This window comes from Phyllopteryx taeniolatus, chromosome 22 (genome assembly GCF_024500385.1).
Source record: "Phyllopteryx taeniolatus isolate TA_2022b chromosome 22, UOR_Ptae_1.2, whole genome shotgun sequence".
Lineage (NCBI taxonomy): Eukaryota > Metazoa > Chordata > Actinopteri > Syngnathiformes > Syngnathidae > Phyllopteryx > Phyllopteryx taeniolatus.
The window spans coordinates 109,683-176,184 of NC_084523.1; the positions used below are offsets into that span (position 1 = coordinate 109,683).

The 66,502-nt window shown below is 45.4% G+C and overlaps 1 long non-coding RNA gene and 8 other non-coding genes across 9 annotated transcripts; 2 read left to right on the plus strand and 7 right to left on the minus strand.

Annotated features, from left to right (window-relative positions):
- Positions 1-1,588: 1,588 nt before the first annotated feature.
- Positions 1,589-1,660, minus strand: trnah-gug (transfer RNA histidin (anticodon GUG)). Its single transcript has one exon. It is a non-coding gene; the product is annotated as a tRNA-His (tRNA).
- Positions 1,661-6,079: 4,419 nt separating this feature from the next.
- Positions 6,080-6,152, minus strand: trnav-cac (transfer RNA valine (anticodon CAC)). The gene has a single exon. It is a non-coding gene; the product is annotated as a tRNA-Val (tRNA).
- Positions 6,153-10,775: 4,623 nt separating this feature from the next.
- On the minus strand, positions 10,776-10,847 carry trnag-ucc (transfer RNA glycine (anticodon UCC)). The gene has a single exon. It is a non-coding gene; the product is annotated as a tRNA-Gly (tRNA).
- Positions 10,848-31,342: 20,495 nt separating this feature from the next.
- On the minus strand, positions 31,343-31,415 carry trnav-cac (transfer RNA valine (anticodon CAC)). The gene has a single exon. It is a non-coding gene; the product is annotated as a tRNA-Val (tRNA).
- Positions 31,416-40,450: 9,035 nt separating this feature from the next.
- Positions 40,451-40,532, minus strand: trnal-cag (transfer RNA leucine (anticodon CAG)). The gene has a single exon. It is a non-coding gene; the product is annotated as a tRNA-Leu (tRNA).
- Positions 40,533-40,634: 102 nt separating this feature from the next.
- Positions 40,635-40,705, plus strand: trnag-gcc (transfer RNA glycine (anticodon GCC)). Its single transcript has one exon. It is a non-coding gene; the product is annotated as a tRNA-Gly (tRNA).
- Positions 40,706-41,835: 1,130 nt separating this feature from the next.
- trnal-cag (transfer RNA leucine (anticodon CAG)) lies at positions 41,836-41,917 on the minus strand. Its single transcript has one exon. It is a non-coding gene; the product is annotated as a tRNA-Leu (tRNA).
- A 132-nt stretch (positions 41,918-42,049) lies between these two features.
- On the plus strand, positions 42,050-42,120 carry trnag-gcc (transfer RNA glycine (anticodon GCC)). The gene has a single exon. It is a non-coding gene; the product is annotated as a tRNA-Gly (tRNA).
- Positions 42,121-43,395: 1,275 nt separating this feature from the next.
- Positions 43,396-52,692, minus strand: LOC133472228 (uncharacterized). The gene is made up of 3 exons (XR_009786644.1): positions 52,220-52,692; positions 49,913-50,026; positions 43,396-43,677 (listed from the first exon to the last, which is right to left on the minus strand). It is a non-coding gene; the product is annotated as an uncharacterized LOC133472228 (long non-coding RNA).
- Between the last annotated feature and the right edge of the window lie 13,810 nt (positions 52,693-66,502).

Below are 66,502 nucleotides of genomic sequence, written 5' to 3' on the forward strand. Positions count from 1 at the left end.
TATTACCTTTAGAGACCGGTAATCCTGTCACAAAGTCTACGGAAATGTCTGACCAACGACGTTGTGGTATTGGCAGGGGTCGCAACTCCCCAGAAAGACATTGACGAGAGGGCCTTTTAGCAGCACATACCTGACAAGCATTGACGTAATCGATAACATCCTTCCTAACATTAGGCCACCAAAAGCGCTGTTCGACCACAGATTGCGTTTTGGCAATGCCTGAGTGACATACGGTATGGTTAGTGTGAGCCCAGTGGATGACTCTTCCCCTTAAGATCGGAACCACATAAAGCCTGTTTTAAGGGCAATCTTCAGGGCTAAGAGTGTTCTTCAGAGCCTCTTTAACCGCAGTTTAAAACGTCCCAAACAAAAGCAGAAATGAAACATGACTTGGGCAAAATAGTCTTAGGGTCGGAAAAATGAATTATTTTCACAGAAAATACGTAATAAAGCATCTGGTTTACCATTCTTAGAACCAGGTTGGTAGGATAACATGAAATTAAATTTAGTGAAGAACAGAGCCCATCTAGTCTGCCTCGCATTTAATCTTTTAGCAGATTTAATATACTCAAGGCTCTTGTGATCTGTCCATACTAAAAACGAAGTCTGTGCCCCCTCTAGCCAGTGCCTCCACTCCACCAAAGCCACCTTGACCGCCAGCAGTTCACGATCACCTATGTCATAATTTCTATCGGCTGGAGTCAGTTTTTGAAAGAACAGGATCATCTGGCACAGTGACCAGAACAGGACCCAGCGGGAAGAACATGGCGTCACCCTGGACACCACCAAACTGCCTCCCACCGTCCTCAGCCTGCCAACCATACCTACCCTCCTCCAGTAAGCCCTATCGTTAAGTATTTTCTGTCCTTTTCATCTGTCCCCCCCACTTGTCCTAGTTATTCACCATGTTCCACGTCTTACTCACAGGTCATAGTTTGTTTCCAGTTTTAGATATTCAAGTGTGTCTTTGTTACTTTGGTTTTGTTGTTATCTGTTGTGGGACTTTGTTTAGTTTTGCATTATCCAATATCCTTGTTTGTCATTTTTGAAGATTAAATAATATTTTTTGAGACTCCCGCACTCCTGGCTTGCCTCTCTGCTTCCCTGCACTTGGGTCCTCCATGTTCTTGCCTTGCGTTCCGCGCCTTCGCCCTAACCACGAACATGACAAAAGAAGGTGCTAAGCCGAAGCTCTTGATTTACTGGTCGATCTACGTTCCTACCCTCACCTATGGTCACGAGCTGTGGGTCGTGGCCGAAAGAACAAGATCCCGGATACAAGCGGCCGAAATTAGTTTCCTCCACACGGTTTGCGTTGACAGTGTAGCATGAGTTAGCGTGACGCAGACATTTCTGGTGAACGTAACAAATACAGCATTCTGAATTGGGTTTAATACCACATGCAAAACTGCACACGAGCTCGCCAGGAGTTGAACCTAGAATCTTCTGATCAATAGTCAGACGCATTATCCATTGCGCCACTAGCCCCACAAAAGCATTGGGCCCTCTGCAAGCCCCTGTGGATGATTTTTACCGTCCCACAAACCAAACGGCAGCACTAAAAAAAGTAATTGCAGGGGTTCACTTCTGCCGTGACCCGGATTTGAACCGGGGTTGCTGCGGCCACAACGCAGAGTACTAACCACTATACGATCACGGCTTGGGTAGGTAGGACCTGGCACGAAAGTCGTCTGTCTAAAACTGTTGGCTGTACCAAGGCTGAAAGGAAACCCTGCATGATGCTGAGCCAGGACGACAGTGAATTAATGTGAAGGGCATGATAGGCATTAAACTGTCGATCAAGTGAATCATCTCAACATTTTACTGTATTGATAAGAATATTAATCAACATTTAATACAGATTACCATTTCAACCGCTTTTGTGATCACATCTTCTGTGGTGATGAAATGTGCCACTCATGTCACTCTCCACTTTGTCATATTTTTTTAGATTATAAATGATGAGCTCATCAGAGGGACAGCCGAGGTTGGATGTTTTGGAGACAAATTTAGAGAGAGCAAACTTTGATGGTTTGGACACGTCCAGAGGAGAAATAGTATATTGGTAGAAGGATGATGAGGATGGAGCTGCCAGGCAAGAGAGCGAGAGGAAGACCAAAGAGAAGGTTGATGGATGTCGTGAGGGAAGACATGAGGGCAGTTGATGTTCGAGAGGAGGATGCAGGAGATAGGCTTACATGGAAAAGGATGACACGCTGTGGCGACCCCTAAAGGAACAAGCCCAAAAGAAAAGAAGACCATCTCATCAAAACACTTTGACAAGACAATATAAGTATAAATATTCTGTTTGAGAATGAGTCATATCAACCTTATTTGCCATTCTATGGTTGTAGGATTTTGTGGCAAATATGTATAAAAGTCTTCCAAAGGTTTTTTTTTTCTTCCCCAGTGGAACTCATCAGCCTTTATTCTTGACTAATGTAATTAAAAGTCTTTATTCTATCTCAGCTTCATTGCAACAAATAGACTTTATTAGGCTTAAAGTGATTCCACATCAAAAAGAAAACAGGAGGAGAATTCCAATTTGTTTGAAGTTCACAAATTTGAATTTATACATCCACTTTGCCTCACTCTTCCCCGATGAACATGACATTTAACCACAATTTAAGCGAAGACTGAAAAAAAGGTCCGTTGAATTCACTTATTTTGAACATGTACATCAGTTGCACATGATGAAAATGTGGTAATTTCATCATGTCCAGGCTCCATTACCTTAAATGTGTCTCTAAATTGATTCCTCAATGTTCATTTTTATTGACGGTATTACATAGTATTAAAGTAATTTCAGTATGTCCCTGCACTCCCAAAAAATAACTTTGAATTTATTAAATTTGAACATGTACATCGGTTGCACATGATTAAAATGTGGTAAACTTACGTCATTTTCAAAAAGAGGGGAAAATTACATAATTTACCACGTTTTAATCAAGTGCAACCGATGTTCAAATTAAGTAAATTAAAACAACATTTTATTCAGTATAGTACCCTGTTTAGCTCTGTAAATATATTTATAAATTTCCTTTCCCAAATGTATTGAAGCCACACATATTATAACTCAACTGATTTGGACTAAACTGAGAAACAAAACATTTTTATTATTTAACCTTTAAACAACGTCTTTAAAATTCCAGTTTGAAACTGAGAAAAGGCGCAAATAAGTACAATTGTCTGCTACTTCAGAGGTTAAATTGACAGTAATAAAATAAATATGAAAGAGGTCAGTAGAAAATTATACATCAAATATGAAAAAATAAATTATACAATTACACAAACCATACAATTATACAAAAATAAATTATTACAAAATTAAACGATCTAAAAAATGCAAGTCGCAGTGGCAATTTCGACTTAACTCACAAACGGCAACTTCATGTAAAAAAATTAAAGAAACATTTAACATGTTTTTCTGTTGGCAGCACATTTACGACTCCGAGAACAGGAGCAGACTGTTCTTCATTCCAAGTGCTCTGTTGAAGAGTTTACGCCCATCCATGTCCATAATAATCTTTTGCACGACCTCAAAGGTGTAACGGAGTTTACTGGGGTATCTGAGATTGAGCACATAAATGAGTCCAAAAAGCATAGCAAAGGCTAGTGCTACACTACAGTATGTAGGTTTTGCAAAACCTTGATGACTTCAAGGACAACTCCATCATGCAGTCATCACTTGAGGCATGTTCTTTGAGGACATAAATGCCCATTGTTGTGTCATTAATGGCAAAAAAGAAACAAGGTCGAAAAATTATTACCAACCAAAGCCGAATGAATTCTGCTTACCTTTTTGACGTTCTTCTACATTCACAATTTTCACTCGATTCACACCATTCTAATTTCGACACATTCCAAAAATTCACGCCAAATGTGCTTGCATTGTTCTCACTCCAAAAACTTTGTGGAATTTTTGGAAAACTCAGTTTTCATCACTAAAATCCCAGTGCAATGCAGGAAGGCCGTGTGAAAGCGAGGGCTGTCAGGTCCTTGTTTCAGCACGTGACGGCCAGCTGGAATGCTGGCCGTCCGGCTGCCCTCCAGTCTCCAGCCTCTCAATCCTGATTCCCCTTCACTGACAGAACCATTCACGGTGTCCGCGCAGGAGACTGGGATTCGATTCCCCCACGGTGAGAAGGTTTTTGCCAGCTTCACCTTTTGGTGAAGCTGCTTTTCATGGAAGATTTATAATAATAATAATGACAATTTAAAAAAGGCCTTGTTCACAACCAGACTTAAAACAAGGGACCTTTCACATGGGAGGTGCACATGATCACCACTAAACGACAGTAACATCCACTCCACTTAAGATTTACAACGTGACCAGCAAACCACGTGCAACAGCTCTGACGAGAGAGACAAAAAATAACCTGTTTCCACCCGGTCTCAAACCAGGGACCTTTCGTGTGTTAAGCTAACGTGAAAACCACTACACTATGGAAACTGTTGTGGCTGTAATACCCAAGAGTGGACATGGAGTTAATTACAGACCGGGCCAGCGTATGAATATTTTGAATGCTAAGGCATGATAAATTCACACATAAAAAAGAAAAGAAAACGTAAATCACTGATATATTTGTGGATCTGACAAACATGTAAATAATTTTGAGACAAATCTCCCCCCTTAGTTGTAGATATCAGATTTAAAAAGAAAAAGAAAAAAAAGCTTTGTTTCTACCCATGGACGTTTCTCATATGAAGGGAACATGATAGCCACTACACTACAAAACTGCTACTTATGCTGCATTCACACAGGATGCTACAGCGACTTGTTGCTGTGCGTCACTCGTGGGCGTTTGATCGCGGGTGGTCATCGCGCACGTAGCCTACCAGAGAAGAGGGGGAGGGGCCTTACCTGTTGGAGGTGTGAACAACCGCACATCCTCATGATGCAATAGTGATGGGCACGGCAATTCTTTTGAGTGTACTGCATCATTTAAAACATCCATCCATCCATCCATTTTCTGAGCCGCTTCTCCTCACTAGGGTCGCGGGGGTGCTGGAGCCTATCCCAGCTGTCATCGGTCAGGAGGCGGGGTACACCCTGAACTGGTTGCCAGCCAATCGCAGGGCACATAGAAACAAACAACCATTTGCACTCACAGTCATGCCTACGGGCAATTTAGCATCTCCAATGAATGCATGTTTTTGGGATGTGGGAGGAAACCGGAGTGCCCGGAGAAAACCCACGCAGGCACGGGGAGAACATGCAAACTCCACACAGGCGGGGACGAGGATTGAACCCCGCACCTCAGAACTGTGAGGCTGACGCTCTAACCAGTCGGCCACCGTGCCGCCTCATTTAAAACAGTTCTTTAAAAAGATTCGTTCACCGAATCGTTCAGTTCATTTTCAGAGACTCATTCAAGTGCTTCCTCATTCCGTTCATGATCCATCCCTGAGGTTCATGTTCACTCAACACATTCACCGAAGGACGATGCGTTGTTGTTGTCACGTAAACTAGGAAAGGCGGGGAGATTTTAAAAAACAAAAACCGTCAGCGAAATTACCACCTACCTATCTCTGTCTCGGCAAGCTCTTGAACACCCGGCATCGGTTGTGACTCATGAACATGTGTGCGAGCTCAGCTACCGAACATCCTTCTGCATCCCCTGACGTCCAGCGAGGATCTCACTTTTCTGCATTCCACCGCGGTGGACAGCGTCGTTGACCAGCACCCGCCACCCGGGCTTCCTGCTCACTGTTATTGTCATCTGATTAGCGTCTTTGGGTGTCTTGCGAAGCGCTTCATAAGTTTATTGTATTATTATTATTATTATTATGAAATAAAAAGCTTAATAATCGCATTAGAGACACAGAGGGAATTATATGTGTACGTACATACATTTATTATTAATTTACATTTATTTTAATTATGTGTGCTTGTTTCTATGTGCTTGACTGACTCAACATTAGCCGTTAGCTTGAAGAAACGGCTGCTAGTGCAAGCTATCCCTCGTGTAAAAACCACGTGTTAATTGCAGATATATTTGTGCCAAAGATTTTGACAAAAATCTCTCCCATAGTTTTTCATGGCAGATCAAAAGAATAAAGAACAACTAACAAGCCTTGTTTCCACCCGGTTTCGAACCAGGGACTTTTTGCGTGTGAGGCAAACGTGATAACCACTACACTATGGAAACTGCTGGTTTGCTTTGTCCAACAGCCCCAACAGTACTTTTGGGAGCTGCCAGCCAGCAACCCAATGGAAAAAAAATCTGCATTTGACGTTTTGGACGGTAAATTGAACAGATTCACGACTACCATCTACACATCCAGGAGAAACAAGTCATCAGGGGCCTCATGTGCAAAAACCTGTGTGGCTTTCCTACTGAAACATGGCGTTGCTCAAACCCAGAAAACGTCTGCACAAAAACGTGGTGCACGTTCTTTTTCACGGCAAAGTTCAGATGTATCAAGAGTGAAATGAGCATGGAAATGTGCGGTGCCTGACGCCAACTTCATGGCTGGCGTACGCACGTTTCTGCAGCTGTTGGTGATGGTGGGAAGGGTTAGAGAGACACGGGGACCTGCGCTCGGAGGATGTGCCCAAAACCGTGGTAGATGTTTGAATTTCTTCGCGTGCCCTCTGGCCTGAACGGTAACTTCCAAAAACAAAAGTAACGAGACGACAAATCCGGAAAAGAGAGACAAATGAAACCAAATGGCCTGTGCTGCATATTTATTCCTTGGGCGACCCTCCAATGAAGCGAAGAGAAAGATAGCCAGAAGTTTGATATTTGCCTGACATTCGCCAGGAACTCTCTACAAGTTACGTGACAATTTTCACTGCAAATCAATCCAAACACTTTTTCTCATTCTGATTGCTGTTGTAGTTGGCAATGGGTTGCGGGTCATCATTGCCCCGTGACCGTCTCGCCCCACCCCTGCCAGTCTCCCCAATTTGAATGCATGGCACCCCAGCACACATGATCACAGTACAGCAATAATGGTTATGTTTAGGAATATGTTTGACGATTATTGCCTTTTTGTGATTTTTAATTGCATCCAGTTTTTCTATGATGCAAGATATCAGCAAACCTTGACCTGTAGTAAGTAGTGTACTCTCATTGCCAACTACTACAGCAAACACAATGAAAATAAACATCTTTTATTTGATATATGCTGATTTGTTCCACATTCGTCACCCTTGGATGGGTAACTTGTAGACGGTCCCTAACACAGACTGAAAGCAACATGTCGACTCAAGCGCCATTTTTGCCGTTATTACATCTACATTTGGAGTGACCAGGAATCCAGCCGCAAGTTTTTTTTTACGGACAGTTTCCGAAATTGTCCTCCACATACTACACGTGAAATAGTCAAAATTGTTGTAATGAGGCCGAGTACGAGCGTCTGAGAACTGAATGTTAGGCGAATATCAAACATCCGGGCAACTTTCTCTCGGTATATTTATTAAGATGTGAATGAGCAAGTTTGACTTTTACTCGTTGGGAAAATAAGCGTTCGAATATAACCTATTTTGAGGTTTGCTGTTTTTCCAAACTCTTTTCAGTTCGAGCTGTGCAGTATGTGTAACCAAGGAGACGCTGCGCTCTTTGTGACGTACGCAGTCACGTGATGAAAGAGCATCAGTGTATAGAAAACCTCAGGGGGCTTTCCAAAAGTAATCAGTTCCAAGACCAGCAAGAAGCTCATATCGTGACTTCAACCATGGAGGGTCCATCTTTCATCAGGTATGTAAACGTTGACGAGACGTTAAAGGACTTGCTCGTAATCTTCTTCTTCTTCTTTTCCTTTCGGCTTGTCCCGTTAGGGGTCGCCACAGGGTGTCATCCTTTTCCATCTAAGCCTATCTCCTGCATCCTCCTCTCGAACACCAACTGCCATCAGGTCTTCCCTCACGACATCCATCAACCTTCTCTTTGGTCTTCCTCGAGCTCTCTTGCCTGGTAGCTCCATCCTCATCATCCTTCTACCAATATACTATTTCTCCTCTGGACGTGTCCAAACCATCAAAGTTTGCTCTCTCTAAATTTGTCTCCAAAACATCGAACCTTGGCTGTCCCTCTGATGAGCTCATTTCTAATTTTATCCAACCTGGTCACTCCGAGAGCGAACCTCAACATCTTCATTTCCGCCCCCTCCAACTCTGCTTCCTGTTGTCTCTTCAGTGCCACTGTCTCTAATCCGTACATCATGGCTGGTCACACCACTGTTTTATAAATTTTGCCCTTCACCCTAGCAAGGACTCTTCTGTCCCATAACACACCTGACACCTTCCTCCACCCGTTCCAACCTGCTTGGACCCATTTCTTCACTTCCTGACCACACTCAACATTGCTCTGGACGGTTGACCCCAAGTATTTAAAGTCCTCCACCCTTGCCATCTCTTCTCCCTGTAGCCTCATTCTTCCCCCACCACCCCTCTCATTCATGCACATATATTCTGTTTTACTTCGGCTAATCTTCATTCCTCTTCTTTCCAGTGCATGCCTCCATCTTTCTAACTGTTCCTCCAGCTGCTCCCTGCTTTCACTGCAGATCACAATGTCATCTGCAAACATCATGGTCCACGGGGATTCCAGTCTAACCTCATCTGTCAGCCTATCCATCACCACTGCAAAAAGGAAGGGGCTCAGGACTGATCCCTGATGCAGTCCTACCTCCACCTTAAATTCGTCTGTCACACCTACAGCACACCTCACCGCTGTTCTGCTGCCCTCGTACATGTCCTGTATTATTCTAACATACTTCTCTGCCACTCCAGACTTCCGCATGCAGTACCACAGTTCCTCTCTGGGTACTCTGTCATAGGCTTTCTCTAGATCTACAAAGACACAATGTAGCTCCTTCTGACCTCTGTACTTTTCTATCAACATCCTCAAGGCAAATAATGCATCTGTGGTACTCTTTCTAGGCATGAAACCATACTGTTGCTCGCAAATACTCACTTCTGTCCTGAGTCTCGCCTCCACTACTCTTTCCCATAACTTCATTGTGTGGCTCATCAACTTTATTCCTCTATAGTTCCCACAGCTCTGCACATCACCTTTGTTCTTAAAAATGGGCACCAGTACACTTTTCCTCCAATCCTCAGGCATCTTCTCACGCACTTGAATTCTATTGAACAAGCTGGTCAAAAACTCCACAGCCACCTCTCCTAGATGCTTCCATACCTCCACAGGAATGTCATCAGGACCAACTGCCTTTCCATTTTTCATCCTCTTTAATGCCTTTCTAACTTCCCCCTTACTAATCATTGCCACTTCCTGGTCCACCACAGTTGCCTCCTCTACTCTTCCTTCCCTCTCATTTTCCTCATTCATCAACTCCTCAAAGTATTCTTTCCATCTAGCTAGCACACTGCTGGCACCAGTCAACATATTTCCATCTCTATCCTTAATCACCCTAACCTGCTGCACTATCCTTCCCATCTCTATCCCTCTGTCTGGCCCGCCTGTATAGATCCTTTTCTCCTTCTTTAGTGTCCAACCTGCCATACATGTCATCATATGCCTCTTGTTTGGCCTTTGCCACCTCTACCTTTGCCCTGTGTCGCATCTCAATGTATTCCTTTCACCCCTCCTGGGTCCTCTCAGTGTCCCACTTCTTCTTAGCTAACCTTTTTCCTTGTAGGATTTCCTGTACTGTGAAGTTCCACCACCAAGTCTCCTTTTCTCCTTTCCTGTCAGAAGATACACCAAGTACTCTCCTGCCTTCCTCTCTGATCACCTTGGCTGCAGTGGTCCAGTCTTCTGGAAGCTCCTCCCATCCACCGAGGGCCTTTCTCACCTCTTCCCGAAAAGCTGCACAACACTCGTCCTGTCTCAGCTTCCACCACATGGTTCTCTTCTCTGCCTTTGTCTTCCTAATCTTCCTCCCCACCACCAGAGTCATCTTACACACCACCATTCTATGCTGTCTAGCCACACTCTCCCCTACCACTACCTTACAGTCGGTAACCTCCTTCAGATTACATCGTTGCAAAGTCTACCATCATCTGTCCCTCCAAGTTCCTTTCCTGGATGCCGTACTTACCCATCACTTCTTCATCACCCCTATTACCTTCACCAACATGTCCATTACAATCTGCACCAATTACGACACTCTCTCTGTCTGGGATGCTCAGAACTACTTCGTCTTGCTCCTTCCTTCTCTTTCATCTCTAGGTCACATCCTACCTGTGGGGCATAGCCACTTATCACATTATACATAACACCCTCAATTTCAAGTTTCAGCCTCATCACTCGATCTGATACTCTTTTCACCTCCAAGACATTCTGAGCCAACTCTTCTTTTAAAATAACCCCGAGTCCATTTCTCTTCCCATCTACACCATGGTAAAATAATTTAAACCCTGCCCCTAAACTTCTAGCCTTACTGCCTTTCCACCTGGTCTCCTGGACACACAATATATCAACCTTTCTCCTTATCATCATGTCAACCAACTCCCGAGATTTTCCTGTCATAGTCCCAACATTCAAAGTCCCCACATTCAGTTCTAGGCTCTGTGCTTTCCTCTTCTCTCTCTGCCGAAGAACCCGCTTTCCACCTCTTCTTCTTCTTTGACTTCGACCCACAGTAGCTGAATTTTCAACGGCGCCCTGCAGGTTGGCGGACGTTGTTAACCCGGGCCATGAGCGATCCGGTATGGAATTCTTTGGATGAACGCTCATATTTGTTTGGCAAATTTTAAGCCGGATGCCCTTCCTGACGCAATCCTCTGCATTTATCCGGGCTTTGGACTGGCCTACAGTTTGCACTGACTTGTGCCCCCCATAGGCCTGCATTAAAAAAATTCTTGCGTTGGCCGGGAATCGAACCCAGGTCAACTGCTTGGAAGGTAGCTATGCTCACCACTATATCACCAACGCCTGCGTCTTTACCACCAACACCTGCATACTATATATGTGGCTGATATAACCACTGACCATTTTAAATCATGGAGTGAGATTTTTTGGAAACTGAACCAATGTCCAAGCATAAACCCAATAAAAAGATATTACAAACAAATGAGCTTCACAAAACATGTGGAAGTATAGTCTCAATATTAGTAGATACAGTGTCAAAACAAATTTCAAAACAGACAAATTAAAACCGCAAAAAAATATTCAAGAGCCCAGCCCATCACAAAATACACCCACACAAAAACACACACACACACATAAACAAGCACACAGTGATTAATACCGGTAGTGTCGCGATAGGGTCAGGGAAGGAGAAATCATTATTATTATTATTATTCAGGGTGCAATGATCCATTTTTAATATCGATGTATCGATTCATATTCCAAGGAATAGATTAGATTAGATTAGATGAGATTAGATTAGATTGGATTTTCGTACAGCAGACTTGTGATGGATGAATGTGTATTTTTTATTTTACCAGTTTTAATGATAAATTGTTCAGCGTGACTGGATTAAGTTTGAGTTCTGTGATGGCGCAAGGGAACATCGGAGTATGAAACTGTGTTGTTTTTTTCTGCAGCAATTGAATGGGCCAGTCTAAGAAGCAAATCACATTTCCCATGATCCACTCCGCAGGTTGAGAAGTGTGCAGGGCAGAACGCAAAACTTCACGAGTGGAATCTGCAAAGGTTGAATCCAGGCTACTGAATGTCCATCAAAATTAAATCAGTAACGGATGTGATGAAAAGTATGGACGCATTTTGGTTTTCCAGTCGTAAAAATCAATTGAGAAAAAAAACATGACGGGCATGCAATAAACTGTTTGCCGACCGCCGCCGCCGTCGACAAGTCGTGAAATATAAGTAATATGAAAAGCCACAATCACCCACAAGCAAGAAGCAAGCCGAGGCCAACCATCAATTTGTGAGACATTTCAACCAGGTTTTCTTCATGATAGCACAATCGAGAGCTAAAAGGTTGGGAAACACATTTGAAATTCCTTCACGGACATACTGTACTTCAGCAAAACGAACACCAACACTACTAAGACAGACCAAAGTAGTCAAAGAGAGCATCGAGCAGGCAGACTGGAAAGTGTCTCACCCTGGACAGATGGCAACTTGAACATCACAAGGTACTCAGAGCTCCTTAACTAATAAATACGATTAGAACATGCATAAATGAGGTGTGTGTGTTCAATTACAATAAGATTTTCATCATTTTTCAAAACACATCAAAAGTAGCAGGTAAACCGAGTGTTAATCCAACCTGTCATTTGCATTTTATTCAAATAAAGTGTAGGCCGGTCCCAAGCCCGGATAAATTGCGTCAGGAAGGGCATCCGGCTTAAAACCTTGCCAAACAAATATGAGCGTTCATCCAAAGAATTCCATACCGGATCGGTCGTGGCCCGGGTTAACAACGTCCGCCACCGGCGCCGTCAACCTGCAGGGCGCTGTTGGAAATTCAGCTACTGTGGGTCGAAGTCGAAGTCAAAGAAGAAGAAGAAGAAGAGGTGGAAAGCGGGTTCTTCGGCAGAAAGAGAAGAGGAAAACACAGAGCCTAGAACTGAATGTGGGGACTTTGAATGTTGGGACTATGACAGGAAAATCCCGGGAGTTGGTTGACATGATGATTAGGAGAAAGGTTGTTATATTGTGTGTCCAGGAGACCAGGTGGAAAGGCAGTAAGGCTAGAAGTTTAGGGGCAGGGTTTAAATTATTTTACCATGGTGTAGATGGGAAGAGAAATGGAGTCGGGGTTATTTTAAAAGAAGAGTTGGCTAAGAATGTCTTGGAGGTGAAAAGAGTATCAGATCGAGTGATGAGGCTGAAATTTGAAATTGAGGGTGTTATGTGTAATGTGATTAGTGGCTATGCCCCACAGGTAGGATGTGACCTCGAGGTGAAAGAGAAATTCTGGAAGGAGCTAGATGATGTAGTTCTGAGCATCCCAGACAGAGAGAGAGTCGTAATTGGTGCAGATTGTAATGGACATGTTGGTGAAGGTAATAAGGGTGATGAAGAAGTGATGGGTAAGTACGGTATCCAGGAAAGGAACTTGGAGGGACAGATGGTGGTAGACTTTGCAACAAGGATGCAAATGGCTGTAGTGAACACTTTTCTCCAGAAGAGGCACGAACATAGGGTGACCTACAAGAGCGGAGGTAGAAGCACACAGGTGGATTACATCTTGTGCAGACGATGTAATCTGAAGGAGGTTACCAACTGTAAGGTAGTGGTAGGGGAGAGTGTGGCTAGACAGCATAGGATGGTGGTGTGTAAGATGACTCTGGTGGTGGGGAGGAAAATTAGGAAGACAAAGGCAGAGAAGAGAACCATGTGGTGGAAGCTGAGACAGGACGAGTGTTGTGCAGCTTTTCGGGAAGAGGTGATACAGGCTCTCGGTGGACGGGAAGAGCTTCCAGAAGACTGGACTACTGCAGCCAAGGTGATCAGAGAAGCAGGCAGGAGAGTACTTGGTGTATCTTCTGGCAGGAAAGGAGAGAAGGAGACTTGGTGGTGGAACCTCACAGTACAGGAAATCATACAAGGAAAACGGTTAGCTAAGAAGAAGTGGGACACTGAGAGGACTGAGGAGAGGCGAAAGGAATACATTGAGATGCGACACAGGGCAAAGGTAGAGGTGGCAAAGGCAAAACAAGAGGCATATGATGACATGTATGGCAGGTTGGACACTAAAGAAGGAGAAAAGGATCTATACAGGCTGGCCAGACAGAGGGATAGAGATGGGAAGGATGTGCAGCAGGTTAGGGTGATTAAGGATAGAGATGGAAATATGTTGACTGGTGCCAGCAGTGTGCTAGGTAGATGGAAAGATTACTTCGAGGAGTTGATGAATGAGGAAAATCATAGAGAAGGGAGAGTAGAAGAGGCAAGTGTGGTGGACCAGGAAGTGGCAATGATTAGTAAGGGGGAAGTTAGAAAGGCATTAAAGAGAATGAAAAATGGAAAGGCAGTTGGTCCTGATGACATTCCTGTGGAGGTATGGAAGCATCTAGGAGAGGTGGCTGTGGAGTTTTTGACCAGCTTGTTCAATAGAATTCTAGTGCGTGAGAAGATGCCTGAGGAATGGAGGAAAAGTGTACTGGTGCCCATTTTTAAGAACAAAGGTGATGTGCAGAGCTGTGGCAACTATAGAGGAATAAAGTTGATGAGCCACACAATGAAGTTATGGGAAAGAGTAGTGGAGGCTAGACTCAGGACAGAAGTGAGTATTTGCGAGCAACAGTATGGTTTCATGCCTAGAAAGAGTACCACAGATGCATTATTTGCCTTGAGGATGTTGATGGAAAAGTACAGAGAAGGTCAGAAGGAGCTACATTGTGTCTTTGTAGATCTAGAGAAAGCCTATGACAGAGTACCCAGAGAGGAACTGTGGTACTGCATGCGGAAGTCTGGAGTGGCAGAGAAGTATGTTAGAATAATACAGGACATGTACGAGGGCAGCAGAACAGCGGTGAGGTGTGCTGTCGGTGTGACAGAAGAATTTAAGGTGGACGTGGGACTGCATCAGGGATCAGCCCTGAGCCCCTTCCTTTTTGCAGTGGTGATGGATAGGCTGACAGATGAGGTTAGACTGGAATCCCCGTGGACCATGATGTTTGCAGATGACATTGTGATCTGCAGTGAAAGCAGGGAGCAGCTGGAGGAACAGTTAGAAAGATGGAGGCATGCACTGGAAAGAAGAGGAATGAAGATTAGCCGAAGTAAAACAGAATATATGTGCATGAATGAGAGGGGTGGTGGGGGAAGAATGAGGCTACAGGGAGAAGAGATGGCAAGGGTAGAGGACTTTAAATACTTGGGGTCAACCGTCCAGAGCAATGGTGAGTGTGGTCAGGAAGTGAAGAAACGGGTCCAAGCAGGTTGGAACGGGTGGAGGAAGGTGTCAGGTGTGTTATGTGACAGAAGAGTCTCTGCTAGGATGAAGGGCAAAGTTTATAAAACAGTGGTGAGGCCAGCCATGATGTATGGATTAGAGACAGTGGCACTGAAGAGAAAACAGGAAGCAGAGCTGGAGGTGGCGGAAATGAAGATGTTGAGGTTCGCTCTCGGAGTGACCAGGTTGGATAAAATTAGAAATGAGCTCATCAGAGGGACAGCCAAGGTTCGATGTTTTGGAGACAAAGTTAGAGAGAGCAGACTTCAATGGTTTGGACACGTCCAGAGGAGAGAGAGTGAGTATATTGGTAGAAGGATGATGAGGATGGAGCTGCCAGGCAAAAGAGCTAGAGGAAGACCAAAGAGAAGGTTGATGGATGTCGTGAGGGAAGACATGATGGCAGTTGGTGTTCGAGAGGAGGATGCAGGAGATAGGCTCTCATGGAAAAGGATGACGCGCTGTGGCGACCCCTAACGGGACAAGCCGAAAGGAAAAGAAGAAGAAGAAGAAAGTGTGAATGCATTTGCCATTATTATCATTTGCCTGAATGGTTGGTTATCGCTTTTTTTTTGTTTTTCCATAATTAACTTTACCGAATATTTACAAAAAAACAAAACCAATTTCAGAAATTTCACCTGGACTGTCCCGTATCCAAGTATTTGTTTCACAGTCACACTGGTTACATTTAAAAAAATTACTGAATCTATTCCCTAATGGCACGATGGAAGACTGGTTAGAGCGTCAGCCTCACAGTTCTGAGGACTGGGGTTCAATCCCTGGCCCTGCCTGTGTGGAGTTTGCATGTTCTCCCCGTGCCAGCGTGGGCACTCCGGTTTCCTTCCACATCCCAAAAACATGAATGCTTGTTTAATTGAAATCTCCAAATTGCCCGTAGGTGTGAATGGTTGTTTGTTTGTATGTGCCCTGCGATTGGCTGGCAACCAGTTCAGGGTGTACCCCGCCTCCTGCCCGATGATAGCTGGGATTGGCTCCAGCACGCCCACGACCCGAGTGAGGAGAAGCGGCTCAGAAAATGGATGGATGGATGGATGGATATTTCCAAATACTGGTTTTGGATAGTATCGTTCTCGATGAAAAATCCACCACGAATTGTGATACGAATCGAGTCACTGCCGAAATGAATTGTTACACCCCTATTGGTTAGTACTCTGCGTTGTGGCCCCAGCAACCCCGGTTGAAATCTGGGTCACGGCAGGTACAAAGTCCTCCGATTACTTTTTTTTTTTTTTTAAATTAATTAATTAATTAATTTTTTTTAATTTATTTATTATTTTTTATTTTTTTAGTGCTGCTGCTGCTTCTGGTGGCATAGTAACAATCCTCCATTGGGGCTTGCAGAGGAGGTGGTGTCTACATGGGGGTAGTGGCGCAGTGGTTAACATGTCTGACTTCGGATCAGAAGATTTTAGGTTCGACTCCTGGCTCGCTCGGTCGTAGTTTAGCATGTGGTGGTCAACCCGAGCCAAAATTGCTGTGTTGGACACGTTCACCTGAAACGTCTGGGTGACGTCCATCCATCCATTTTCTGAGCCGCTTCTCCTCACTAGGGTCGCGGGTGTGCTGGAGCCTATCCCAGCTGTCATCGGGCAGGAGGCGGGGTACACCCTGAACTGGTTGCCAGCCAATCGCAGGGCACATAGGAACAAACAACCATTCACACTCACAGTCATGCCTATGGGCAATTTCAAGTCTCCAATTCATGCATGTTTTTGGGATGTGGGAGGAAACCCGAGTGCACGGGGAGAACATGCAAACTCCACACAGGCGGGGCCGGGGATTGAACCCGGGTCCTCAGAAGTGTGAGGCTGACATTCTAACCAGTCGGACACCGTGCCGCACAACAGCAATCAGAATGAGAAAAAGTGTTTGGATTGATTTGCAGTGAAAATTGTCGTGTAACTTGTAAAGAGTGCCTGGCGAATGTCAGGCAAATATCAAACGTCTGGCTATCTTTCTCTTCGCTTCATCGGAGGGTCGCCCAAGGAATAAATATGCAGCACAGGCCATTTGGTTTCATTTGTCTCTCTTTTCCGGATTTGGCGTCTCGTTACTTTTGTTTTTGGAAGTTACCGTTAGCGCTACGGGGTGAGTTCCAGTGTGTATCCTCCAAAATAAAAGCTCATGTGCTTAAACTAAGAAGCCAACGTAAAAATTAAATTAACTTTACAAAGTAGAAAACAAATCGTGATAAAACGCTACCCCTTACAATTTTAACGATGCTATCTTTTAATTTAACCAAAAACATTAACTGAAAATTAACTACTCTGTGTTTGCATTTACCATGTATATTAAATCAAAGTCAAAGGCATTGTTAGCCCTCAAAAAAAGAAGAAAAAAAAAGAAAAAGTAAATAATGAAACCGTGTCAGTGGTTCTGCAAAAAAATGAGGACAAAAGGGGCAAAACGTTTGCAGCTGATGCTGATGAATGTATCGTGGAAAACTGAATTTCAGTAGTTTAATTCAAAGGGTAAAGGTCAATAGGTCAGCGAGGCGCTGACCTATTGGATGAACCAGCCGTGATCGAGCGAGCTTGTTACCTCACTAGCTTGTGAGCTTGCGGTCTTGCGAACAGAATAAACAGTCAACTTGCCATTAAGTGTCTCTGTTGTGTGGATCTACGCACAGCGTACGGAGTGAGGCTGTGTAATACTGGACGGACTTAAAGCTGGTCCACCCGTCCGTGAGTCCACTATAGCGGCTAACAGATACAAGCCGCTAGTAGCAGGCCAATTCACACGGGGAGCCGTTCAAATCCCCGTCGGTTCGCTCCGTGCGTCGCACAACACTTGAGGGATGATGGGTTTTTTTCAGGTTGTAGGGGATAGCTAGATTAGCTAGACCAGGGGTAACCACACTTTTTTAACATGCGAGCTATCTACAAAATGACCAAGTCAAAATGATCTACCTACTATAAAATTGCAAAACATACATTTATGTATAAATACATTGAGAATTCTTTATATGAACCATATATGGTAGTGTACCTTGCATAACTGTGTGAACCCATATTGCTGAACACAACAATTTTTTGTTCTTACCTTACTCTGATGACTTGCACTGAATGGAATCAGCCAGAAATGCATAATCCGGACAGTCGCTGCTGACAGCTCGCCTCAAGCACACTTCCAAATGATCATCAGTCATGGTGGAACGGATCTACCCACACTACCTTTGCGATCGACTGGAAGATCGAGATCAACTGGTAGATCACGATCGACGTATTGGGCACCCCTGGTCGAGAGCTCGATACATGTAGTTGTTGTGTGTTGCCAAAATGTAAAGTAATGACACCAATGTAATGGACATCCGGGAAATTGACCAGCCTGCGTAAATTCTGTTCCATGCGAAGTAAGTTAAGCTTGTGGTCTACTGAAAGTACAGATTAGTGCATATTTGTGTTTAGATGAACAAGAACAGGAACCCCCAGCTATATGCATTGTCAATACACGATCATTCCACCCTCACATCACAAGCTCAGCCTCTTCCTACCAATGTTTGTCCTTCGTTTGCTTTTTCCTGCCTTGTTTCCTTGTAGATTCCCTCTGGTAGAGCTCATGAAATTTTCGATAAAAATTCACTACTTGTATCATTTGTGTGTTTGGGATCAACAAAAGACCTCTGGCTACCGAGAACTCATGTAATCCTGTAGCAACCTTCAGATTACAAGACAGATAAAAGGTTTGTGGTCGCTTTCTGCTAAAATTTATACGTAGAAAAAGTGACCCTTTACGAGACCAAATAGCTTGATTTATAACGCTGGAACATAAAATCACGCTAAACTGGAAGTGACGCAGGAGTCGCGTCAGGCTTAAAACCTGGATAATGGTCACTTCCTCCAGTTGTTGTCTTAATTCCATCCCACTCACACAAACCAGCCAACTCATCTGACACGTTTGTCAGGTCTATTGCTGTTCCTGATCCTGTCCTCATTCATTTTTGTTCCTCTCCCATCATTCTAACACACCAAGTTTTTATCTCTATGATTTCCTCCACTACCATTCCGTTCCCATCATTATTGCCATCCCATAATGTACTATGCACATTAAAATCCCCACACCATACCATGCTACCTGTCATATACATAACCAGTTGATCCAATAATTTAAGTGGAAGCTTCATACACGGATTATTATTATTTATTATTTTTAAACCTTCTTTTGTAACCATTTATATTACTACATGTTCTAATTCTATATATTTCCTTATAATTCTATATTGTATATCTTGTTTTCGAAAAATCGCTCGTCCACGTCCAGTACTCTATCTCTTCTAATAGTTTCATATCCGTTAATTATAAAATCTAATGCTGGTTTAAGCCATGTTTCCTGGACACAGATAACATCAGGTTTCTTTTCAAGTTCTTTCGTGAATCCTATTGGCTATTAAACCTCTTGCGTTCCATTATATTATTAGCATGATATTTGATCAATCTGGATCCTCTGCCCAGATGCTCCTGTTCCACCTCCATTTTTGTGCCACATCCTTGCAGGCCTCATGCATGACAGGTTTTCTTTCAGTCCCAAATCCTTCTCTGCTGCCTTAACACTAATTTCAATCCTTTCTGTTTTCTGTTTTACTGCAATTTCCACACAATTTATGACGTACGCCATACAGAGAATCACATTTTCTGTTGGCATGGCAATATTCTCACTCTGTTTTTTATTTTGGACCCGCTTCACTGATTTTATTGACCACTTGAACCGGACTGATTTCGTCTTTCGTACTTTGCATCCACACCCAAATGTCACCCTGTGTTCTCCTCCACATTTTGGACAACTCTGTCTCCCTTGTGTCCATATCGCTGACATTTGGAACATCTGAGAAATCGGACCGGAAAAATCATACTTTTGCGTCTGTTGAGACGTATAACGGGGTAGACAAACAGCTCGAAAGATAAGCTGTTTCCACCCGGTTTTGAAACTGAGGACCTTTCGATTGTAAGGCGAATCAATAATAAAAATATGTTTTTTAAAAATCCTAAAATAAAAATAGGAAACAAGGACAAAAGAAACAGATTCCCGACTACCATCTCCACATCCAGGAGAAACAAGTCATCAGGGCCCTCGTGCAAAAACCTGTGTGGCTTTCCTACTGAAACATGGCGTCGCTCAAATCCAGAAAACGTCTGCACAAAAACGTGGCGCACGTTCTTTTTCACTGCAAAGTTCAGATGTATCAAGAGTGAAATGAGCGTGGAAATGTGCGGTGCCTCACGCCAAATTCATGGCTGGCGTACGCACGTTTCTGCAGCTGTTGGTGATGGTGGGAAGGGTTAGAGAGACACATGGGCCTGTGCACTCAGAGGATGTGCCCAAAACCGCGGTGGCTGTTTGAATTTCTTCGCGTGCCCTCTGGCCTGAAGGGAGCGCCTCAGACTTTTCAAAGGTGAGTGAGGAGAAGCGGGACGGAACATGAATGAATGGATCAATAGATTACTCCACGATTTACCGTCCAAAACGTCAAATGCCAAACAGGTCCTAGGTGAGGGACCAGACAAAGCACGGCTCAAAGACCCCTAATGATGACGACAAACAATGGACTTCGTTTTCCCTTGCCCGGACGCGGTCCACCGGGGCCCCCCACTGGAGCCAGGCCTGGTGGTGGGGCTCGAAGGCGAGCGCCTGGTGGCCGGGCCTGCACCCATGGGGCCCGGCCGGGCACAGCCCGAAAGGGTAACGTGGGTCCCTCTTCCCATGGGCTCACCACCTGTGGGAGGGGCCATAGGGGTCGGGTGCAGTGTGAGCTGGGCGGTGGCCGAAGGCGGGGACCTTGGCGATCCGATCCCCGGCTACAGAAGCTGGCTCTAGGGACGTGGAATGTCACCTCTCTGGCAGGGAAGGAGCCCGAGCTGGTGTGTGAGGTCGAGAAGTTCCGACTCGATATAGTCGGACTCGCCTCCACACACACCTGGGGCTCTGGTACCAGTCCTCTCGAGAGGGGTTGGACTCTCTTCCACTCTGGAGTTGCCCATGGTGAGAGGCGCCGAGCAGGTGTGGGTATACTTATTGCCCCCCGGCTCGGTGCCTGTACGTTGGGGTTCACCCCGGTGGACGAGAGGGTAGCCTCCCTCCGCCTTCGGGTGGGGGGACGGGTCCTGACTGTTGTTTGTGCCTATGCACCAAACAGCAGTTCAGAGTACCCACCCTTTTTGGAGTCCTTGGAGGGGGTGCTGGAGAGCGCTCCCGCTGGGGACTCCATTGTTCTGTTGGGGGACTTCAATGCTCACGTGGGCAATGACAGTGAGACCTGGAAGGGCGCGATTGGGAGGAACGGCCCCCCCGATCAGAACCCAAGCGGTGTTCTGTTATTGGACTTCTGTGCTCGTCACGGATTGTCCATAACGAACACCATGTTCAAGCATAAGGGTGTCCACACGTGCACTTGGCACCAGGACACCCTAGGTCGCAGTTCGATGATCGACTTTGTGGTCGTGTCATCGGACTTGCGGCCGCATGTCTTGGACACTCGGGTGAAGAGAGGGGCGGAGCTGTCAACTGATCACCACCTGGTGGGGGAAGATGCCGGTCCGACGTGGCAGGCCCAAACGTATTGTGAGGGTCTGCTGGGAACGTCTGGCAGAATCCCCTGTCAGAAGGAGTTTCAACTCCCACCTCCGACAGAACTTTGCTCATGTTCCGGGGGAGGCGGGGGACATCGAGTCCGAGTGGACCATGTTCCACGCCTCCATTGCAGAGGCGGCCGACCGGAGCTGTGGCCGTAAGGTGGTCGGTGCCTGTCGTGGCGGCAATCCCCGAACCCGTTGGTGGACACCAACGGTGAGGGATGCCGTCAAGCTGAAGAAGGAGTCCTATCGGGCCTTTTTGGCCTGTGGGACTCCTGAGGCAGCTGATGGGTACCGGCTGGCCAAGCGGAATGCAGCTCTGGTGGTCGCTGAAGCAAAAACCCGGGCATGGGAGGAGTTCGGTGAGGCCATGGAGAAAGACCTCCGGACGGCTTCGAGGAAATTCTGGTCCACCATCCGACGTCTCAGGAGAGGAAAGCAGTGCACCACCAACACTGTGTATAGTGGGGATGGGGCGCTGCTGACCTCGACTCGGGACGTTGTGAGTCGGTGGGGAGAATACTTCGAAGACCTCCTCAATTCCACCGACACGCCTTCCCATGGGGAAGCAGAGTGTGGGTTGTCTGAGGCGGGCTCTCCTATCTCTGGGTTTGAGGTCACCGAGGTAGTTAAAAAGCTCCTCGGTGGCAGGGCCCCGGGGGTGGATGAGATTCGCCCGGAGTTCCTAAAGGCTCTGGATGTTGTGGGGCTGTCCTGGTTGACACGCCTCTGCAACATCGCGTGGACATCGGGGACAGTGCCTCTGGATTGGCAGACTGGGGTGGTGGTCCCCCTTTTTAAGAAGGGGGACCGGAGGGTGTGTTCCAACTACAGGGGGATCACACTGCTCAGCCTCCCTGGTAAGGTCTATTCAGGGGTGCTGGAGAGGAGGGTCCGTCGGGAAGTCGAATCTCAGATTCAGGAGGAGCAGTGTGGTTTTCGTCCTGGCCGTGGAACAGTGGACCAGCTCTACACCCTCGGCAGGGTCCTCGAGGGTGCATGGGAGTTCGCCCAACCAGTCTACATGTGTTTTGTGGACTTGGAGAAGGCGTTCGACCGTGTCCCTCGGGGAGTCCTGTGGAGAGTGCTTCGGGAGTATGGGGTACCGAACCCCCTGATACGGGCTGTTCGGTCCCTGTACGACCGGAGTCAGAGTTTGGTCCGCATATCCGGCAGTAAGTCGGACTCGTTCCCGGTGAGGGTTGGACTCCGCCAAGGCTGCCCTTTGTCGCCGATTCTGTTCATAACTTTTATGGACAGAATTTCTAGGCGCAGCCGAGGCGTAGAGGGGGTCCGGTTTGGTGGCCTCAGTATTGCATCTCTGCTTTTTGCAGATGATGTGGTTCTGTTGGCTTCATCAAGCCGTGACCTCCAACTCTCATTGGAGCAGTTCGCAGCCGAGTGTGAAGCGGCTGGGATGAGAATCAGCACCTCCAAATCTGAGACCATGGTCCTCAGTCGGGAAAGGGTGGCATGCCATCTCCAGGTCGGGGATGAGATCCTGCCCCAAGTGGAGGAATTCAAGTATCTTGGGGTCTTGTTCACGAGTGAGGGAAGAATGGAACGGGAGATCGACAGGCGGATCGGTGCAGCGTCTGCAGTGATGCGGACTTTGTATCGGTCCGTTGTGGTAAAGAAAGAGCTAAGCCAAAAGGCGAAGCTCTCAATTTACCGGTCGATCTTCGTTCCTACCCTCACCTATGGTCATGAGCTGTGGGTCGTGACCGAAAGAACAAGATCCCGGATACAAGCGGACGAAATGAGTTTCCTCCGCAGGGTGTCATCCGGGAGGATCTCAGAGTAGAGCCGCTACTTCTCCGCATTGAGAGGAGCCAGATGAGGTGGCTGGGGCATCTGATTCGGATGCCTCCCGGACGCCTCCCTGGTGAGGTGTTCCGGGCATGTCCCACCGGGAGGAGACCCCGGGGACGACCCAGGACGCGCTGGAGAGACTACATCCTTCGGCTGGCCTGGGAACGCCTCGGGATCCCCCCGGAAGAGCTGGATGAAGTGGCTGGGGAGAGGGTAGTCTGGGCGTCCCTGCTGAAGCTACTGCCCCCGCGACCCGACCCGGATAAGCGGTAGAGAATGGATGGATGGATGGATGAACGTCAAATGCAGATTTTTTTTCCATCGGCTTGCTGGCCGATGTTGGGGCTGTTAGACAAAGCAAACCAGCAGTTTCCATCGTGTGGTTATCACGTTTGCCTCACATGCAAAAGGTCCCTGGTTCGAAACTGGGTGGAAACAAGGCTTGTTAGTTGTTCTTTTTTCTTTTTATCTGCCATGAAAAACTATGGGAGAGATTAGTGACAAAATCTTTGGCACAAATATATCTGCAATTAACACGTGGTTTTTACACGAGGGATAGCTTGCACGAGCAGCTGTTTCTTCAAGCTAAGGGCTAATGTTGAGTCAGTCAACCACATAGAAACATCCATCCATCCATCCATTTTCTGAGCCGCTTCTCCTCACTAGGGTCGCGGGCGTGCTGGAGCCTATCCCAGCTGTCATCGGGCAGGAGGCGGGGTACACCCTGAACTGGTTGCCAGCCAATCGCAGGGCACATAGAAACAAACAACCATTCGCACTCACAGTCATGCCTACGGGCAATTTAGACTCACCAATTAATGCATGTTTTTGGGATGTGGGAGGAAACCGGAGTGCCCGGAGAAAACCCACGCAGGCACAGGGAGAATATGCAAACTCCACACAGGCGGGGGCGGGGATTGAACCCCGCACCTCAGAACTGTGAGGCTGACGCTCTAACCAGTCGGCCACCGTGCCGCCCACATAGAAACAAGCACACATAATTAAAATGAATGTAAATTAATAATAAATGTATGTACGTACACATATAATTCCCTCTGTGTCTCTAATGCGATTATTAAGCTTTTTATTTCATAATAATAATAATACATTAAACTTATGAAGCGCTTCGCAAGACACCCAAAGACGCTAATCAGATGACAATAACAGTGAGCAGGAAGCCCGGGTGGCGGGTGCTGGTCAACGACGCTGTCCACCGCGGTGGAATGCAGAAAAGTGAGAGCCTCGCTGGACATCAGGGGATGCGGAAGGATGTTCGGTAGCTGAGCTCGCTGCACACATGTTCATGAGTCACAACCGAAGCCGGGTGTTCGAGAGCTTGCCGAGAAAGAGATAGGTGGGTGGTAATTTAGCTGAAGGTTTTTGTTTGTTTGTTTTTTTAAATCTCCCCGCCTTTCCTAGTTTACGTGACAACAATAACGCATCGTCTTTCGGTGAATGTGTTGAGTGAACATGAACCTCAGGGATGGATCATGAACGGAATGAGGAAGCATTGAATGATTCTCTGAAAATGAACTGAACGATTCAGTGAACGAATCTTTTAAGAGAACTGCTTTAAATGATGCAGTACACTCAAAAGAACTGCCGTGCCCATCACTATTGCATCATGAGGATGTGTGGTTGTTCACACCTCCAACAGGTAAGGCCCCTCCCCCTCTTCTCTGGTAGGCTTCGTGCGCGATGACCACCCGCGATCAAACGCCCACGAGTGACGCACAGCAACAAGTCGCTGTAGCATCCTGTGAATGCAGCATAAGTAGCAGTTTTGTCGTGTAGTGGCTACCATGTTCCCTTCATATGAGAAAGGTCCAAGGGTAGAAACAAAGCTTTTTTTTTTTCTTTTTAAATCTGATATCTACAACTCAGGGGGGAGATTTGTCTCAAAATTATTTACATGTTTGTCAGTTCCACAAATATATCTGCGATTTACGTTTTCTTTTCTTTTTATGTGTGAATTTATCATGACTTATCATTCAAAATATTAATACGCTGGCCCGGTCTGTAATTAACTCCATGTCCACTCTTGGGCACTGCAACCACAACAGTTTCCATAGTGTAGTGGTTTTCACGTTAGCTTAACACACGAAAGGTCCCTGGTTTGAGACCAGGTGGAAACAGGTTATTTTTTGTCTCTCTCGTCAGAGCTGCTGTACGTGGTTTGCGGGTCACGTTGTAAATCTTAAGTGGAGTGGAAGTTACTGTAGTTCAGTGGTGTTCATGTGCACCTCCCATGTGAAAGGTCCCTTGTTTTAAGTCTGGTTGTGAACAAGGCCTTTTTTAAATTAGGTGAAGCTGGCAAAAACCTTCTCTCCGTGGGGGAATCGAATCCCAGTCTCCTGCACGGACACCGTGAATGGTTCTGTCAGTGAAGGGGAATCAGGATTGAGAGGCTGGAGACTGGAGGGCAGCCGGACGGCCATCGTTCCAGCGGTGATGGAGCCGGCCGTCACGTGCTGAAACACACGGCCTTCCCGCATTGCATTGGGATTTTAGTGATGAAAACTGAGTTTTCCAAAAATTCCACAAAGTTTTTGGAGTGAGAACAATGCAAACACATTTGGCGTGAATTTTTGGAATGTGTCGAAATTAGAATGGTGTGAATCGAGTGAAAATTGTGAATGTAGAAGAACGTCAAAAAGGTAAGCAGAATTCATTCGGCTTTGGTTGGTGATAATTTTTCTTGACCTTGTTTCTTTTTTGCCATTGAAGACACAACAATGGGCATTTATGTCCTCAAAGAACATGCCTCAAGTGATGACTGCATGCTGGGGTTGTCCTTGAAGTCATCAAGGTTTTGCAAAACCTACATACTGTAGTGTAGCACGAGCCGTTGCTATTCTTTTTGGACTCATTTATGTGCTCAAACTTAGATACCCCAGTAAACTCCGTTACACCTTTGAGGTCGTGCAAAAGATTATTATGGACATGAATGGGCGTAAACTCTTCAACAGAGCACTTGGAATGAAGAACAGTCTGCTCCTGTTCTTGGAGTCATAAATGTGCTGCCAACAGAAAAACATGTTAAATGTTTCTTTAATTTTTTTACATGAAGTTGCCGTTTGTGAGTTAAGTCGAAATTGCCACTGCGACTTGTATTTTTTAGATCGTTTAATTTTGTAATAATTTATTTTTGTATAATTGTATGGTTTGTGTAATTGTATAATTAATTTTTTCATATTTGATGTATAATTTTCTACTGACCTCTTTGTTGAAGTCACACCACTATATGGTCTTGTGGTCAGGATTCCTGGTTTTCACCTTGGCAGCCCGGGTTTGACTACCATTTTGGGAATGTTCCTTGAATCGCTTCTGCTCTCTACCATTTAGACTTTGTCACCTCGTATGGTAACTACCTCAGTTCCAGTATTATGGCATGGATCACCCAGGGAACCAGGTCCGACTCCCAGTATGAGAGTATTTTTTACCCAGTATTCCACCAAGTCACTGATGGTGTAGTGGTACGCTCGCCTGACTTTGGTGTGGGCAGCGTGGGTTCAGCTCACACTGTGATGGTGGAAATGTGCGTGCGAATGGTTGTCCGTGTCTATATGTGCCCTGTGACTCACTGGTGACAAGTTCAGGGTGTAGTCTGCCTTTCGCCAGAAGTCAGCAGGGATAGGCTCCAGCACCCTGCGACCCTAACCAGGATTCCACCAATTTGGCTGTTCATGCAGAAAACTTCTGATTGACCTTGGGGGGAAAACCCGCAACGAAGGCGTGTCCCAGATGGCCAAGTGGTCAGGATTCCTGGTTTTCACCCATGAGGCCTGGGTTTGACTCCAGGTATGGGAATGTTCCCTGTATTCCACCATTTGGGCTTTGATCTTCATGTAGAAAATTTCCAACATATTGTGCTTGGAAAAAGAAACTTCTCATGAGCGGTCACCGTGATTTCATCATTTTTGCTGAATACACTGCGTAAAGCAATTGCCTACCCAGTACGGCAGCCTTACACACGGCATTTCTACCGGTCGGGTTATTGCTGCTTCCTGTTCCATTCTCTTTCTTCTCCCCCAATAAGACCACCACATCTTCCTCCTCCTCCTTGTTCTCCAAGACCAGCACCACCTCTTCACTGCCACCATGGGGTCACCCAGTCCCTCAATAACCCCTCTGCTAGTGACCTCAACCCCTGATGCTGCTGCTGGTCATAACAAAACAATAACAACCATAACAAGAGTTATGTTCTTAATACACAAAGGCAATGCATGTAAGAAAATGCCATAAATTACACACACACAGACTTGGAGGGTTTACGCTTTCTTTTATCAAAGTAATCCCGCTCATTTGTTCACGTCAAATAATATGTAAGTATCCCTGAATTGCTCGATGTTAGCAGGACCAGCAAACCGCCTCGCTGGCATTGCCGATGTGTTCAGCTGCAGTGACGTGCTCGACAATCAGTGAATATAAGGTAATAGATTCCTTGTTAGTTCAGTGGACCGGACAGGGAGTTGAGTTCATTTAGCTGACTTGAGTTCATTTAGCTTTTGGTGGGGCTCTTTGCGGGTAAACAAAAAAGCCGATAAGCCTTGTTTCCAAACAGGGACCTTACGCGTGTTTGGCGAACATAACAACCACTCCACGACTAAAACTGTTGCTCTCGTGCTATCTGTTAGCAGGACCAGCAAACGGCCTCGCTGGCATTGCCGAGACGTTCAGGTGCATTGACGTGTGCTTGACACTAGGTGAAGGTAGGGCAAAAGACTCCTTGTTAGTATAGTGGACAGTATCTCCACCTGTCACGCGGAAGACAGGGATTCGATTCCATGATGGGGAGTTGAGTTCATGTGGTCTTTAGCTTTTGGTGGGGCTCTTCTTTGTGGGAAAACAATTAAAAGCCGAACATTATGTTTCCAAACAGCGACCTTACGCGTATTTGGCGAACAAAACAACCACTACACGACTGAAACTGGTGCTCTCATGCTATCCGTTAGCAGGAATAGCAAACCACCTCGCGAGCTGTCATTGCCCATGCGTTCAGTGCATTGACGTGTGCTTGACACTAGGTGAAGGTAGGGCAAAAGACATCTCGTTAGTTTAGTGGACATAATCTCTACCTGTCACATGGAAGACCTGGGTTCGATTCCCTGATAGGGAGTTAACCTCCTGTGCTTTTCAGCTTTTCGTGGGGCTCTTCTTTTTGGGAAAATACAAAAGCCCATCAGCCTCGTTTCCAAAGAGGGACCTTACGCGTGTTTGGCGAACATAACAACCACTCCACGACTAAAACTGTTGCTCTCGTGCTATCTGTTAGCAGGACCAGCAAACGGCCTCGCTGGCATTGCCGAGGCGTTCAGGTGCATTGACGTGTGCTTGACACTAGGTGAAGGTACGGCAAAAGACATCTCGTTAGTTTAGTGGACGTTCTCTCTACCTGTCACATGGAAGACCTGGGTTCGATTCCCTGATAGGGAGTTAACCTCCTGCTTCAGCTTTTCGTGGGGCTCTTCTTTTTGGGAAAATACAAAAGCCCATCAGCCTCGTTTCCAAAGAGGGACCTTACACGTGTTTGGCGAACGTAACAACCACTACACGACTGAAACGGTTGCTATCGTGCCATCTGTTAGCAGGACCAGCCAACCGCCTCGCTTCCTGGCATTGCCGATGCGTTCAGGTTCATTGATGTATGCTTGACAGTAGGTGAAGATAGAGCAAAAGACTTCTAATTAGTATAGTTGACAGTATCTCCGCCTGTCACGCGGAAGACAGGGTTTCGATTCCCCGACTGTGAGTTGATTTCATGTGGTCTTTAGCTTTTGGTGGGGCTCTTCTTTGTGGGAAAACAAAAAAGTCCATCACCCTTGTTTCCAAAGTGGGACCTTACGCGTGTTTGGCGTCAAGAACAATCACTTCACGACTGAAACTGGTGCTATCTGTTAGCAGGACAAGCCAACCGCCTCGCTAGCTGTCATTGGCCATGCGTTCAGTGCATTGACGTGTGCTTGACACGAGGTGAAGGTAGGTCAAAAGACTCCTCGTTAGTGTAGTGGACAGTATCTCCGCCTGTCCGTCGAATCATGCCCTGAAGCTTCGGTAAACATTGATTTGTGCGTGAGAATAAAAATTAACAACGGCGCACAGTATTTTGCAAACGGCAAGCCAGGGAGGTGATGTGCCGGTCACAATACGCAATCCCTCTGGTCTCCATCAAGTTGCGCTGTCGAAGCACTTCGTCAGAATGGGAGTGAGCGCCACCGGACGGTAGTCATTGAGGCAGGAGGGAGATGACTTCTTCGGGACTGGGATGATGGTGGTGGCTTTGAAGCACATGGGGACAACAGCCTGATTCAAGGAGGTGTTAAAAATAACTTTGAAGACATCTGTGAGTTCAGCTGCACAGTCCCTCAGAACACGGCCATGTATGTTATCTTTTCACGCTGTCCCAGGTCAGTGTCAGCACTCGGTCACCAGGAGGGGGTGGAGTCTTGTGTGCAGGAGTGCTGTTGTGTCCCTCAAAGTGAGCAAAGAAGTCATTTAGCTCATTTGGCAGTGTGGTGGAGCTGTCGCAGGTCTGTGGTGTGGGTTTATAATCCGTAATGGTCTGAATACCATGCCACAGACTCCTGGTGTCACTGCTGTCACTGAAACGGTGGGCGATCTTCCTGGAGTACTCCCTCTTGGCCTCCTTGATGCCACGGGACAAATTGGCCCTGCCTGTCCTCAGGCCCTCCTCATTCCCAAATCTAAAAGCCGTGTTGCGGACCTTCAGTAGTCTGTACACCTCCCCCAACAGCCATGGCTTCTGATTAGCACGGACAGTGATGGACTTAGTGGTGGTGACATCATCCATGCACTTGCTGATGTGGGCAGTAAAAGTCTCTGTTTACCCCGAACTGCAAAGATTTTCTACTTAATTTGTCTCTTGTTTTCATTTCACTTGTTATAACAAACAGTTATATGCAAAGGTTAGCTAACTATGCGTCCGTCCGTCTATTTATCTATTCATTAGCAAGCAAATCTATCCATCTCTCTGCCCATCTATCTTGAAAGTAACAGTTACCCTCCAAACCCTGTTTTTAGTGTAGACATATAAAGATATGTGCAAAAGACTCCTTCAAAGAGGATTGTATAGGAAAACAAACTGTTATTAAAATGAAGTGTAGTAATTGGGTGAGTAATGATTTATCCGTGCTCTGTTTGGGACTATAATTTTAAATAGGTAAATTGGTTTGTTTTGCTTGCAAACCCATTGTAGAATAATGTGCATAATCATAAACGATACTTTTATATTGTGGTAAAACACTTATGCAATCGTTTAAAATGTGTGTCAATAATATGGTTGTGGTAATGCTAAAATTCGGTGGTTTTCCCTGGGACATCCCTACTTTTCAGCCATACTACATAGAGAATGCCCGATCTCGGCTGATCATGTAAGGGGCCTTAACACATGGGGACCCGAAATAGGCCGCTGCCTTTTGAGTGGCCCCAATGTAGTCATTTATGAACTCACATTTATTTCAGTATGCTCGGTGCTGTTCATTGTCATCCCAAATGCATTCAAACGGGCACTCAGGTGAGTGAACTCAGAAAGCGCCGATTTGTAGATGGACTACTACTCGGCTTCTCTCCAGATTGCGAATTTTACTGACTTCATCCTGCAATAGTTAAAAAATACATATTAGTTCAGAATACATGTTAGAAGCTGAACAATGAGTACAGTTGCGGAAAAAACCCGTACATACCTTTAATAAAAACAGTTTGCATGGGCACAGGCTGTGTCCCATGCAGCCGCACCATCCTAACTGCATGCATCTTATTTGGACCAAATAGACATTAAAATAATACCTGTAATTGTACAGAATGTGTGTGTGTGTGCGTGCGTGCGTGCGTGTGTGTGTGTGCGCGCGTGTGTGTGTGTGGTCTTGAAAACTGCGTTCCGTTTGTCTCAAAAATAAATGCGCTTATCTACAAACGCACCATCAACAATACACAAGCAGAATTTAATATTTACAAATGATAAGTTATGATAAATGCACACACACCATAAAAAAAAACCCTGTGTAAATTGCAGATATGTTTGTGGATTTTAAAAACACGTATGTAAGTCACAGATATATTTGTGTCAAAGATTTTGACACTAATCTCTCCCCATAGTTTTTCATGGCAGATGAAAAGAAAAAAGATTAACTAACAAGCCTTGTTTCCACCCGGTTTCGAACCAGGGACCTTTTGCGTGTGAGGCAAACGTGATAACCGCTACACTATGGAAACTGCTGGTTTTGCTTTGTCTAACTGCCCCAACAGTAGTTTTTGGAGCTGGTTTTTGGTTCAGTTCCCACTCAGTGATGGTATGAATGTGAATGTGAGTGTGAATGGTTGTCCATGTCTTTATGTGCCCTGCGACAGACTAGCGACCAGTTCAGGGTGTAGTCCGCCTTTCGCCCGAGGTCAGCTGGGCTAGGCTCCAGCGCCCCGAGACCCTAACCGGGATAAGCGGTGAAAATGGATGGATGGATGGACGGAAATCAGTCAGGTTAAAGTGGTCAATAAAATCATTGAAGAGGGTCCAAAATGAAAAGCAGAGTGAGAATATTGCCATGTCAACAGAAAATGTGATTCTCTTTATGGCGTACGTCATAAATTGTGTGGAAATTGCAGTAAAACAGAAAACAGAAAGGAAAGCATTATTATCTGTTTCAGCGTTATAAATAAAGCGATTTTGTCTCGTGAAGGTCACCGCAGGAAAAAGAAGGAGAGCAGGAAAAAGAAATTTTCCCAGGCAGGGTGGCCAGAGCCTGTATGTCGCTATTCGCAAGAGGTTCGGAGCGGACGTGCGCTGCCCGTTTCCTTCCCGACGGCCAAAAGGGTAGCTCGGAGCGCTGGCAGGATGCCCTGCGGCGGGGAAGGGTCAGATGTTTCCTCGCCACCTCATGGTGCGAGGTGGGGCTTCCTGGCCAAGCCAGTCTTCGGCAAGTTGGTCGAACGGGAGCCAGCAAACAGCGGGTTCCTCACCTTCTTGGTGATCAAGCCAGTGTCCCCCCAAAAAAAGTCTTTGTTGATGAGACACTTCAGGCTGGCTGGGGGTGAAAGTTAATTAATTTAGCATCCGAGTGAGAAACCAGTGTCCGTATCGCAGCTTTGATGAGCTACTTGGGACTGGCTGGTAATTCATTTAGCATCCGTGTGCGAAGTTAAATCTAGCATCCCCGTGGCCGTCTGTCTCTGCAGGGGAGCGGAGACAGCGATGGAGCTCAGTCCGGGGCTTGGGGGTCAGTGCCTTTGGGCGAGAGCATGTTCATTACATTGGTGTCATTACTTTACATGTTGGGAACACACAACAACGACATGTAACGAGATCAAGATGGTAACTCAATATAAAATTGCAGCATGCGGTCACGTGCGGTGATCTTCTAAACTGCCAACTCCTTTCAGCTAGGATGCAAGATGTACATTTTTGCCTGAAGGCTACCAAGTTCTTCTTAAATCTGTTGGTTTTCAACTTTCAGTTCTGCTACTTTTCAATGCAAAGATCTTGGCAGTTAACGTCGGCATTGGTTTCTTTTGTAAAAGTTCAAGGACAGTATCAGAATGTTTCCTTTAAACACTTAAAATGTCAAACATGAAATTAAATAATTATCTGGTACTGGGGGAATATTCACACAGTTTGACATGTCAAGAGGTGCTGAAGCTGCATCGGCTCTCTTCTTCTGGGTCCCCCTCTGCTCTTGCTTTTGTAACTTGCATACTGTAGACTTTTTTTTGTTTAGCATTGTAGTGACTTTGACCCAGTTGCCAAGCTGCATTCTTCCAAGCCACACTGCTGGGAGACGGCCACTAAGAGGACGCCTGGCGTACGTCAAGTGGACCTTAACCTAATTAGCAGACTTCCCGTCAAATCTTTATTCCCATCTTCAAAAGACTCTTTTTTCTTCTTTTGAAGATAGCGACCAAAAGGTTGGGTGACCCTCTCTCCAAGAAGACCAAGCTGGGACAGATCGACAACGGAACGCAAATACAGCAATGAACTATTTGCCTAATAATCAAACCTGCATGCAGGGCGACACCCACTGGCATTTGAGAGTACTGAAACCCGTGGACTTCCATTCAAGGTTGTTTGTTTTTTTAACTGAAGCTAAAATGTCTGTTTTAAGGTTACAAACCATCCATCCATCCATTTTCAGAGCCGCTTCTCCTCACTAGGGTCGCGTCCGTACTGGAGTCTATCCCAGCTATCATCGGGCAGGAGCCGGGGTACACCCTGAACTGGTTGCCGGTCAATTGCAGGGCACATACAAAGAAACAACCATTCGCACTTACATTCACACTTACGGGTAATTCAGAGTTGTCAATTAACCTACCATGCATGTTTTTGGGATGTGGGAGGAAACCAGAGAGCCCGGAGAAAACCCACGCAGGCACGGGGAGAACATGCAAACTCCACACAGGCGGGGCCGGGAACTGAACCCCGCTCCTCAGAACTGTGAGGAAGATGCTCAAACCAGTCGCCCACCATGCCACCAGGTTACAAACCATGCACGAAATATTCCAAATGTAGGCATTGACGTCTGTATCAGTGTCAACTTTACAGGTCCTCGGTGAGACTCTGAGAATTGTTCATCTTGATTTGGAACCAAACAGCAGGACATGTGATTGAACAATAAACAATTGATCTGCCAAGACTAAAGTTTAAACAATCATTCTTGATGCTTGATCTATGAGTAGGAGTACAAAGTTGGGAGTGTTTTAGATTAATGTATGATTCTTCAACCCATTTTCTGGGTCAAAATTGTAGACTAGATTCAAGCTCATGGGTGTGGTCTTCTCCAGGTTTCTCTGTCCCTCTTGGACACGCCTCCTGGGTATTTAACCTTTGCTCCCACGCTCTCTCACCCTCGTCTTCCTTCTTGGCTCTTCCTAACATCTCCAGCTACGGGGTGGCCTTCGGGCCACCCCCTCCCGCTTCCTTTGTTTCGTTGTCCCCCAGTGGCGCAACCACATGCGCGAGGGACGGCCTGACAACCCGGCGGCGCGGTCCGATCGAAAAAGCCGGCCATGCTGCTTTGATCGTTTTCCTAGCTTGAGCTGTTGGCGGAGGCTGCGGGAAATCATGCCCTGCATCCGTACCTAGTAAACCTGCAGTTGAGAGCAAGATCGAAGCCCACAGCAAGCTCACTAAGCAGGAAAGTTACAGGCAGGCGCATCCCAACGGGACAACAATTGTTATTCTTCTTCCTCTTTTGTTTTTGTTTTATTTTTCTACCTCGTTTTTCTTCTTCTACCAAACCTGCTCCGTTTTCCTTCTGAGATGCGAGGAGATGGACGACTCCGGGACCAACCGATCCCCGGTTGTGAGTAGACACTGCAATCGACACACAAGATTAGTGCCTAATAATGTTGGGGAAATTACTAGCGTCACACAAAATTCCAACTTTGCTCTCAAATAAACACTTTTATTATTATTATTGAAGATAATAATTAGTAAATATTAGTAGGCTGACTTACGCTCTCAGGGAAAAAGTACCTTAAATTACAAAACTCACCTCAGTCACAGTAAGCACTCTATGAAGTGTGACGTCGTCCACGCAGGCCAGAATGAGTGCACGCAGGTAGGACTTTTGAACATCGCGTCTGCAATTGCCGTTTTGTCAAACATATTTTGACAAATATCCGGAACAATTTGTGTTACGGGCGTAACGAGTCAGCGTGCAGTGATTTCCTTCACAAAATACAGATGATCATCGACAGATCTCATACAACCACCATCAAAAGCACTCTATGAAGGCACAATTTACCCAGATTGTTTTTTTTGTTTTTGTTTGCAATTTTGAACAATGACAAGCCGGAAACAACACAATCCAAAATGAAAAAGAATGAGGCTTTTTGTGTAAAGAGTAGAAAGTACACATATTTGCCTGAAAATGTAGGGAGTCGAGGTAAAAAAGTATGCTGAAAAATAAATATTCCAGTGAAGTATAGACCCCAAATTTGTACTGAAGTCAAGTAAAGAACACCGTCGTCCCAGGGGAGGAGCGGGTGGAGGCCGCCCAAGAGCCAAAGTCAGCCAAGTACAGCGCTACCTTGATGTAACAGTGCCCCACCTGAGCAGTTTTCGCACTTAGGCCTTGTCGCTTGGGCCATTTCTTGCTTTGTGTTGCCAGCATTTTGCTTTTGAAGGCTTTCCAATGCATGAAAGACATTTCAATTCTTTTCAATGGGGAAAATGGACTTGATTTCCAAACAAATTGAGTTACTGTCACTGTCTGAAGCGTGTTTTATCATGGATCACATACTGTATACACTTTACAGTTTACCACGAAAAGTCAATGCATCTTTACAGTCTAGTTCAATCAATCATTCATTTATTTGATTTGGACATCACTAAATTATAGGAAAACAAGGCATACATTACTTTGTGTATTTTGGCACCAGTGCTAATTCTGACATTTGTCCACAGGAGGCTTTTACAAAAGACAAAGACAACATGAAGATAAACGTGGTAGATAAAATGCACAAATATAGATTTTTGTAAATTGGTAAGATAGTCATTACTTTTGCAATTAAACATTTACATTTTCAATGAAAGCTTCTTGACCCCTGCGATTCTCACCAGCACACTTGTGTTTCCTTGGACAGAATCTTTGGCCACAAACTGAAAAGGCAAAAGCTTTGTCTCCAATTGTGTCTTGCCATGCGTCGTTTGCTCTTACAAGCAAAGGTTTTCCCACACTGAGAACATTTCCATCGTTTGCTGTCAGTGTGACATGTCAGATCACCTTCAGACTTTTTATCATTATCATCTTCATCAGAGTGAGGAGAGTGTGACGTCATGTCGTCATTATCTAATAGTGGAGCTAAGAGGCCGTCTGCTTGTGATCCTCCACAGTGCCCGCTTTGCAGTTTTTTCACTTATGTCTCATCTCTGGCCATTTTTTGCTTTAAGTTGCGAACATTTTGTTTTTGGAGGGTTTCCAATGGATAAAGACATTTCAATTATTTTTAATGGGAAAGTAAATGGAGTCACCGTCACTGTTTTAAACAGTGTACTTTATTAAGGATCACATATACACGTTACAGTTTAGCACCAAAAGTCAGTTTTTCTATTTCAATCAATCATTCACTTATTTGATATTGACATCACTAAAACATTGGACAAAATACATGCATGCTCAAGAAAATTAAACTGGCACTCATTTCCAATAATATCAATACATTTTGGAGCAATTGGTAAATAACTAATTCCCTTTCGAACACCCCTTTTTCATCAACAAAATTGAAAATTGAAAAGCACTGGCATAGCTGTTGTGGAAAAAGGAATGTACCATACTATGAAGTGGCAGTAATTGGTCATATTTTTATATCGCACCTGTCAGCTGGAATCCCCTCACCTTCAAAATGGCAACTTTTCAAGAAATTAAAAAATGAATACAGCTTGCTTGAGTTTCCAAGCAACGCCTTGTTCAAGCTGGTATTACGTTGTATATCTTACATTGCTGTCATATATCATTGCATCACATGAACAACAGCTAGTACCCCGAAATTATGTTCGATCACGAATTTGATGGGCTTGAGAAATTAAAAAAAATAAAAAACGCAAATTTATGGATTGGGATGGATAAGGACGTCATCATTAAAATGACACAAACACGCCAGGCGAGCACCACATCCTTGCAAGCCTCAAGCATGAACCCAAGAAACGTGGCTTCATGTCCCACAACTGTCAACAATCATCACCAAAATATATGCAGACATTTCTACTCATGACAGCTTCAAACTATTAGAAACAATAATATTATAATGATCAGCCCAATATTTTTGCTTTTATGGATCAGATCAACTCAAATCAGATCAGCCGTAGTTTCGGGACAGACCTTCGTTATGGGTCATCCGACATTATGACAGTCCACATCTGTCACAATGCCATCTGCAGAAACAAATTTGTGATCTATACATCTTTGATTGATACATACAGTTGGTACGCAAAGTATTCACACCCCCTGAAATTTTTCACTCTGTTATCAGAATCAGAATCATCTTTATTTGCCAAGTATGTCCAAAACACACAAGGAATTTGTCTCCGGTAGTTGGAGCCGCTCTAGTACAACAGACAGTCAATTTACAGAACACTTTGGAGACATAAAGACACAAAAACAATTGTGCAAAAAGATGCAGAGTCCTCTAGCACTTAGAGCAGTTCGAATGACTAATATCGCAATAGTCCGGTGCAATGACCATTGTGCAAAGGGCGCTGAGACTTCAAGGAGTGTATGCGGTTTAAAGTGACGAGTAGTGCGATAATCTGGGACAATGGTTGTGCAAATGTTACGGATACTCCTCAATCAGTGTGCAAATGGAGCAGATGCTACTCTGGCATGAGTGGCCAGTATATGCAAATAGTGCAGCATGGCGAGACAACTACAGCGAGTGCACGAGTAATACATAATTGGCCCCACAGAAATGTGACAACGAACTCAAGTCAAAAAATTGCCAGCTTGTTGTAATGGAATTATAGGTTAGCTGTTTAAGAAGTTGATTGCAAGAGGGAAGAAGCTGTTGGAATGTCTACTAGTTCTAGTTTGCATTGATCGGTAGCGCCTACCTGAGGGAAGGAGCTGGAAGAGCTGGTGACCGGGGTGGGGAGGGTCCGAGAGGATTTTGCACGCACTTGTCTTAGTTCTGGCAGCGTGCAAGTCCTCAAGGGTGGGTAGGGGGGGTACCGACAATCCTTTCAGCAGTTTTGATTGTCCGTTGCAGTCGGAGTTTGTCCTTTTTTGTAGCAGCACCAAACCAGACTGTGATGGAAGAACACAGGACTGATTCGATGACCGCTGTGTAGAACTGTCTCAGCAGCTCCGGTGGCAGACCGTGCTTTCTCAGAAGCCGCAGGAAGTACATCCTCTGCTGGGCCTTTTTGAGGACGGAGTTGATGTTGGTCGCCCACTTCAGGTCCTGGGAGATTGTAATTCCCAGGAACTTGAAGGTCTCGACGGTTGACACAAGGCAGCTGGACAACGTGAGGGGCAGCTGTGGCGAAGGATGCCTCCTGAAGTCCACGATCATCTCTACAGTCTTGAGCATGTTCAGCTCCAGGTTGTGTCGGCCGCACCACAGCTCCAGCCGCTCCGCTTCCTGTCGATATGCAGACTCGTCACCGTCCTTGATGAGGCCGATGACAGTGGTGTCATCTGCAAACTTCAGGAGTTTGACAGTCGGGTTCGCTGAGGTGCAGTCGTTCGTGTAGAGAGAGAAGAGCAGATTTCGCACATTTCCAGAGATCTGTTGAAGATCTGAGTGAAGACTGGAGCGAGCTGGTCCGCGCAGACTTTGAGGCAGGATGGGGACACGTGGTCCGGGCCTGCCGCTTTGTTAATCTTTTGTTGTTTGAAGATGCGTCTCACATCCTGTTCATGGATGGTTAACGCAGAGGTCAGAGGTGTGATTGTGGTCGCGGGTGCGGCCGGGTGGGTGTGTGGTGTGAAACTATCCTTTTCAAATCTGCAGTAGAAGGTATTCAAGTCGTTGGCTAGTGTGCTATTGTTCTCAGCTTGGGGGGATCGTCGCTTGTAATTAGTCAGCGATTGGAATGCATGCCAGACTGATTTAGAGTCGTTTGCGCTAAACTTATTTTCCAACTTTGCTGCATAGTTGTTCTTTGCAATGTTAATTTCTTTAGTCAGCTGGTTTCTAGCTCGATTATACAGGGCCCTGTCCCCGCTCTGATATGCGTCCTCCTTAGCTTGGCGAAGCTGCTTAAGTTTAGCAGTGAACCACGGCTTATTGTTGTTGAATGTGCGAAATGATTTTGTTGGTACACAGACCTCTTCACAGAAACTGATATAGGATGTGACAGTGTCCGTATATTCATCCAGGCTGCCAGCTGAATTTTCAAAGACACTCAAGTCTGTGCAGTCTAAACAGCTTTGAAGTTCCATCTTGGCTTCATTTGTCCACTTTTTGACTGTTTTCACTGGAGGCTTCGCACATTTAAGTTCTTGCCTGTACGTCGGTATTAAGTGAATTAAGCAGTGATCAGACGAGCCCAGGGCTGCACGAGGTATAGCACAGTATGCGTTTTTTACCGTAGTGTAGCAGTGGTCTAAAGTATTATTTACCCTGTTCGGACAGTCGATGTGATGCTTGTATTTAGGGAGTTTGTGGTTGAGTTTAGCTTTGTTAAAGTCCCCAAGAATAATGAGGGGTGAGTCGGGGTGTTTTTTTTCAATTTCGTTGACTTGATCGGCGAGCGTTAGCAATGCGGCGTTCGTGTTAGCTTGAGGTGTTATATAGACTCCAGCCAGTATGAATGACGCGAACTCACGTGGCGAGTAGAATGGTTTACAGTTTAAGAATAGCGACTCCAAATGCGGGCTTCAGTGTGTGCTGAGCACCGTGACGTCCGTACACCATTTTTCGTTGATATAGAGGCATATCCTGCCGCCCTTTGTTTTCCCCGATGATTCCATGTCGCGGTCCGCTCGATGAATGTGGAAGCCGGGGAGCAAGATGCCGCCATCGGGTACAGCGTCGCAAAGCCAGGTCTCCGTGAAGCACATGGCCGCGGAACGTCTGAAGTCTTTCCTGGTCTTTAACAGAAGATGAAGCTCGTCCATTTTGTTGGGTAGGGAGCGTACATTCGACGACGGGAACGCCAATCTGTGTCCTCTCTTGCGGAGTTTCACCTGAATGCCGGCTCGCTTCCCTCTGTGGCGCCGCTTCCGTCTCCATGCGCCGAAAACCGCGGACGCCGCTCCGGTGAGTAACCCTGGGAAAAAACTGAGCGGACATTCGAAAGTTGGTGACAGAAAGTCCGGAGTAGACTCCATGATGGTTAGCAGGTCTCCCCTTGTGTAAGTGAGTCTCCAAAGACAGACGAAAAACACAAAAACAAAGACAATACTAGAGAGCGCGTTACCGAGGCGACCACACTGGTAGGCGCCATCAGATTGCAGCTCCGCCCCTCTTTTGACCCCAGTGTACAAGAAATGCGGCAGCATGTCCGATGACACGACCACAAAGTCGATCATCGAACTGCGGCCTTAGGTTGCCCTGGTGTCAAGTGCTCATCTGGAAACCCTTATGTGTGAAGATGGTGTTCATTATTGACAGTCTGTGACGAGCACATTATTCCTACAAGTAAGCATGACTCGCGCTTAGATCGGGGAGGGGTGAGGAGGCTTTCGCCTTTATCACGCTCTTCCGAGTCACATTGTCACTCGCCATGTGAGCACTGAATTCCCCCTCAGCAGAGGCGCACTCACAAAAAATAAATGAATGACAGAATGGACACATTGTCTTTATACACTAGCCACTGTCAGGAGTGGGATTTGAACCCACACCTCCATAGAGACTGCAACCTGAATGCAGCGCCTTGGACCGCTCGGCCATCCTGACAGTAGTACTTTGCTTTGTTTAGAAGGAACAAAGTGTCCGGGTCTTTATTCACCCCAGGCGGTCTGCTCATCTGGTGGGCAAGTGCAAGAGCCCCCATCCCAGGCATTGGTGGTTCAGTGGTAGAATTCTCGCCTGCCACGCGGGAGGCCAGGGTCTGATTCCCGGCCAATGCAGCTTGACACTTTTGTGTATATTCAGCTCTGTTTGAGGTAAATGAGTACAAACTCCTTCTTCTTGTAAAACACACATTTTCCCCAACCGGTACTGGACGACCGAGGACAGGAACCAAGTGTTTGTTGGTCACATCTTGTCAGAAGTGAGTCATATGCGAAGAATTTGCGAACTTAGTTCACCAATTTGGCGCGCTGGGCCATCCTCACAAATATTCCTTGTGTTGTTTCGTGGCAGTGTAGGGCAGAAACAATGATAACACCCTAGTTGTACCAATTTTTGTTGGACTGGAAAGCCAAGGAGAGGAAACAGACAGTTTTTGTCAGAGTAATCACACAAGAAGCAGAATGTCAACCCGCATGCCCGTAGATATTGCAACCTGAAGGGAGTTGCTTGGACGGCTCAACCACTCCGACAGACTTAGATTGTGTTGTTTTTCATTGCATCATAGTTTTCTGATGTTTATATGCATGCCAGTGCCTCTGACTTACTGACTGAATACTCATCTGAAATGTAGGAATCCAAGTCAAGAGCAGGAGAATGAAGACAAAGTCTCTTGACAGAACATGGGCCACTCGTACTTAATGTCCCCTGCTTCCCCCGGGACATGGACAAAGTTTTGCCGGAGGTGGGAGTTGAAGCTCCTTCTGACTAGGGACTCTGCCAGACATTACCAGCACACCCTCACAATACGTAATTCTCTTTCATGTCGAACTGACATCTGCCCCCAACATCGAAGCAAACACACCACCCAATGGGAATCATATTGCAGCTCCGCCCCTCTTTTGACCCCAGTGTCCAAGAAATGCGGCAGCATGTACGATGACACGACCACAAAGTCGATCATCGAACTGCGGCCTGAGGTTGTCCTGGTGTCAAGTGCTCATCTGGAAACCCTTATGTGTGAAGATGGTGTTCATTATTGACAGTCTGTGACGAGCACATTATTCCTATAAGTAAGCACGACTCGCGCTAAGATCGGGGAGGGGTGAGGAGGCTTTCGCCTTTATCACGCCCTTCTTAGTCACAATGTCAATCGCCATGTGAGTACTGAATTCCCCCTCAGCAGAGGCGCTCTCACAAAAAGGAAATCAATGCCAGAATGGACACATTGTCTTTATACACAAGACACTGTCAGTAGTGGGATTTGAACCCACACCTCCATAGAGACTGGAACCTGAATGCAGCGCCTTGAACCACTCGGCCATCCTGACAGTAGTACATTGCATTGTTTAGAAGGAACAAAGGATCCGGGTCTTTATTCACCCCAGGCGGTCTGCTCATCCGGTTGGCGACCCGTTCGAGAGCATTGGAATGTAGTCAAAGTGCAAGAGCCCCCATACCAAGCATTGGTGGTTCAGTGGTAGAATTCTCGCCTGCCACGCGGGAGCCCTGGGTCTGATTCCTGGCCAATGCAGCTTGACTGTTTTGTGTATATTAAGCTCTATTTGAGGTAAATGAGTACAAACTCCTTCTGCTTGCAAAACACACATTTTCCCCTACCGCTACTGGACGACCGAGGACAGGAACCAAGTGTTTGGTGGTCACATCTTGTCAGAAGTGGGTCATATGCGTAGACTTTGCGAACGAAGTTCACCAAGTTGGCGCGCTGGGCCATCCTCACAAATATTCCTCGTGTTGTTTCGTGGCAGTGTAGGGCAGAAACAATGATAACACCCTAGTTGTAACAAATTGTAACAAAAGTCCCAAAATGTAACAAAGTACCCCTTATTGAGCTCTGGAGGTCACGCAGAGCATCTTGCACTAAGTCCCAGCAAAGTCCCATCATGGATCCCAAAATGTGAAAAAGTACCCCTTACGGAGCTCCGGAGGTCACCCAGAGCATGTCCCAGCAAAGTCCCAGCATGTATCCCAAAATGCCCCAGAATGGATGCCAAAATACCCCCAAAGTCCCTTGAAGTGCCCCCGTTTAACCCCCGGAAGTGCCCCTTAAAGCCCCGGAAGTGTCCCCAAAATGTACACAGATGGCGCCCCAAAGCGCATAAGAGTGCCCCTGATTAAGCCCTCCAAAGCCCCCCCCGGCAGCGTGGAAAAGTATCCTGAAAAGTGGGTGGCTGTTAAAAGATGGTCTGCAGAGGTCTCTAGTGTCCAACGGCCGGTACTTCACGAAACCATCCCGCCGCGGTTCCCCTAAGTGCCTTGTGCCCCAAAATGAGGGTTCCCCAGGTTGTCCCCAGGTGTCCCCAATTCCAATGTGTTCACTTGGGGCACCATGCCCCAAATTGGAGTCAAAAAGTCATACGAAAAACTCACAAAGTACGCCAAAATGTTGCCCCAAAATGTTCCGGTCCCTCTCGAGCACCGTGTGATAAAAAAAAGAAGAATATGACGCACAAACGGCTGACCTTTTCTCCCATTCCGCCGTGGCCCACGAGAGCACTGACAGCCGATGAGGTAGGCAATTTTAGCGTTGTCGGTAGACTACGACTGTGGTTGCTGTTCAAACACAAGTGAACACTGGAACAAAAAGGCGCGACAAGACCCTAGATTGCCGTCGTAAGGGGCTGGTGCGGGTACGTATGGTTCACGCATTACATGGGTGAGGGGGGAGCTGTGGATGCTGCAGCAGGCGGCTCCGCGCAAGGTTGGAGTGAGGCAAATTGATTTTGGAGGGATGTGAGAGCTTGTGAGAAGTCACGTAACTTTTGAGTCAGCAGGGTGAGGGCTTGGTCGTGTTGCTCCAAAAAGCATGCTCTGTCCGGTAACTGTTTGGCGAAAGGGATCCGTGTCCCCTGGGTCCATGACGGGCCAGACTATGCTGTCAGGATTCAGGTTGCAAGTTGGACCCAGATGCAGAGAGGACAGGGAGGTGAGTTTGTGAATAACAGTTTATTGCAGCTTGGAAGCGAACAAAGGAACTCCGAGAACTAAATCCGTGATTGGCAGGGTTCCAATGAGGACCGGTCTGGCAGGGTAGGAGTCTGTGTTGTCGGTGGGCCGCAAGAGGTGAGCACTGGTTTGCAGAGAGCAAGGGCAGATGGCAAACGAGGTGTTAGAATAAATGTACATTTGTTATCCCATATTTACTCTTATAGTATTTTCAAAGCATGCATTTAGCAGTATAATGTTGATTGTAGGCGGCACGGTGGCCGACTGGTTAGAGCGTCAGCCTCACAGTTCTGAGGTGCGGGGTTCAATCCCCGTCCCCGCCTGTGTGGAGTTTGCATGTTCTCCCCGTGCCTGCGTGGGTTTTCTCCGGGCACTCCGGTTTCCTCCCACATCCCAAAAACATGCATTAATTGGAGACTCTAAATTGCCCGTAGGCATGACTGTGAGTGCGAATGGTTGTTTGTTTCGATGTGCCCTGCGATTGGCTGGCAACCAGTTCAGGGTGTACCCCGCCTCCTGCCCGATGACAGCTGGGATAGGCTCCAGCACGCCCGCGACCCTAGTGAGGAGAAGCGGCTCAGAAAATGGATGGATGGATGTTGATTGTATCATAAATGTTGACGTTGTCTGTGAAGAGGACTGTGCCCGCATCAAAAGATAGCGGCTGGAACATTTTGCGGTCGAAGGTCAAAGGTTGAAGCAATCAGCGCTGATTAAGAACACAATGAGTCATATATGTGATTGTTTTACATTGCTGCTGTGTGTGCCCTTATCTCAAGATAGCAGCAACGTCTGTGTAACTAGGAACCGCCCGTAGGGAAAAAAAAGAAAGGTATCGACAGAGTGTGTTCAGAGCGGTAGGAGACTGTGACTGCGAACAACTCTAATCGTTCTCCTCGCGAGTATATAAACCATCTCTTGTCTTCCTTCCTTGTTTATTGTTTATTAAATGTTCTAGGTTGTTTGAACCTGAGATTAACCTGGTCCTTCGAGCTGGATGCCAAAATACCTAAGGATTCCAGCGGGTGTGGTGGACTCCAGAAAGACCGTGGCCACGGCAGGCTCCCTAGAGAGAGCCTAGAGATCCTTTTCCAGGACTGGACCTCGACCCACCAGCTGGGATCTGACGGTTGACGGCATTCCGATGGAGGGAAGACAACAGTGGTAAGTTAAACGTCCTTAAAGGGGGGAAGTGAATGACTGGATGTCATTGTGCGTTAATGACTGGAGGTCATTGCGTGTTGGAAAACCCTGTGAATACTAGTAAATGGCAGGTATATGAGGGACGGCGGAGTCAGATAAATTCCGTAGAAAAAGGACGGCGGAGTCCTGTGTACACTTAAATTCTGTGAAAATCACAGTAATAAAGCGCTTGTGTGATTGAGAAGTGAATGAATGGAGATAAAATACCACTAGGTATTTATCTCATATAAAACTGTGGTATTGTAAACAGCAGACTGGTGTGGATGCAAAGGCAAGAATTCTCCACCTGAAAAGGTTGAAGTGAGAATTACCACAACAGAAAATTTTAGTTGCTGTCCTACTGATAAGAAACCAGTTTTTAGAACATCCTAGGTGTTGACAAAATAAAACCCAGGGATACACTGCAGTGTAAAGATTGGAAGTTCATTAAAAAAAAAGAAAAAGACAGGATCCTTGTAAAATTTAATATTTAGACACATGGATAACTGACCACGGCTTTAATGGTTAGTTAAATACACAAAAAATAGCCGCGTTGCAGGAATCAATCATCCATCCATCCATCCATTTTCTGAGCCGCTTCTCCTCACGAGGGTCACGGGCGTGCTGGAGCGTATCCCAGCTGTCATCGGGCAGGAGGCGGGGTACACCCTGAACTTTTTGCCAGCCAATCGCACGGCACATACAAACAAACAACCATTCGCACTCACCAGTCGGCCGCCGTGCCGCCAGAATCAATCATTAAAAAAAAAAAAAAAACCTTAAGAAAATGAAGGAAAATGGTTTTGAGGAAACAGAATACTGGATGAGAATTTGAGAGGGAGACAGAGAATGGAAAGAGAATGGAGACAAAATAAGAAAGGAAAAAGAATGTGAAAAGAAAGACAGAGAATGTGTAGAGAAGGAAAAATAATTAATGTTCCATAGAAAGGAGGATGATTAAACAGGGTCAGTGTCGAGGAGAAGAGAGAGTTGTTGAATTAAATGAAAACGGGGGAGGTTTAACTGCCCTCTTTTATCCAAAATTACCACCGTCTCCACATTAGAAAGACTGACACCACATAAAGCAGACATAAACCAGTTAGTTGAGGAACTGGAAAATTTAAGGCGATCATATTACTTAAATGGTGCAGAAATCCAACAAGTGTGGATGGCAGCCATGGGTCCAGATTGGCATAATATTAGAGGACCATGGTATCCAAGAGATGCAAATGGGATTTTGGCCCATGATAGTCGCAAATTGGGACACCGGGTGCAAGGATTAATTAACCGAGCAACCCAGCGTTTCAGACAGAGAGCAAATTACACTGTTAAACAAAATAATGATGAGCCTTTTGAGGAATACAGAGTAAGAATGACAACTGTATTCAAGACTCATGCAGGAGGATGGAGATGTAAATGAGCCATTTCAACAGCAGTTGAAGAATGCTCTCCATGCAGGTTTAAAAGATGGAATTCGCAGCTGGGTTAACAAACATTACATTGGCCTGCCTACAGGCACCTTGGAGGAGTATGTAAATCACATCCTCCATGCTGAAATAAATAAATAAAATAATAAAAGATAAAAAGAAACAGCAACAGCATTAATGACTGAAGGGACAAAGGTGATCCCCAAATTACAAGACAAAATGTCAGAGAATGATTTGCATATTACACTCTGGTACAAAGGTACACCTGGTCCAGATGTGGAGTATGAGAGAAAATTGGCAAAAATAACACCAGCCAGAGTCACTGTGACTTATTTATACACTGATACAGAAAGCACAGCAGTTGTTGGAGTGACATTAAATGAAAAGATGGAAGCATTGTTTAGAATGTGGACTCCACTCCACATCTTTTTGTACAAAACTAGACATAAAAAATGGAAAGACTTAGGGAGAATAGTTGAACAAGGTGAGAGAGCAAGTGATGGGGTTACCTTTTCAACCAATACAGAAATAAGTGCCTCAACAGGATTAGAAAGAAAGGCAGTATTTTGGACAATTCAGGCACAAGAAGGGATACACCTACATTCTCAGCAAAAATGAGACTTAATGCTCACTGAGGATGAGGAAGATTTGTTGAAGGAAGTGTCAGAGAAGTTATGGTCTAAAGGACCTTCAGATGTTGGGTTCATAAAAGGAACTTTACCAGGACAAATCAGGCCGAAAACTGAATACAGACCATGTGTGAGACAATATCTATTGAAACAGGATGCAAACGAAGGCATCAAACTAGAAATTGAAGATTTGATTGCTGCTGGGGTAATAGTAAAATGTGATGACTCGCCATGCAACACTACAATATTCCCACTAAAGAAAGCGCCACAATCTGTAGGATGCCGCATGGTGCAAGACTTACAATCGGTAAATAATGCAGTCATTCAAAAAGCTCCATGTGTGCCTGACCTTTGTTGAATACACTTAGTTGAATACATTCAGTCCAGATGCTACAGTCTTTACTGTAGTAGATATCAGCAATGCATTATTTTCTATACCCATAGATAAGGATAGTCAGTTTTGGTTTGCATTTACATTTTGAGGATAAAGTTACACTTTTACTAGATTGCCACAAGGCTACTGTGAAAGTCCAGCTATTTATTCCCAAGTAATGAGCACTAGTATGGCTAAATTTCAACCACCAGGAGGAAGTCAAATTTTACTTTATGTAGATGATGTATTGGTGCCATCACCAGACATGGAAACATGTAAAAAAAAAAATAATAATACATTTTTGCTGTAACTGTATTGAGATGACAGCACCCTTGTTCATTGGAAGCAAGAGCAGCTTGGAGGAGTGCTATAATGCACATTTCACAAGGCAATAAAGCCCCCACACCTCCAGGCATTGACCACATCCTTAAAAGGTCATGGCATGTGATACCACCTACTCAAGCCTTAATAAAAAGAAGCAGCTGCAGGACAGACACGTGTTAGCAGTAGAAGATAAGAAATTATTGTAGAATCTGGGTTCCAAATTATGCGGAAATCATTGCGCACCTGAGTAAAATGATGTATGAGGAAGACCTCAAAATGAGATCACACTTAAAGTGGATTGATGAAGCAGAAAAAGCTTTTTGTGAAATAAAACATGATTGTCAAGACTTGCAGAAACAACAGCCAAAAGCAGAAGTGACCTGAAAGATCAGCCTTTAAAAAAAGGAGAAGTCATATTTGTAGATGGCTCATCTAAGAAAAATGAACTAAGGAAAACACAAACAGGTTATGCAGTAGTGACTAAAGACACTGTAAAAAAAGCTGAGCGGTTACCATCAAATTACTCAGCTCAGGCAGCAGAATTAGCAGCGTTAACGGAAGCGTGTAAAATAATGAGAGGAAAGGATGTTACTATTTACACAGATAGTCAATATCCATTTGCCACAGTACACACCTTTGCACACTATTGGAAGAATAGAGGAATGATATAATAAACAGGCAAATTGGTTACACATGCAGAACTCTTATCAACATTACAAAAGACATCTATGTATGACAAAAATAATAAAACTATCCTACCAAAAAAATCTATACAAATGGGCTGCTATAATGAGTCATGGTGTAACACAGGTCTCAACAGGAGGGATGGTGGGGTAGATACATTAACATTATACAACTTATGGTTTTAATTATTATTCAAAAAAATGTTATAGGGCATGTTTGCCATGTGCAAGGCACAATCCACAAGGTAATTTGAGACTACGTAGAGGACGCTTCCCTACACCACAATACCTGTTTCAAATTATGCATATGGACTTTATAGAATTAAACCAAAGTGAGGGGAAAAAATATTGTTTGGTCATCATAGCCTTTGCAAAATGGATAGAAATCTTCCCAACCAAACATCCAGATGAATTGACAGTGGCAAAAGCACTTTGTAAGGATATCTTTCCAAGATATGGTATTCCTGAAAAAATATACAGTGATAATGGTGCCCATTTTGTTAACCAAATTCTGAAAAAGATAGGAGTAATGTTTCACATTGATCTAAAGAATCATTGTGCTTACCACCCTCAAAGTGCTGGATTAGTGGAAACGATGAATGGAACAATAAAAAACAGACTTAAAAAGTGCATTGAAGAAACAGGAAGGCCGTGGACACAGTGTTTAGAATTAGTAAAGCTGTATATAAACATAACAAGTACTTCAGGGCTAACAGCCTATGTAACATTGTTTGGAAGGCCTTATAAACTACCTCAATTTAAGAACCAATGGGGAAAAAAATGATGAAGCTAATTTAGCTGACGACATGCGGAAAATGTTAGAAAAACAACAACAAGCACAAAAACAAGGTGGTGAGGATCCTGTTGTCTCCCAGCAGGAAGCCAAACTAGTGGAGCCGGGAGACGAGGTGATTGTAAGAAGTGTGAAAAAAGAAACAGTGGTACACAGCTAAGTGGCAAGGCCCATTCCAAGTATTGTCGACAACCCCCACAGCTATAAAGATAGCAGAAAGGTCAACTTGGATACATTTGACACATTGTAAAAAGGTCATTTTGGTTGAAAACTCCGACAAGGGAGGTGAGCAAAAGTCTGATAATAGGTTGGTCTCAGACGTTTAGAATCTGGGAAGACCCGAAAGTCAGTGAAGATTTTATAAGACACCAAACTAAAGTAAAGGGGATATTTCAACCAGAATGACCCCTAAGTGTTTAAAATCAGCTATGGGGTGTGGGATGTCAACGCTATCTGTTATTTTGATTTTTCTGTTAGTATGGTATTTGTGGGAATCACCCAAGGTTAAACGAACGGACCATAAAGTAACCACTCAACCCTTACTCTTACACAGGGTTAGACATAGCAGCGGAGAGCCAGGAACACCATTTCCTGTCATTCTCTGGATAGTCTCATGGGCATATAATAATTCAATTAGGGTAACCATAGCACCAAACACAATGACTAAATTGAGGCTCCAAATTACTAATTTAAAGGAATTTGCAAACACCAAACAGATAACTGGAAAAGGTTATGAGACGTATTGGTGGTACCTTACAGGACATGTATTAGATTAGAGTTGGAATTACATGTATGAGTTGGGACAGCGTGTTTCCCGTGACAAGAGTTGATAAGCACAAACCTATGTTTTCCACAAAGGTCTGGGAGTAAACAAGGGTGTTTATTGCAGTATAGTATAAAGTGGAAATCAGAGAAGGGTGTGGGAGTTTATTGCAGGAAAGCTCTCACCAGGGTGCATGTGGAGGCCACGGAGAACAGATGTCGGAGAGGAGGTGGCTGCGGGGAGCCACTGTGGACAAGATGCTAGACCGCGCCTGGAGCCAGCAGCGAATGGTCATCATTCTGCAGGACAATGAGGACGTCAGATGGGACCATGGACCAATCAGATGACAGCGATTCCATACTTCCTCTTTCAAACATTGTATAAGTCGGGGGCAAGAACAGATAGCTTTGTTCAGTCTGCGCTGTCTCTGCTGAGGCTAGGATAAGCGTAGCTACTGACCCAGAGCTCTGTAAAATGTATAGACTCCTCTGTCAGGTATAAATTGTTTGACTTTTAACACGTCGTTATAATTGTAGCTCTTTCACGAAAATGAACACGCATGGAACCTCGAGAGTAATAGGTGATTATAAAATTCAGGTTCCTACAGTATCAATAGTGGTAGAAATTAACTTCAATCCGTAGCCAAGAGGGGACATCTGGTGGTGGTGTCGAGATGCTAAACTATTTGATAAATTGCCAAAGAATGTACCAGGTCTCTGTGCTCTAGTAACTTTGTTGTTGCCGGTATCAGCACATCCCATGTCTGTACAAGAATTAACAGCAAGTCTATCCACTGTCATGCCAGAACATTGGCGACGTCAGAAAAGAGGAGCAGACTGGCAGAGCCTAAATGATCCAACATACATTGACGCCGTTGGTGTTCCCCATGGTGTTTTAAGTGAGTACAAATTTGAGTATCAAATAGCTGCAGGATTTGAGTCCTCAATCTGTTGGTGGTGTACAACCAACAAAAACGTAGACAGAATCAACTACATCCATTACAACGTGCAAAAATTGGGCAATTGGACACAGAGTGGGTTTGAAGCTGTACATGAACAGCTATCAGCCACATCACTTATGGCATTCCAAAACAGGATAGCTGTTGACATGTTGGCTGAGAGGAGTACGTGCTATGTTCAGGAGAACAATGCTGCACATTCATTCCCAACAACACAGCTACGGATGGCAGTCTCACCGAGGCCATAGACGGACTCCGAACCCTTAATGGTAAAATGCTGTTGACACCTCCATGTGGAACTCCGGGATGAATGACTTTGGAAAATACAAAGCCGTGGTGTCCTCAATTTTGGTATCGATCGCTGTTTTAGCAACAATTTTGACCTTGTGTGGATGTTGTATTCCTTGTCTGCGTTCTCTCATTAATAGATTGATAACAACAATCTCACCCATGGAGAACCGAATGGCTCAAATGTATCCTTTACTTGGTCTTGACGCTGAAGGTAGTGACAGTAATGATGATAATGACGTGCATGATGACCTGCCGAATTTATTTCCAGATCCACGTGACTATGAATAAAGATTAACATTGCCTCTGAGAGTAAATGCATGTGTTTTCATAAAAATGATCTTACACTCAAAAATCTAACTGAAGTTACTGATGTATGGTGATATGAGAATTTGAGCAAATATGTGATAAACAGGAGGGAAATATAATAATAAATGTACATTAGTTATCTAATGTTTTCTCTAAAACGATTTCAAAGCATGCATTTAGCAGTATAAGGTTGATTGTATCATAAAAGTTGACGTCTGTGAAGAGGACTGTGCCCTCATCAAAAGATAGCAGCTGGAACATTTTGCGGTCGAAGGTCGAAGGTTGAAGCAATCAGCGTTGATGAAGAACACATCTGCATCTGCACAGAGTCATATATGTGATTGTTTTACGTTGCTGCTGTGTGTGCCCTTATCTCAAGATAGCAGCAGCGTCTGTGTAACTAGGAACCGCCCTGAGAAAATAAAAAGAGAGGGATCGGCAGAGTGTGCTCAGAGCGGTAGGAGATTGTAACTGCGAACAACTCTAACCGGTCTCCTCGCGATAAACCATCTCTTGTCTTCCTTGTTTATTGTTTATTAAATGTTCTCGGTTGTTTGAACCTGACATTAATTCACGACAAACGATTTGGCCCTATGAAGCCAAAATTATGTCTGGCAAATTAGATTTAAAAAAATAAATATCTTCCATGTAGTGTGACATGTCAACGACAACTCTCCGGCAGCGCAACTTGACGGAGACCAGGATTGCGTTTTGTGACTGGTGCATCACCTCCCTGGCTTGCCGTTGACAAAATACTTGTGCGCCGTTATGAACATTGATTCTCATGAACAAACCAATGTTTACCGAAGCTTTCGGGCATGATTCAACGGAACGACGGCATGTTTATGTACAACCGTATGTGCTTGCACTTGCTAGGGTACATAACATTTTGTTGCCTGCTTGCGAGCCGTATCGTATGAAAAGTATGTGAACATACCTCAAGCAATCCTTCAATGAACGTTCTCTCCCGAGCACCAGTGACGATCAGGTTTTTCCTCATTTTGTCCCCCCACAGTCACTCACACGCACACACAGAAACAAGACATTGGCACGGCGCATTGTTGTTGTCGTCACCATCGTAACGAGTGTGTCCCATCGCGTTTGCCATCCTCCCCTTCACTTCTGCCAGCGGTCGTGAAAATCAACAACATTACTCAACACACAAGTACCAACACACAGAGGCCATTCTCACTTCCCGCAACAAATAACCCGCTTCCATGATCATTATCAACCCACTTCGTCCTTATTCTCGGCCTGAAGTTTATACTCCAAGGCGAGGTGAGTCAGCGCCCCCGCCCCCACACCCCCGCTCGCACGCACGCTAATGCTGAGCAATCACCCCCTCGAGCCACTGTTTTCCCCAGGGCGGGGCGGACACCATAATGCATAGCAAGTTGGCCCCCCTTACATGCACAACTGTCTCCTGCCCGTTTCTCCCTATCGGGTAACAGTTACGGCCACCTCACGGGGTCAACTGCCCGCCCGTGAACAGCGTGCCTGCCGCTGGGGTGGGCAACGATCACACTGGACTCCCCTTCCCACGCCTGACACAGCTTACAGCCAGCTTCTCCGGTCCGTAATGCCGCGGCATCACCGGGCACTACGGGAGCACATAAACGGAACACGTCAATCTTTCCTGCGCATTTTTCATTCCTCACATAAGCCATTTTCACGTGACAACCCAAGCATTACCCACCATTTCACTTACTCGCTGCCTTCTTCAGCTCCTGGTGTCACGCTAGGGTCCGACGATAAGTTTCACCTCATGTTCATACCATACCATCCAAACCAGCACTTTGTCCGCCATTCATTCAAACTCCGCATGCAGCCCGAAGTGAGCCAGAACCGCCTCGATTCGCAGCGGTCCTCTTCGCTCAGGTTTTAACGGCTCCGTAACACATGCGCGGCCACACCAATTCAACCGCCTGTATTCCTAGCGTGAAGCGTTTATGCCAACAAAAACATCCGGGGTCGTGTCTCGCCTGCATCTCTGGGGACACTGGCCAGCTCCGTTGACCCGGAAATAGAACAGCACGACGCAATCCTGACGTGATCACGCCCGCCCGGCACTCGCGCTGTCCGCCGCATTAATTTATCATCCAAAATATCGCGTGCCCGCCTATGTATACACCCAATACTTAAACCTTACTTGTATTTGTTATAAAGATAATGGGTACCCTTTAGAGCGCTTTATAGCTGTTTACATAGATATTAATATTATTATATTTATGATAGTTCTTGGGTTTTCTTCATATTGTGTACACAATTAATAAGTCGTATCACACAGAGTATTCGTATCACACACACTTAGTCCACAGGTCTTTTTCCAGAACTACTATGAGTCTCTTTCATTCCCAAATAGAGCTCACCTCGTCTGTTACTTAATTTGCTCACACTGGATGACGCCCGGCCTCAGATTTTCCCTCATCTTCCCACCGAGAGCGTCGTGTAATTACTTAACTCCAATCCCCGCGTCTGCTCGCTTTTGGCGGCCTCTCATGGCCCACCGACGTCACTTCTCTCAGACTACTCTTGCACAGTCATTCTGCTAAATAGTAACCTGGCCAGGTTATGTTCAATTGGTAATTAACGACTATGGACTATGGTACTCATCTGGTGACGTGCCTTGCTAATATACGGCCTGACTTGACATCACGCCAGCATGCGAGCTCAGACATCCACGTGAACGCATCCGTTCTGAAGCTTAGCGCACGTCCCAAATCGAGCATTCTACTGACAACACTTCTTTTGACATCCCTGCGTGTTAAAGGAACCTGTGTTTTAAAATCTCCTAACTCCCGTGGTTCCAAGCGTGTTCGTTTTCGTGAAAGAACTTCGTTCACAACAATGTATCAAAACCAACCAATTTATTCCTGACAGAGGAGTCTATACATTTGCAGAGCTCTGGGTTCGTAACTACCCTATCTTATCCTTAGCAGATAAAGTAGTCGAACTAAAACTATCTGATTCTACCCCAGACTTATACAATGTTTCAAACAGGCCAGTATGTAATCGCTGTCGTCTGATTGGTCCGTAATCTGACGTCATCGTTGTCCTGCAGAATGATGACCATTTGATCTGGCTCCAGACTTCTGCTCCAGGTGTCGCCTGCAGATGTCGGCTCACATTCCTGCATTCAATGTTTATAGTGGCTCCCCACAGTTCCTTTCTTCCTTGAGATGTGTCTCCAAATACCACCTGATGGGGGGGTTTTCCTGCAATAAAACCCCTACCCCCTTATCTGATTATACTGTAATACACATCCTCTTCCAAACTAGTTAGACCCTGAAACTCTATATTATATTCTATTACATATAGAATTACATATTAGAATATAAAGTATTGTATATTCCCTTCAATCCCCCAAGTTGATCTTCTGATAATCAGAAGATCAACAACCCCTATACCTGCAGCCTATTTCACGACAAAACTCAACAAAACCTAATGTAAACACAGCAAATTGAAAAAATTTGTGAATACAAAGGCGTCGATCAAGGCAGCGAGCGCGCTCATCGTCTCCCCGTCCTCTTTCAACGGCAGCTGCAGATCTTGGCAGTGGGGGTTCTTCTCTTCAAAGGCCTTGAGAGCAAACCTGAGAACAAGTCTCCTGAGAAAATGAATTAACACCCCCCACACCAGTCACTCTCCCAGGTGAAATCCGCCATATGGTTGATCTCCTGCTGAGAGAGAGGCTTGATCACAGTGGGGGTTATCATAGAAACCAATGCACAAGTGCCTGTCCATTCCCCAGGCAGGAAGTCCCACAACAGAACAACACCACACATCCACCACAAATCAGACCTCATCTTACTTAATCGGGCCGCATCCTAACAATCAATAAAAAGTGTGAATTTACAAAACTGTGGATCCAGGTGGCCAATTGATCAGGAAAGTTTTTTATTTGGGCCCAAAGTTACCTTACTCTTATTTTGTGTGATGCAGGGTAGGGAAGGGAAGGGACCCCTCCCCTATATTGACATTATAGAGGGGAGCACCTTTCACCTTAGTCAGAGGATAAACCTGATCCCAGTGCTGGCACTCACCCTCCAGGTTGTCATTAGTCATCAGCTGGTAGGCACAGGTCAATTTGAACTTAGTAGCAGGAGTATAATTTTCCTGGACCACAGGGTTTACAATCCAATTGAGGTTATTCATCGTAGCACAAACAAGACAGTGTTTTTGATAGATTTTGCCTGCGTCCCTACCTTCCATAGTAATCTCTTTAAGACAATAATTACCTAGATTAATTCCTGCCACTCGTCCCTTTGCCTTTTGTACTAAATGACTATTTACCGATCCTTTGACCGAGTCATTATTCAGGTCATATCCCGTCACTTTAGAGGTTCGAAAAACCACTGGATCCTCATTTTTTGAAGCTGGTATCTTAGCAAATTTTCTCATTATCGGACCAGATGAACTTTTTGTCGGTCGTATCCAATTAATAATAATCTGTCCTAGTGGATCAGTCCCTGAGACATCTATACCCAAGGTCAAGACTGTAAAGGTCGCTACTGGTTTGCCCCACTCTCTCCACGAGGTGCTAGTTATATCATACAAGGTCAATAATACGGGATGTCGGTCCCTCGGGGTTACTGAGTGCATACTAACTCTTTCCAATTTGATCTTGTCCTTCCACCGCCAATTCCTAATCTTCGTCGGCTCCCAGTATCCCGGTTTCGAGTGGATAATCACTTGCCTCCAACGTCTTTTCCCCCAATGTGTAGTTCAATTCTAGGGCCCCTGCTGGCTTCACGGCCCTCTTTGTTACTCTTTCTCCTTGTATTGAAGGCATTCCAAAATAGATTCCTGTAACTGTAATCAGAGAGATCACCAGAGTCATGATTATAACCTTCTTTGACCAGACATACAGGATGTACATATTTCCCCCTTTGTTAAATGACTAATTTAACACCAAAACACAGTACCCACACACAACACCATACACAAACAAGCAGGTCGTCTCCTTCGTCGGAGAGGCCCCTGACCAGACCTGCAAACAAACCCTTATATAAATTAATCACAACTCTGCAAAAGATACCCGTGCCAAAGGGATGGACTACATAATTCCTGTATACATACTCCAGAGAAGGGACAAGTCGGCAATTGTCACCCAACATTGATATTATTCCCCAACCAATTGTTAATTGGTCTCACAAAAGTGTTAATGTCGATAAACCAAGAATCACATAAAATCAGCGTTAAGTCAGCACACCAACATCATGTAATACACTATCAAGCTCCATCCACCTGGGCGTCCTGTAAAATAATGTTATTTCAACAAATCAGTCTTTCAACAGTCTGTAAACCGTTATTCATTGGTAACTAAAGGTCTATAGTCTCTTTCACGTGATCACATCGTTCACTACTCCTGTCAGCCAGCTCAGTAGTGCTCCATTTCTGCTTTTAATTAAGACGACACAAACATTAAACACAAAACATAAACAATTAACATGACATGACAATCGAGACTTCACAGACAATAACCCTAACCTGGACCCAGGAGTGAATGTCCTCTCACATACACCACACAGACAAAACTGAACACAGCACACTTATTGGTTGAACCATAACACCTAAACCACTACAGACCAGGCTTCTATACATTGCATTAATTAAACGATCCTATTGTAAATCTCCCTGGCCCTTGCAATACCATAAACTCGGAAAACTCACACACGCCCGTCGTAAAGCTGCCCCCCCCCCCCCAGCTGAGGACCCCTGTGTCCTTTCATAAACCATTTGGTGCACCTTCACTTCAAGTGCTCTTTTAAGCACTCATCCATTTTCTGAGCCGCTTCTCCTCACTAGGGTCGCGGGCGTGCTGGGGCCTATCCCAGCTATCATCGGGCAGGAGGCGGGGTACACCCTGGACTGGTTGCCAGCCAATCGCAGGGCACATCCAAACAAACAACCATTCGCACTCACATTCACACTTACGGGTAATTTAGAGTCTCCAATTAACCTACCATGCATGTTATTGGGATGTGGGAGGAAACCGGAGTGCCTGGAGAAAACCCACGCAGGCACGGGGAGAACATGCAAACTTCACACAGGCGGGGCCGGGGATTGAACCCCGCTCCTCAGAACTGTGAGGCTGACGCTCTAACCAGTTGGTCACCGTGCCGCCCCCTCTCTAAGCAATATATATCAAATCCCATTCACCAGCTCAGATAGCAACTTGCACGTCATTTATTCAAACTCCGAAGCGTTTTCTTAGACCACAAACCTCCCGTACTGTTGTCAGGCTTTTATCCCAGGCACGCAGAGCCGCTCTGGTCCGCTCTGCTGACCCGGAAATAGAAAGTCACGATACCACTCTTGCTTGATCACATCCGTCCGGCACACGTCTTAATTTATCTATTATTTAATTTATCTTCCAGAATATCATATGCATACCTATTTATACATACAATATGTATGCCTTATTTATTTAGTTAATAAATATAATGGGTACCCTTTGAAGCGCTTTATACCTTTTTACATATATAGTCATATAATTTTATTCATCAAAGTTCTAAGGTTTGCTTTATATTGTGTACACAATTTATAAAACGTATCGCACCGAATATTTATACCATTCACACTTAGTCCACGTTTTTTTTACAATAGAGGCCTGCGCAGGACATGTTTGGGACAAGTAGAATCACTTGTCCGATCTGATTACTCGTGGAAGCTCATACGTCGGAATATAATGGTTAACCAGCGCTTTGTCGACAGACGGCACGTTTTTTTTTTTTTTTTTTTTGCACAAGGATAGCCTTTGGGCCATCCAGAAAAAGTGCCGACAATTATTAATAAGTACCTTATGCTTTGGACTGGGACTACCATTGCCGGTTCAGTCCATTACCACCACATAAATTCAGGCCTCGGCCCATCTCAGTGTGTTGCAATTCCCTCTTCGTTGTAGGGCAAACACTGATATCTTGACATATATCACAAAAAACACAAAAATCTTTTACCTTACGCAGAAGATAAGGGTGCCACCAAAAGCGCAGCTTCTTCAGCATTGACACATAACTTTCCTGTAGGTAACATCAGTCTCCTAGGTTGTCCTTGTCATCATACTCAGCACCTGTCTCTTGCCACTTACGCTTGTCTTCCTTCGGCGCCGCCTCCTGGAGGTCGCGCACCACATCAACTGTTACTGCAGGGAGAAAGTCAATTAACTGATCCCGTTTAACAACATATTTTCCTTCAGCATCCATTTATTAGCCTGCTACTTTTTTCAGCACCATTAATAAATAGTAACACTCTGACCTTCAGATAACTCTAGTGCCCCGCACCTGGCCAGCAGTTCTGCAACTTGAGCGGAGGGTTTCATAACATCATTTATGGACCAAAGCATTGGGATTTCAGAATTTGGGTTTCCGCGATATCTTCTATGGCCTCTTGTTTACAAGTATACTACGGCACGTTAACAAAAGCAGTCGGGTTTACCTCGAATGTTACCGGAGTCACGGATGTACACAGACCCCCGTCTGCAGGACCCTCGGACCACAATGAGTCCGGCAGCGAGCTCAACAGCTGTGCGGCGTCCTCATGGTCCGAGAGTTCTCTGCCATGGAATCGCGCTAAAGTCACATGCTCCAACACCCCTCCGTCCACCATGGTACCTTGAATACAAAAACATTCAGTACTGGGAGAGTACAACACATTGGGTATTTGATCTTGTTGCCAATCATTTGCCAATTGCCATTTTCTCACCATGGGTCCCAGTTCTCAAGCTTTATGACCTAGTGCAAGTGAAAAAGTGTGGAAAAGATGTCAAACTCATCATAAACCACTCACTCTGCTCTGGCGTCAAGGTGGAGGCCGCTGCCACACCTTGCTTCCCTATGTAAATACTTTTACTTATTGAGCATCCCGTTTTCCCCCTGTATTGGCTCAAACGCTTCTCTGTAAACCAAATCATCATTTTTATCATACAACAGTGTGAGATGGAGAGGATCAATTGGAGGACGATAGGGGGCAAGAGAGTCGATCCAGGACTTTCACCGCAGGAAGGCCGAGTAAACTCCGCCTCCCTCCTTTGTTTCAGGTTTTAGTCGGGCCCAATATATGTCAGCAGTTGCTTCCGGAAGTTCATGTTGTATCATGTTCCATCCGGAGGATAACTTCTTCCACAGTTCATCATGGTCCCATCGGGGAACCGTATCGTCAGTCCATCCGGGCTACAAAGGATGGTAGCCCTGGTCTTGATAAGCAGATCTCTGCCCATCAGGTTCACTGGAGCCCCTCTTTTCATGAAGACAAACTGATGTTCATGTGTCTGTCCAGCAATTTCAGTCTTTAATGGTGTCGTAATCGGCAGACTCATGGGCACCCCTGCACAGCTCATTCAGGTGGTTGTCTTCCCTTAGCGGGGTTCAGAGGCTCTGTCTTTCCTCCGTCCCCCGGCTCCGGGCTCATTGGGCATTCGGACCAGTCCTCATTGCAGTAGTACTGGCGAGATGGCTCTTGTTGCTGTGGAGCCTGCTGCGGATGCTGTTGCCGGGCCGCGCCCACCTCTCCCTCATGAAGCTTTGTAGCCTCCTCTTTGAGGTGTGGCCTCTCCGGGTTCCACTGGAGGTCATTGTTGAATCATTGGGTAAACAGTACATTGGCAATCCCAGTGTCCATACTGACCACAATTGAAGCACGCTTGGTCCGTTGGAGGTCGGCAAGGGCTTCCCCTGCCTCCGTTGGTGTCCTCTGTCACGACTCCCGCCTCGTCTCCTCGTTGACCCCTGCGCCATCCACATCTGTTTTTCTGCTTCCATTTTTATTTATTTATTTATTTATTTTATTTTTTTTAATGGCCACTTTACGGGCCTGGGCCAATTGTAGCTTCAAAAGTTGTTCCTGCATGTCCTTTACCTCATCTGATGATTTGTGTTTTCTGTTGACAAAAAGTTTCAAATGGTGTGACACATGACAATTAAAAAAGCTATCTCCCCCTTTCATGAGGTCAGGGTCTTTAATAAGTTCAGTCCTAACTTCAACCGGCAAGGTCTCAAGTAAAGCTATTCTATAAATAACATTTGCCTCTCTTAAACGGGAGGGATGTGATCCTCTCTTATCTGATCCACATCTGTTTTTCTGCTTCCATTTTTATTTATTTATTTATTTTTTTTATTTTTTTTAATGGCCACTTTACGGGCCTGGGCCAATTGTAGCTTCAAAAGTTGTTCCTGCATGTCCTTTACCTCATCTGATGATTTGTGTTTTCTGTCGACAAAAAGTTTCAAATGGTGTGACACATGACAATTAAAAAAGCTATCTCCCCCTTTCATGAGGTCAGGGTCTTTAATAAGTTCAGTCCTAACTTCAACCGGCAAGGTCTCAAGTAAAGCTATTCTATAAATAACATTTGCCTCTCTTAAACGGGAGGGATGTGATCCTCTCTTATCTGTCCAAATACTTATGCAATGTTCGAAGCGAGAACTGGGATCCATGAGAGGTTTGAAGTCCGGAAGCTTCGGCACCGTTGGGGAAGAGGACGGGAACATGTCACACAGCAAATACTATAGGAGCAAAAGGGGCAAATAAAATTTCAGGTTCGACATTATTCAGACCCGACCGTGTCAAAATATCATCCGATTGGTGAACCGAAATGCAACAGGCGCGTATCAATCTCACTATGCCACCACACGCCAGGCTCATGTTGTCTGTCAACTTTTCAGCCCCTGGATCCAAATTACACCAACAGCAGCCAGTCCGGGCAGCCGTTTCTGTAAAAACTCAAAAAATTTTAAAGACAATTTTTGTACATTTACCCACCTTTTTGAATGCGGGCTCGTGCGGAATTGATAGGAGTTTTATTTCCCCTCTACAAATGGTCTGCCATTTGAGCCGCCCCTTGACCGGCAATGCCGGTTATAGTGACGTCACTGGGGCCGTTTTCGGAAAGGTCCGTAAATTGTATTTAGCGGGGGAATTTGTCGCTCTTATTTTTTCTTCGCTGAACAGCTGCCATGGCAGGGCACACCAGACAAATCTCATACATTTTTCTACTCAATTTTTCATTCTCTTCTATTTTCTTATTCAAGTCTCTTTTCTCTCTCCACCCTGCAGCATCCAACTTTTCCTTCCTCTTTGTTTCCCTTTCAGAATAACCTCTCTGTTACGTGAAACAACTTACATTCCTTTTTTTTTTCCACTTTGCCCACACACTTCTTAATCCTGTTTGTTTCTTTTTCTGCCTTTCTCTTTCAATCCACAAATCCGACACTTATCACATTCATTACCTCGACACTCGACTGTCCAATTCACAACCCCGAGTTTTGGTGGCACACTCATCTTGTTCTAAATCGGTTTTTGGGGGTCCCAAAATCCCCGTCTACCGAAACGTTACAATTTGAAACCGCGTCCGATTTCAAGTCAGTCTACGACGGGACAAGTAGGTACCTTGTTACCCTACTTCCAGGATTTTCTCTGATCCTGGTCTGTCAGGTACCTTGTTACCCTGACGTCAGGTCCTCCGTTACCCTGACTTTTAATTATGCAATTTTAACAACACGTCTTATTAACTATTGACAACAAAACAACTGTACCACAAGTCTCCCAAATTTCGCCATTTCCAATGTGCAGAATTCGTGATATAATCAAACAGGCTTCCGCTCACCTTTTTTATTTCGGTGCACCGGGGAGATTTGCAGTCCAACTGAATTCCTGCCCGCTCCTCTGTCTTTTTAACTAATGTCCTTTCAGGATCACGTCGGGGTCACCATTTAAAGGAACCTGTGTTTTAAAATCTCCTAACTCCCGTGGTTCCAAGCGTGTTCGTTTTCGTGAAAGAACTTCGTTCACAACAATGTATCAAAACCAACCAATTTATTCCTGACAGAGGAGTCTATACATTTGCAGAGCTCTGGGTTCGTAACTACCCCATCTTATCCTTAGCAGATAAAGTAGTCGAACTTAAACTATCTGATTCTACCCCAGACTTATACAATGTTTCAAACAGGCCAGTATGTAATCGCTGTCGTCTGATTGGTCCGTAATCTGACGTCATCGTTGTCCTGCAGAATGATGACCATTTGATCTGGCTCCAGACTTCTGCTCCAGGTGTCGCCTGCAGATGTCGGCTCACATTCCTGCATTCAATGTTTATAGTGGCTCCCCACAGTTCCTTTCTTCCTTGAGATGTGTCTCCAAATACCACCTGATGGGGGGGGTTTTCCTGCAATAAAACCCCTACCCCCTTATCTGATTATACTGTAATACACATCCTCTTCCAAACTAGTTAGACCCTGAAACTCTATATTATATTCTATTACATATAGAATTACATATTAGAATATAAAGTATTCTATATTCCCTTCAGTACCAACAAAATCATTTCGCACATTCAACAACAATAAGCCGTGGTTCACTGCTAAACTTAAGCAGCTTCGCCAAGCTAAGGAGGACGCATATCAGAGCGGGGACAGGGCCCTGTATAATCGAGCTAGAAACCAGCTGACCAAAGAAATTAACATTGCAAAGAGGATCTATACAGCAAAGTTGGAAAAACAGTTTAGCGCAAACGACTCTAAATCAGTCTGGCATGCATTCCAGTCGCTGACTAATTACAAGCGACGATCCCCCCAAGCTGAGAACAATAGCACACTTGCCAACGACTTGAATACCTTCTACTGCAGATTTGAAAAGGACAGTTTCACACCACACACCAACCCGGCCGCACCCGCGACCACAATCACACCTCTGACCTCTGCGTTAACCATCCATGAACAGGATGTGAGACGCATCTTCAAACAACAAAAGATTAACAAAGCGGCAGGCCCGGACCACGTGTCCCCATCCTGCCTCAAAGTCTGCGCGGACCAGCTCGCGCCAGTCTTCACTAAGATCTTCAACAGATCACTGGAAATGTGCGAAGTTCCATCCTGTTTCAAACGCTCCACCATCATCCCAGTCCCCAAGAAACCTGCAATCTCGGGTCTGAATGACTACAGGCCTGTCGCTTTGACATCTGTGGTCATGAAGTCCTTTGAACGTCTTGTGCATTCACAGTGTCACAGGTCCCCTGCTGGACCCCCTGCAGTTTGCCTACCAAGCGAACAGATCTGCGGATGATGCAGTCAACATGGGACTGCACTTCATCCTAGAACACCTCGACAGTGCAGGGACCTACGCGAGGATCCTGTTCGTGGACTTCAGCTCAGCGTTCAACACCATCATCCCTGAACTCCTTTCATCCAAGCTTCTCCAGCTCAGCGTCTCACCTGCCATCTGCCAGTGGATTTACAGCTTTCTGACGGGCAGGACACAGCAGGTCAGGCTGGGGGAGGCCACCTCATCCACACGCAGCATCAGCACTGGGGCGCCCCAAGGTTGTGTCCTCTCTCCGCTGCTCTTCTCTCTCTACACGAACGACTGCACCTCAGCGAACCCGACTGTCAAACTCCTGAAGTTTGCAGATGACACCACTGTCATCGGCCTCATCAAGGACGGTGACGAGTCTGCATATCGACAGGAAGCGGAGCGGCTGGAGCTGTAGTGCGGCCGACACAACCTGGAGCTGAACACGCTCAAGACTGTAGAGATGATCGTGGACTTCAGGAGGCATCCTTCGCCACAGCTGCACCTCACGTTGTCCAGCTGCCTTGTGTCAACCGTCGAGACCTTCAAGTTCCTGGGAATTACAATCTCCCAGGACCTGAAGTGGGCGACCAACATCAACTCCGTCCTCAAAAAGGCCCAGCAGAGGATGTACTTCCTGCGGCTTCTGAGAAAGCATGGCCTGCCACCGGAGCTGCTGAGACAGTTCTACACAGCGGTCATCAAATCAGTCCTGTGTTCTTCCATCACAGTCTGGTTTGGTGATGCTACAAAAAAGGACAAACTCTGACTGCAACGGACAATCAAAACTGCTGAAAGGATTGTCGGTACCCCCCTACCCACCCTTGAGGACTTGCACGGTGCCAGAACTAAGACAAGGGGGTGCAAAATCCTCTCGGACCCCCCCCACCCCGGTCACCAGCTCTTCCAGCTCCTTCCCTCAGGTAGGCGCTACCGATCAATGCAAACTAGAACTAGTAGACATTCCAACAGCTTCTTCCCTCTTGCAATCAACTTCTTAAACAGCTAACTTACAATTCCATTACAACAAGCTGGCAATTTTTTGACTTGAGTTCGTTGTCACATTTCTGTATTATGTATTACTCGTGCACTCACTGTAGTTGTCTCGCCGTGCTGCACTATTTGCATATAGTGGCCACTCATGCCAGAGTAGCATCTGCTCCATTTGCACACTGATTGAGGAGTATCTGTAACATTTGCACAACCATTGTCCCAGATTATCGCACTACTCGTCACTTTAAACCGCATACACTCCTTGAAGTCTCAGTGCCCTTTGCACAATGGTCATTGCACCGGACTATTGCGACATGAGCCATTCGAACTGAGGACTCTGCATCTTTTTGCACAATTGTTGTTTGTTGTTGTTTTTTGTCAATGTCTTTATGTCTCCAAAGTGTTCTGTAAATTGACTGTCTGTTGTACTAGAGCGGCTCCAACTACCGGAGACAAATTCCTTGTGTGTTTTGGACATACTTGGCAAATAAAGATGATTCTGATTCTGATTCTGATTCTGAGCTTCTTCCCTCTTGCAATCAACTTCTTAAACAGCTAATTTATAATTCCATTACAACAAGCTGGCAATTTTTTGACTTGAGTTCGTTGTCACATTTCTGTGGGGCCAATTATGTATTACTCGTGCACTCACTGTAGTTGTCTCGCCGTGCTGCACTATTTGCATATACTGGCCACTCATGCCAGAGTAGCATCTGCTCCATTTGCACACTGATTGAGGAGTATCTGTAACATTTGCACAACCATTGTCCCAGATTATCGCACTACTCGTCACTTTAAACCGCATACACTCCTTGAAGTCTCAGTGCCCTTTGCACAATGGTCATTGCACCGGACTATTGCAATATTAGCCATTCGAACTGCTCTAAGTGCAAGAGGACTCTGCATCTTTTTGCACAATTGTTTTTTGTCAATGTCTTTATGTCTCCAAAGTGTTCTGTAAATTGACTGTCTGTTGTACTAGAGCGGCTCCAACTACCGGAGACAAATTCCTTGTGTGTTTTGGACATACTTGGCAAATAAAGATGATTCTGATTCTGATTCTGATTCTGATTCTGATTTGGAAACAAACTGCATCTTTTGGTTGTTGTATCTAAAATCTCAAAAATAAAATATAAATAAGGATAAATTCAAGTGTGTGAGTGCTTGGTGGGACTCTAAAATTTCCCATAGGTGTGACTGTGAGTGCGAATGGTTGTTTGTTTGTATGTGCCCTGCGATTCGCTGGCAACCAGTTCAGGGTGTACCTCGCCTCCTGCCCGATGACAGCTGGGATAGGCTCCAGCACGCCCGCGACCCTAGTGAGGAGAAGCGGCTCAGAAAATGGATGGATGGAGTGCTTGGTGAAATAATGTCTAATCAAGTGATAAACCTTTCAGTACTTAGCAACAAAAAAATGTAATATATTAAAGATTTAAAAAGTGACCAAACAAATAAGAATTTAGGTAGATCAATTGATGTACCTTCGTCCGAAGGCTGTGATGGACACATTTTGGTAAACTATTCATAGAGTAGAACATTTATATAAAATAGACATTGGCCTTCATGAAGACAGTGTTCTTCTTGTTTCCTCTTGTACTCACCTGAAAATACACATTTTTTGAGTTTACAATGTTAGAGAATGATTTTTGAGAGATTCATGTACTGTATGTGTTTGCATTCATCCATCCATCCATCCATCCATTTTCTGAGCCGCTTCTCCTCACTAGGGTCGCGGGCGTGCTGGAGCCTATCCCAGCTGTCATCGGGCAGGAGGCGGGGTACACCCTGAACTGGTTGCCAGCCAATCGCAGGGCACATACAAACAAACAACCATTCACACTCACATTCACACCGACAGGCAATTTAGAGTCTTCAATCAACCTACCACGCATGTTTTTGGGTGAAAACCGGAGTGCCCACCCAGGCATGGGGAGAACATGTAAACGCCACACAGGCGGGGCCGGGATTTGAACCCCGGTCCCCAGAACTCTGAGGCAGATGTGCTAACCAGTCGTCCACTGTGCCAGCATGCCCAAAATAAGCTTCTTAAGTTAATGAAAGACTGTGTGAATGTGAGTGGTTGTCCATATGTGCCCTGCGATTGGTGGAGACCAGTCCAGGGTGTAGCCCACCTCTCGCCCGAAGTCACTGGGATGGGCTCCTG